The sequence below is a fragment of the Hakea prostrata genome, chromosome 3 (assembly GCF_041222555.1).
Source record: "Hakea prostrata isolate BN-2017 chromosome 3, UWA_Hpros_2, whole genome shotgun sequence".
NCBI lineage: Eukaryota > Viridiplantae > Streptophyta > Magnoliopsida > Proteales > Proteaceae > Hakea > Hakea prostrata.
The window spans coordinates 71,480,329-71,552,417 of NC_142602.1; the positions used below are offsets into that span (position 1 = coordinate 71,480,329).

General features: G+C 38.2%; 2 protein-coding genes across 4 annotated transcripts; both read left to right on the top strand.

Moving 5' to 3' along the window:
* The first annotated feature begins 19,788 nt into the window (after positions 1–19,788).
* ALY3 (DNA binding protein) lies at positions 19,789–53,518 on the top strand. Of its 3 annotated transcripts, XR_016172492.1 has the most exons (21): positions 19,789–19,990; positions 20,113–20,236; positions 21,237–21,335; positions 21,648–21,710; positions 23,717–23,794; positions 26,082–26,271; positions 28,373–28,635; positions 28,767–29,151; positions 33,401–33,478; positions 33,922–34,208; positions 34,558–34,632; positions 40,355–40,660; positions 40,759–40,937; positions 41,852–42,134; positions 43,252–43,488; positions 47,221–47,382; positions 47,833–47,976; positions 48,121–48,339; positions 48,831–49,127; positions 50,329–51,068; positions 53,269–53,518. XR_016172492.1 is itself a non-coding variant. In XM_089150851.1 (20 exons), the coding sequence occupies exons 2-20, from the start codon at positions 20,132–20,134 to the stop codon at positions 50,491–50,493; spliced, it is 3,615 nt and encodes a 1,204-aa protein (XP_089006977.1). In that variant the 5' UTR covers positions 19,789–19,990; positions 20,113–20,131; the 3' UTR covers positions 50,494–51,570. The 3 variants fall into 3 exon arrangements, 2 of the variants coding, with proteins under 2 accessions (XP_089006977.1, XP_089006978.1); XM_089150851.1 differs by lacking the exon at positions 53,269–53,518 and having other exon boundaries at positions 50,329–51,570; XM_089150852.1 differs by lacking the exon at positions 53,269–53,518 and having other exon boundaries at positions 34,570–34,632; positions 50,329–51,570.
* Positions 53,519–57,080: 3,562 nt separating this feature from the next.
* Positions 57,081–63,885, top strand: LOC149022961 (BTB/POZ domain-containing protein At5g48800-like). The gene is made up of 4 exons (XM_089150853.1): positions 57,081–57,639; positions 60,126–60,192; positions 61,440–62,618; positions 63,097–63,885. Exons 1-4 carry the CDS (start codon positions 57,566–57,568, stop codon positions 63,613–63,615), a joined length of 1,839 nt encoding a protein of 612 aa, XP_089006979.1. The 5' UTR covers positions 57,081–57,565; the 3' UTR covers positions 63,616–63,885.
* Positions 63,886–72,089: the final 8,204 nt, after the last annotated feature.

Genomic DNA, 72,089 nt, shown 5'->3' on the forward strand with positions numbered 1-72,089 from the left:
TGCAAATTGACTCTAAAGGACTAGAATAAGTTTGTTTTTGGGAAGCTACAGAAAAATATTAAGGCTCTGAAAAAAGAACTGAAGAAATTACAAGGAGCTAAACAGGAAGATTATTCTAAGTTAAAAATCATGAAAGTATCTTCATTACTAGATGTTGAACTTGAAAGGGAGGAATTACTATGGGCGCAGAAAGCTAAAAATTCCTGGTTGAGATTCAGTGATAGGAACACGGCGTATTTTCGTGCTACAACCATTCAACATCGCATTGCAAACAAGATACTCCAGCTCAAGGACCACACAGGTAAGTGGATTCAATCTGAGAAAGAAATACTTTCCTTAGTCCATAATTATTTTGAAATTTTGTTTCAATCAGAAGTAGATTCGGATGCTCTTGACTTTGTTATGGATCAAATTCAACCTATTGTTCCCCATGAGCTGAATGATCTTTATGTGAGGTGCCCACAATTGAAGAGACCCATGAGATCATTCGATCCATGGGCCCCATGAAAGCTTCAGGGCCGAGTGGTTTCCCTCCTTTATTTTATCAGGAGTATTGGGAATTTGTGCAGACTGACATCCACAGCCACATTGTAGATTTCTTTGTAATAGGGAAGATGGCACTAGAGAGTAACAAAACACTTATCTGTTTGATTCCAAAATGTGATTCCCCAAAAGTGGTGGAACAATTCCGCTCTATCAGCTTATGTGATGTAATTTTCAAGACTATTACAAAAATTATGGCTAAGAGGCTGGCAGGAGCAATGGAACACTTGATTGGGCCTACCCAATCTGCTTTTGTGCCAGGGAGAATAATTTTTGACAATATCTTAATGGCTCATGAAGTGTTTCATTTCTTGAAAAAGAAGGGGAAGAAAAAAGTTTGTAGCTCTTAAATTGGACATGCAGAAAGCATACGACAGGCTAGAGTGGGTCTTCATCAAAAGAATGTTGAGCAAATTGGGTTTCAATGATAGGTGGATATCTCTGGTGATGAAATGTATTACTTCAGCTAGGTTCAAACTGTTGTTTAATGGTTCGGTAAAAGGAGAGATAGAGCCATCAAGGGGCATCCGGCAAGGAGACCCGTTGTCACCAACATTATTTATCCTTTGCTCTCAAGCCCTGTCCGCTGTGATAAAAAAGGCTGAAGATATGCAAGATGTGATTGGGCTACAAATAAGGAACAGGAGTCCTAAAAGGACTCACCTGATGTTTGCGGATGATTGCCTTTTGTTATTAGAAGTGAAGTTGGAGGAGTTGTGCAACTTGAGAACATGTTTGGATGTTTACTGTTATGCAAGTGGACAACGTATTAATTTGAAGAAATCCATATTGACATTTAGTACTAACACTTCTAATAAATTTAGGAGGTGGTTTTCGAGGGTTTTGAAAGTACCTTATGGGGAAGGCCCTTCGAAGTATCTTGGGTTGCCATCAGAATTTGGGGATTCAAAGAAGCAGATGTTCAAAGAGGTGAAGGAGAGGGTGGAATCAAAGCTACAAAGTTGGAAGAACAAATTACTTTCACAATCAGGTAAAGAGGTCTTACTTAAGTTAGTAGCCTTTGCCATGCCCAATTTTGCTTGCTCTCACTTCAAACTACCTAAGTCAATTCACAAAGAATTAAGATTAGAGGCTGCAAATTTCTATTGGGGAAGACATTAATTTCGCAATAGCATTCATTGGATCAGCTAGGAAAGAATGTGCTTGCCTAAAGCTAAAGGTGGATTAGGATTTAAAGATCCAGACATTCAAAACTCTGCATTACTGACCAAAGTAGCTTGGAGAATATGGTCCAATCCCAATTCATTGTGGGTATCATTGATGAAGAGTATCTATTTTCCCAACAGCACATTCATGGAGGCTAAGATGGGGCAAAGCCCTTCGTGGGCATGGAGAAGTTTGATGGAAGGTAGGAACGGTCTAAGAGCTGGTTTGTGTTGGAAGATTGGCACAGGTGAATTGATCAATCCATGGGAAGGCAATTGGGTTCCTACACTTCCAACATTCAAATTGGTATCCAAGAGACCTGAAAACTGTCAAGTTCTCAAAGTGGCAAACCTCATTGATCAAGTGAACAGAGTATGGAAAAAAGACTTGGTTATGTCATTAATGCCAAAGGAGGAAGTTGAGGAGGTTTTAAAGATTAATTTGGGTCTATTCCCACCACAAGACTCTCGAATTTTGGGCAGCATCATCTAATGGCAAATTCACAGTCAAATCAGCGTATGAAATCCTCTCCAAACTGAAGCTAGAAGAGTTAAAGAAGAAAGCCTCCTCCTCTTGACAAAGAGCTTGGCTCCAGGTGGATGATAAAGTCTGGGAATCGATTTGGTCTTCTAAAGCCCCCCCCCCCCAAAAAAAAATTAAGCAACTAATATGGAGAGCTTGTGCAAAAGGATTATCAACAGCAGAACGTTTGAGGATCAGACATGTCGATGTTGATCCTGGTTGTCCCTGGTGTGGTGCAGAATCTGAATATGAAAATCACATTTTCCTGACATGTCCCTTCTCTCAGGCAGTTTGGTTCGGCTCCCCCTTGTCTTTCGTAGTTCCTCCTGGTGAGTATATGGAACTACAAAGATGGATTCAATCTTGGAGCACCCTGGAGAATGTAGCAGGGAAGGATTATGATCATATTTCTAGTCTCGCAGCTTTTCTCATGTGGTAGATCTGGACATCGAGGAATGAGCTCATATTTAATAACAAAGTAATTTCCCTGGTGGAGGCCATTGACAGTGTAGTGCGACAATTTGGGGATTTAGTTGAAGCTAATAAACCACCAATTAGAGATTTAGTGTTGCATCAGAGGGAGAGAAAGTCGGATTGGAAACCTCCAATTCGTGGCTGGGTAAAACTAAACTTTGATGCTACAATGAAAGGAAGCAGAGGCAGTTGTGGGTTGGGCTTTATAATCAGAAATGCAGATGGGCAATGTGTAATGGTTGTTTCGAAACCAGCCCAGGTCCAATCTGTCTTGAAGTCGATGCCCTGGCACTGAGAGATGGTATGCTTTATACTCTGAGGGAAGGTTATGATATGGTGATTTTAGAATCAGACTGTGCTGATTTGATCAATGCGGTTAGGGCTGCAACTGGGCCGAGCTGGGCCAGGCTTTTGCAATCCCAAGCCCAGCCCTATAGGTTCTAACCCGAGCCCATTCCCTTCTTGACCCTAGTTCAGGGCCAAGGATTATTGTCCCTGGCCCTAAAGCCTACATGGCCAAGCCTAGCCCATTCCCGCCCTAATTGGGCCAGTCGGGATGGGTTGGCCCTGATTGGCCCTGGCCCTGGCCCTGATCCTGATTAGCCCTGATTGGCCCTGTCCCTAGCCCTTATTGGCCCTGACCCTAATTAGCCCTGATTGGCCTTGTCCCTGGTTCTAATTGGCCTTGACCCTGATTAGCCTTGTCCCTGACCCTGATTGACCTTATCTTGGCCCAAGCCTTAATTGGTCCTATCATTGGACCTAAAATATCAAATGTAAATTCATAAAAAAATATATAACAGTAATAAAAAAAATTCATAGAAATATAAGATGATTCAAGCTCATACAAAATGATAAAATAATCAATAAGTTGATAATGTTACTTTAAACATAAATAAATTCATACTCCATAATTCTATATTGATCTCTGAAAGTCTCTCATTGCTTTGACGATGGAAATTGAAAACCTCTCCCATTACTTTGGTGATGGAAATTGAAAACCCCTCCCATTAATATTCTTATTCAAAAAAAAAATCATATTCAAAACTTTGTTAACAAGTAAATCAACGATAATTTAGTATTGATATTTTTTTCGTAGTTAAAGAAAATTATATTTTAGTTTTTTCTTTTTTTGGTAAAGAAAATTATATTTTAGTTACAAACATAGCTATCTATCCTTAATATTTTGTTCCCCCTTCTTATGAAATATCACATTGGAGGCAAAAGAAAGATGTCAATATTCATGATGAGAAGTTGGGGTCTAGATTTGTTGGATATTAATTCTCTATATACTAGCTTTTATTATTTTATAATATATTATCTCGCCTTAGTCCAAAAAAAAAAATCAATAATTTTTTTGAACTAAAAATGACTTAGTTCGAAAAATAAAATTATCTTAAAAATAATATAAAAAGTGAACTCATAGTCTTATTTGATCAAAATGACTGAAGGTCAAAGTCGAGACTTATAGTTATATCAATGTTAATGTGAAGATCAGGGTAAAAATATAATACATGACCAGGGTCAAATTAACATTAAGACTAGAGCCAAAATTAGGGTCAGGATCGGGCCAAAATCATGTGGATGCTTACTACATTGGTAATGAATATATAATTCATTTTTGTTAATTTTTTACAAAACATGATCATGTTTTTAAAATTTGACACGTGTCAAATATTCAACCATGTGGATTATGATTAATTCCTCTCCATATGGATGGAGGGTCCAGACTCAAATCAGTGCCAAATCATGGGCCTAAATCAAGGCCAAGATTAGGGCCAATATCAAGGCCAGGATCAAGGCCAATATCAGGGTCAAAATTAGGGCCATAATCAATGCCAGAATTAGGGTAGAATCAAGGCCAAGATCAGGGTCGAGATCAGGGTCAAAATCAGGGCTAGAATCAGGGCCAAGATCAGGGCCAAAATTAGGGACAGGCCGAGATGGGCTGGGCGGGCCAGAGAGTAATCCCAAGCCCGCCCTTGGCCCTAGTTCAGGGCCATAATATTTTGGCCCTAACCCGCCCTTAGGGCCAAAATCTTTAGCCCAAGCCCTATTCGGGCTCAGGCGGGCTTAGGGCGGGTCAGGGCTGCCAGGGCCAAACTTGCACCCCTACGGTGAATGACCATGAAACAAAAGGTCTAAGTAACAGACTTTCAATTTTATATGATATCTACTATTTAAATTCTAAATTTATCAATTGTAAAGCCCAACACATTTATAGGGAAAGCAACTCATGTGCAGACACCCTAGCCCGAAAGGCGCTATCTTTGGCGAGCGAGATAGTCTAGCCTATTTCCTCTCCTTGGATCCTCTCAATGATTGAGTTGGACTCCTCGTGTAGCTCGTTTTTCTCTTGGTTGAATGAAGTTTATTACCCAAAAAAAAAAAATCAAACATATACTTTCCAAATAACACACTCAGCAAGTGTAGACTTGCAAATTGCAGGTGTTCTTTAAAAATCTCTCTACTAGGTTCAATTGATCAAAAGGTATATGTATCATCACATTGCAAGCACCCCATTTTGTAATTTTTCATTGAAGGCTTTCTAATACAATGGTGAACACCCTTAAAAGCACAGATATAGCACAAACATGCACTTATTAATCCATATACAAATCGCTCAACCAAATTATCACTAGGGAGGAAGAACCTAAAAACTTTCATTGGGACCCATACAATGAAAGTAAAACTAGATGGGGTGAATAGGTTGAGACTAGTGAATCAAGCTTGTCTTGCAATTGGTTGATAATTTTAAAATAAAAGGAGATAAATGAAGCAATAAACAAGACACCAAGATTTTATAGTGATTTGGTTCCAACAAATCTATGCCCACTCCCTTCTAGGCTTCTAGAATAATTTCACTAATATGCTTCTTTTGGTACACAACTCTTACACTTTTCTAGGTCAAGACAAGCGCACCTGTACAAATCCTTGATTTTGGGCAAAATATCCAATAATAAATAGTGAAAATAAACAAATAAACATTACATATACTTAGAAAACCTTAGGAAATAGTTAGAAAATCTTAGGGATGGAACTTCCCTTTGAATAATATGGATGCAAGAAGAGCCTCAAACTTCTCCAAGCTCTACCTTTAGATCAACACTACCTTCTTCAAGAAGAGGGAATGAACCTCTAAAAGGAATTGGATATAAGGGAAGCTAGATAGCTACAATAATGCATTGTAATGAGAGTTTATACGCATTGGAATTTGTGCCTTAGGAGTTATCGTGATCCCTATTTATAGCCAAAAGGTTGAATCAAAATAGATCCAACGGATAAAAAATGTCATATTTTTTAACTCACGACCAATCTTGAGCATCTCTTGCCTGATTGGGTCATTTCAACCCTTGGAATCTAGCTGTTAGAAGGAAACCATCTTCACAGTCAATTGATGGTCGACCGAGACCATTGACTGTGAAATAGTAAAGTTTGTCAATCGACCAAAGGGCTTTCATGATACCTATTGTGAGCTCTCTGAAATGGGTGCCAAGCAATCACTCTTATTCAACTTATGGTGGACAAGAACTTGGACTTTAGGTTATTATAGGGCTTCATAAAAATGTTTTTGAAATTCCATTTATGCACTTAAGGACTGGCCTGGTAGTCCCTTTCACCCATATGTTTAGTTTCATAAAATCTTTAAGTTGAAAATTCATTTAATTACATGTGCCACTTTCCTATACTATATGTATGCTCTTCAAGTGCGGTCTTTTCTTTATTATTGAGTCTTTGATTTGTACTTGCACGTGGGGATGTTCATTAGTTGGTCTTCTAGGCCTTGAGTCCTTAAAATTAGTCTTTCCACATTGTTTGGACTATTTTCCTCAACATATGCTCTCTACTTGGGTGTGTTGTTTTATATAGTAATTGTTATATCTTAAATACACAAGTAAAATGTTAGGTTTCAATTATGTGTTTGTGATTACCAAAACATTTTAAAGATACTCATTATATATCGAACATACAATTGCCCCCTAAATGTTCATAATGAACCTTGGAAGAGCTAGATTCAATTAGATCCTCTTTGAAACAAGCTGGTCTCATAAAGGCTTACCAAAACTCACTATTGGCATTCAAACCTAGGCCAACCACTCAAAGACCCTAGTCGGCATTGAGCTTATTTTGCATTAACATTGACTTCTCACCTTCTCAATGTGTAGCAAACCCCTTTGAACGCCCCTTTAGAGAGGGAGCACAATAGACGACAAGCTACAGTCCCCGGGCTTGTTTGTTTGTCCTGTAAATGTATAATAGGTTGCAACATAGGGTGATTTCTTGATAGAAACCCTAAATGAATGAGATTAAATGTCTTTTTTATTTGACTTATCCCTTTTCAAGAGCATCTCCCTCTATTTATTATATAGTTTTATTGGTTTCTTATGATTTAGTTACGATGATTAAGTTGGTAATATACTGTAATATTGCTTCTTCGTAGGATATATTGTTCATTTAAGGGTAAAAAACAAGTTAAAATTTTCATATTGTTGTCTATCATTTTATGCCACTATAGGGGACTTGTTATAAGGGATGGTGAAAGGTATTATTGTTGTAGTCTTGTAGTTGGAGAGCTCTATTTTCCATGTGATGCATTCAGGCTATAAAGTCTTGAAAGTTAGCCGCAAGTAATGAGGAATTGGCTACCAAGATGAGACATATTAATGAAAAGAGCATCGTGCTAAATCATGTCCCCACCTCCTAATAACACATGGGAAAACTCCACCTTCTTAAATTTGGCTAGAAACCAGATAACTTCTTACCGCCAAGAGTCTATTATTTTTTAATAAAATGTCAATTTTATTATGAATTAATAAAATAAAATAAAGAATACAAGGAACTCATAACACTCAACCTTGCAACATTAGTAGCCCCAATACACTCAGAACTTGCCAAACTGAAAACATTGCTTCCTACCTTCTTCGTGCTGCCCCTTATAACATTCCATAAAAGAGACTTACCCAAAAAAATTAATGTAAATTGGCACTTTCGACTCAAGCCTTAGAAGTCTTGCCAACTTGCTACTTCCTTCACTAGTGCTTGATCCACCCTCTACAAAATTTCAAAGGTGTTTTGGAAAGAAGAAGAACCATCCATTTGAACAGGCTAGGAAGACGAACGACATCCATGCCCACCAACAGAAACCCCTCTTCTTAGCATGGGTGCATAACAAACTCCTTCCGTTTTGGGCCTGAACATAGGGCCCAATTGAGAAAGGTGGTCCACTCCTAATTTTTGAAAATCTGCAATTACCTCCCTTGAGTAATTAATCTCGACATTTTCCTCTGATGGACATAGAAGAACCACTTCAACCTTGTCATCTGAGGTGGGGCCATAATGGGACGGGACCCATTCAAAAGTTGATTCTCATCTAGAGGATGAGATTCATATGAGAGTGATAACTCATCCAGATTTCGAGATTGAGAGTTATAAGGGTTATAGTCTACATCCTTATCATTATCTACCTGGATACATTCAAAATTTGAACTTGCCATAGAGATCGGTCAATCACCTCCATCGATCGAGTTGATCCCACACCTCCCTCCCATTGGATGTGGAACAACCACTCTGCCCCTTTTGCCTAAGGCGGGCCCCGAGTGGGACCCATCCACAAGTCTATCCTCATCAGAGTGGTGAGATTTAGATGAGCATGACACTACACCCGAATTTTGAAAGAACTTAGTAGAGTGAGGTCTATGCCATTATCTGGATTACTCGTATATACATTTTGAATTTGTATTTGAGAATATTCTTGATATGCACTAGACGTGTACGACCTAATGTCACATCCACCCAACCGATACCCTACTTGGCATACCCGAGTGTGTGATCCACAGCCCCGAAGATCAAGTATCGAGGAAATCATCCTCCTACATATACAATAACATAATCATGAACAATACGTAATCAATGTATCATTATATAAACAAAGAGATTAAGATGAGAAGAAGAGAATAACCATATAATTAAAGTGCGGAAAGAAATGATACCTGTCACATCCACCCAGCCGGTACCCCATTTGGATTACCCGGGATGTGATCCACAGTCCAAGGATCAATGATCTGAGGTCCATGCCTCCCACATACACGGTAACACAATCATGAACAATAATAATCAATGGTAAAAACAGTTAATACTAAATATCATGAATAAGATAAGACTAAATAAATCAGAGTGCGGAAGGCAATAACATTAAAGCATAATCATAAGGGTGAGAGAAGGTATGATAACCACTCTCTCAGAACAGCGGAAAAGAAGTGTGATAACGTCAAATACATGTCTAAGTGTCAAAAGATAAACTCAAAGATAAGTTAGTTACAAGACCAATGGTTCCACAAATACACCAGGGGAATGGGGCACTATGCTAGGGTTTCTTCTATACTAATAGTAGTCTCCTCAACAGTACGGATGAAGTAAACCCAGCGCTGCCGCTCCCGCACAACTGTGGGGCTAACCCTGGTGCGAATAATAATCCTCCTCGGCTCCAATATACGAATCCTCACCGACGCCACTACCTAGAGGGTAGTATGTGGAATCATAGTCCGCCTCATAGGAGGTGCCATCGTAATCTTCGGTACCTGGAATGTAATCTAAAACATTTGCACAAAAGGAATGAGTTCGAAGAACTCAAGCAAGGAAGTTATTCCATAATTAGAAATCATACACATTCCGAACATATAATAATGCAATGTGATATGGAACATATGATGCAGATATGAGCCTAACTCTATGAATGCTGGTCTCTAAGGTAGACATGCTTTAAGTCATAGCACCGTACTTCTCTGGGTCGTCAGTCACTCTCCCATTTCCATATCTTGGGAATGCCAGGGGAAGATCGGTAAAGTCATCAAAAACCATGGTAAGGGGAATCGGTCACCGCTCTCTCACATCACCATTTGGTCAAGTATCTGGCGCATGTCACAAGAAAGCCTAGCCCAATGCAAGTCATCTACTCAGTCGGTCAAGTCAGATTCAGATACGTCCATTCCTCGCCCCCGGTGATCCTTTCCGGTATCCTTCACACTAGAGTCAGCGAAATCCCGGATTTCGGACTCATCAACCCTATTGGTCATCCACATATAGTAAACGGGAAGCTCTCACGTCCTCTCACGGATTGGTTACCGGTCTTGAGCGCCCGTGAGCCCAAGTCTATCCATATGCAACTCTACCAATAAATGGCCCCTTTCGGTATCCGTAGCATGGTTTATGTCCCCTACCGGATTGGCTACCGGCCTAGAGCGCCCATCCAACCATACACTACCACGGGTTGTTCGGTCTCAATGCCCTTCCGATTCGGGTCTGACACGACAAGGATGAACCTAGTCACACAACTAGACACTCCTATGTATGTCATCCAATAACTCGGGAAAGTGTCGATAGGCACCATCGGAGAATATCCCATACTATTCCCTCCGATGCTCAAGGACAGAAGTGTCAGTAGGACACCCTCCAATCCCAAGTCATACGTAAGCAATCACACATCAAATCTCATCATTTCTCATGCATCCAATGCATATTCATAATAGTACTCAAATCATGATATTGAAACAAATCATTATAAACATAAGCAAATCAAAATGATAGAGTAACACAACAATTGTATAAAGATTTAAATATTACTGTTCCAACACATATGTATCAGTATCATAATGATTGAAAGAAATTTAGGGACTTCATTCTTTGAATAAAGCATAGTTCAATAGTTGATGACTTATATGTTTATGGATATAACCATCCTTACCTTGGATGAGTTGATGATGAATTGAGAATATCAAGAATAGTCCAATAGAAGTGTTAAGGCCCTAAACAAACATCAATAATAAGTTAGAAAAGAAGTCGGGAAGATCGGATGTCATTCGAGTCAAAACTGACCAAGGTTGCTGTTAGCAACAACTTTGGTCGATGGTTTTGGTCGATGGTATCGACCAAAATAGTCCTCGGGCAGAATAGTGGATTTTGGGGATTTTGGTCCGAAATGAGTCTTCCGGTGTTCGGATCAATCTGGAACTTGGAGGCATACTTAACAACAGTAGTAGGACACTATAAATCAAGGAATTAACCCAATCCAATGGTCTAATTAAAAAGCCCCAATTTGAGCTATCAAGTTCAAGTGATAAACATCATGGCATGAGTTGGAATTGATTGCATTGATGAGGAATAGCATGCAATAGCTAGAGGAACTAATAGAGATTCGATTGGAATCATATGGCAATGTTAAACATGAATATAACACACTTTATAGCTCAGTTTGATATCAAATGGTATGATGTTAATAAGTAAAGCATGGAATACATATGCTAGGCATGAGATATAAGCATTAGCATCAATGAATGCCTAAGGGAATCATGGATTGAGCATGAGTAGGCACTTGGAGTGGTGGTTGCAAGGTTGCAGCACCATTCCAAATGTCCCATCAGCAAGATGACAATAGAAAGGAGTAGAAAATGGTAGGGTAGAGAGTGGAATGAAGAGTCTTACCTTAGTGTAGAAGATGAAGGCAAGAATCAATGATAAACTAAGTGTCTTTGATGAGATACCCTTCACACTAACCAAGGAGCTGCTTTGGGAAGCTCTCCCCACGTTCCCAGGTGAGAAAAATGATTGCAAAAGGCTCAAGGCTCGAGGTCATATTAAATAGAAAAGGAATATTCCATGGAATCATTAATTTGGCAGACTGGGACATTTTGGTCGATGCTTTTGGTCGATGGTATCGACCAAAATGATTTCAGCAGAAAACTCAGGTTTAGAACAGCAACTTCAAGTAGGGATTTGAAAGGCTATACAAGGTCAAATTGAGTGAGGTTTTCTTCCACAATTCAATCAAGAAGTCTAATTTTCTTGGAATACCTTCGGATTGTGTACAGGAGGTCATTTGGTACATCAACCATATTAATCTTCTCCGATGCGCAGATTTTCCTTAAACACTGACAATGCATTTAAGCAAGGGGTATCATTGTCAATGTCCATGGGTTCGGTCTCCGAATCAAGATCATCAATCAGAATGGTCCATAAATCTCTTCTTCCACCGCTTCGGGTCCTCGGACCTGAATACAACAGTGGATCCGGGTCAGGGTCAAGGTTAGAATATGACTGGATATTACAATACCAATATAATAATCAATGTCGAACAATCATATGTAGAGTGTGCGAAAAATCACTCCACATAGCACAGCGGAATGTAGCTCGAAACTAAAAGGAAAAGATTACAACTGATTCCTAAAAGAAAGGAAATAAAAGAGGTAATCAAACTAAACTAAGGTATCTTCTAATTTATAAAGAAGATCTTCATAAACATAAACTTTAAAAATCAAACATGGCCGCTTCCACTCCAAGGTAGGGCTGATCCTAGTACGCATCATGATCACACAATGAATCTTCACATTAATCTTCGTAACCGCTAGCACCTTGAGAGTAGTATGCATCATCGGCTTGCGCTTCATAGTACTGGCCTTCATACTCGTCATTACCTGTAGGATAATCTAACAAAGAAATTTGCAAAAAGGAGGGAGTTCAAAAGAACTTAGCAAGGCAAGTTACCGTAACAACACAAATAACATGATAGCATAACATAGCAGATGCAATATGATATGAAACAAACAATGCATGTATGAATCTAACTCTATATATGCTAGTCTCTATAGGTAGACATGCTTTAAGTCATAGCACCATACTTCTTTGGGTAGGTTTCAAATCACTCTCCCTCAACCATGCCGGTATCTTGGGTTCTCTGGTGGTAATTGGGTCCTGTATACTTCTGGACATTCATTGGCTAGGGTTTAGGTCACCGCTCTCTCACATCACCGTTGGTCCAAGTATCGGCACATGTCAAGGTAAAACCTAGCCAAATGCAAGTCATCTACTTGGTTATATCAAGTCGAGTCCAGATACTTCCATTCCTCCCCACTCGGGATCCTTTCCAGTATCCTTCTCACTAGAGCCAGCGTATCCTATTGGCTACAACCAACTCGGACTACAGACTCATCAACCCTATTAGTCATCCACAAATAATAAACGGGAAGCTCTCATGTCCTCTCATGGATATAACTCATCGGTCTTGAGCGCCCATGAGCCCAAGTCTACTACTTGCGACCCTACCAATAAATGGCCCCCACAATGTGATTTATGTCCTCTCACGGGTTGGTTACCGGCCTTGAGCGCCCACAAACCCACATTGCTACCACATGTTACTTGGTCTAAATACATTTCTGAATTGGGTCTAATATAACAGGGACATCCTAGCCAAACACTACTAGACAAGCCCTAAGTATGACATATAATAATCCGGGAAAGAGTCAAAGAGCACCATCGGAAATGTCGCATGCCACTTCCACTGACGTCCAAGGACAAAAACGTCAAAAGGACATTGCCCAATCCCAAATCATACCTAATCAATCACATTCCCAATAAAATCATAACATACACAACTAATATTACAACATATAGAAAGATACATATAAACATAATCAATAGAATATGTAAATAACAAGAATAATGTCCATACATGATCAAAGTAATAAGAACATACATAAACAAGGTACTACTGTACTTGAAGTACTTACAACAATAAAATCATATTAAGAAAATATAAAAATAGCAGAGAATCTATGAAATTCCCAAATTAGAAACTAAGATTCACGCAATCTATGTTAATATGGAAGCAACTGTCCTTACCTTAATTAGATTCGAAGAAAATCCGGAGGAACAAGAGATCAAGTCTGAAGTTAGCAAATAAACTTTAGACAAGCATAGATACAACATCAAGAAAAAACCCTAGAAGATTGGAGGTCAAACGGATCAAATCGGATAAAGAAACCAATGCTGTCCTTGCTTGGTAGCTTGGTTCAGTTGACCAGGTGAACAGTACTCGTAGCCAAAAACTGAATTTTGATCTGAAACTCATCTTTCGGGATTCGAAACACTCCGAAATTTCAAAGGAACCTTAGGAACAATAATCTAAGACCAACTAGCATAGATTAGACACCAAACAATGATCAAAACCATGACTTTCTAATTTGAAAACATGACTTTCTAATTTGATAAAAAAACATAGTAGTTTTCAATGAAAACAACCATGGATGCAAAGGATAATGAAGGATTCACTCAAGAGGATCATTAGCAATAGATCAGAGATGAATACTATCATGAAATCAGATCTAATATGCTAGAGAAAACAAATTAAAGGAATGATCATGGCTTCATGAAGAAATCATATGAATCATGGCTAGAATCAAGTATGAAGGTCATGGTGTCAATGGAATGAATGGAGATTCATCCTTAACATTGGAGATTGTAGAAGAGGTGTTTGCAAAGTTGCAATACTTTCTTCATAATCACAGTAGTAAGAGTTTGATCAACAAGAGTAAATCAATAAGAAGTATAAGAGATTACTAACCTTGAAGATGAACAAGAGATGAAGAACTTGAGATCTTGCAAGAGTCCTTCAATAATACCAAGGAGAGGTCTTGAGAGAGGCTTCTCATTTTCTCTAATGATTTTAGAAACAAAGGAGGCTAAGAAACATGAAGTTCTATTATATAGAGCACTAAAAGACCTAAACAAAAGATTTTCTCGGATTCTGTCAGCAGCTGGCAGCTTGGCTGGTCGACTAGGCTAGGACAACAAGGCTTAGATAGGGAATTGAATGTCCATACTTCCTCAAATTCAACAAATGACTCACCTAGCATAGAGAAATGCTTTCAAACCATGTCCAAGTAGGCTTTAGGTCTATCAACTAAGTTTTCCTTCATCAAGGTGTAGTTTCATCTCAAACACTGCAAAAGTTTCTAAGTATGGAACACCATCATCAATTTCCATGGGTTCTAGGTCAAACACCATGTCTTCTACTAAGATGACCCATAGATGCTTTCTTTCTTCACTTTGGGTCTTCGGACCTACAAACAACAGGGTTTCCGGGTCAAGGTTACGGCTGGATTTCACACCTGATGTCACCAACCAAGATATGAGCATCAAAGACTAAGAGATCAAAGGAGTCTCAACCACTTCTGACACCTCCACCCCTGGAGTCCTTGTCGGACTAAAGCGTCCACCAACAAATCCTCTCTTTCCTCCAATTTTCCAAACTTCGTCAACCCTAGAGTGTAATATCCAGCCCTATTCTGACCCTGACCCTAACCCGGATCCACTGTTGTATTTAGGTCCGAAGACCCAAAGCGGTGGTAGAAGAGACTTATGGACCATTCTGATTGATGATCATGATTCGGAGACCGAGCCTATGGACATTGATGATGATACTCCTTGCTTAAATGCATTGTCAGTGTTTAAGGAAAGTCTGCGCATCGAAGAAGATTAATCTAGTTGAGGTACCTAATGACCTCCTGTGCACAATCCGAATGTATTCCCCGAAACTAGACTTCTTGATTGAATTGTAGAAGAAAACCTCACCCAAATTGACCTTGTATAGCCTTTCAAAACCCTACTTGAAGTTGCTGAACTAAACATGTTTTTCTGCTGAGAAACATTTTGGTCGATCCTTTTGGTCGATACCATCGACCAAAGACATCGACCAAAATTTCCTAGTCTGCCAAGTTAATGATTCCATGGAATATTCTCATTCTATTTATTATAACCTCGAGCCTTGAGCCCTATTGCAATCATTTTCTCACCTGAAAACGTGGGGGGAGCTTCCCAAAGCAACTCCTTGGCTAATGTGAAGGGCACTTCACCAAAAACTCCTTGTTTATCATTGATTCTTGTCTACATCTTCCACACCAAGGTATAAATCACCATTCCACTCTCTATCATACCATTTTCTATTCTTTTCTATTCCTATCTTGCTGATGAGACATTGGAGATGGTGCTGCAACCTTGCAACCACCACTCCAAGTGTCTACACATGATTAACCTATGATTTTTTTAGCCGTCCATTGATGCTATGCCTCCATCTCATGCCTAGCATATGTATTCCTTAATTTTTCTATTAACATCATGCCATTTTGTACCAAACTGAGTTGTAGGGTATGCTATGTTCATGTTTATCACTACTATATGATTCCAATCGAATTTCTATTAGTTCCCTAGCTATTACATGCCATTTCCATATCAATGCAATCAATCCCAACTCATGCCATGATGTTTGTCACTTGAACTTGTTAGCTCAATTTGGGGCTTTTTGTTTGGACCATTGGATTGGGTGAATTTCTGGACTTATAGTGTCTTACTATTGTTGTTAAGCATTCCTCCAAGTTTCAGATTGATCCGAACACCGGAAAACCAATTTCGGATGAAAACCCCCAAAATCCACTATTCTGTCTCGAAGAGAATTTTGGTCGATCCTTTTGGTCGATACCATCGACCAAGGACATCGACCAAAGTTGTTGCTGACAGCAACCTTGGCCAGTTTTGACCCAATTAGTATCCGATCTTCCCAATTTCTTCTCTAACTTATTATTGATGTTTGTTTAGGGTCTTAACAATTCTTTTGGACTAATTCTTGGTATTCTCAATTCATCAACAATTCAACCCAAGGTAAGGATGGTTATCTCCATAAACATATAGATCATCAACTTATGATTATGTTCTTATTTATGAATAGAATCTCTTGATTACTTTTAGATCTTTATAAGGCTGTTACATATGTTAGAACAATAGTATTGAAATCTTTATACTCTTGTCATGTTACATTACTATTCTTGTTTACTTGTGTCTATGATGATTCATTTCAATATCATGATTTAACTTTTATGATAAGATGTATTGGATGCATGAAAGATGATGAACTTGGATATGTGATTGCCTACGTATAACTTGGGATTGGGGAGTGTCCTATTGACACTTCTGTCCTTAGGCATCGGAGGGAATAGTATGGGATGTTCTCCGATGGTGCCTATCGACACTCTCCCGGGTTATTGGATGACATACATAAGACTGTCTAGTTGGGTGGCTAGGTTTATCCTTGTCGTGTCAGACCCGAATCGGAAGGGCATTGAGACTAAACGACCCGTGGTAGTGTATGGTTGGATGGGCGCTCTAGGCCAGTAACCAATCCGGTAGGGGACATAAACCATGCTACGGATACTCGAAAGGGGCCATTTATTAGTAGGGTTGCAAATGGCTAGACTTAGTCTCACGGGCGCTCAAGACCGGTAACCAATCCGTGAGAGGACGTGAGAGCTTCCAGTTTACTATTTGTGGATGACCAATAGGGTTGATGAGTCCGAAATCTGGGATTTCGCTGACTCTAGTGTGAAGGATACCGGAAAGGATCGCCGAGGGCGAGGAATGGACATATCTGGATCTGACTTGACCGACTGAGTAGATGACTTGCATTGGGCTAGGCTTTACTGTAACATGCGCCAGTACTTATACCAAACGGTGATGTGAGAGAGCGGTGACCTATTCCCCTAATATGGTTTTTTAGATGACTTTATCTAACTTCCCTGGCAGACCCAAGATATCTTGTATGATTGAGGGGGAGTGATTGACCACCCAAAGAAGTATGGTGTTATGACTTAAAGCATGTCTACCCTAGAGAGTAGCATTTATAAAGTTAGAATCATATTTGCATCATATATTCCATATCACATTGCATTATGTTATGTTCTGTATTTGTATGATTTCTAATTATGGAATACCTACCTTGCTGAGTTCTTCGAACTCATTCCTTTTGTACAAATGTTTTTAGATTATCCTACAGGTACCGAAGATTATGATGGCACCCCCTTCGAGACGGACTATGATTCCGCATACTACCCTTCGGGTAGTGGCATCTGTGAAGATCCGAGTGTTGGTGCCGAGGAGGATTACTATTCGCACCAGGGTTAGCCCCACGGTCGTGCGGGAGCGGCAGAGCTGGGTTTTCTTCATCCGTACCATTGAGGAGACTATTATTAGAGTAGAAGAAACCCTAGCTTAGTGCCCCATTTCACTGGTGTATTGAGTATTTGGATCTGTAATTAACTTGTTGGATTTATCTTTTAGATACTTGGACATGTGACTAACTTTATCACACTTCTTTTCCGCTGCTCTGAGATGGTGGTTATCATACCTTCTCTCACCTTTATGATTATGTTCACACTTTGAATATTATCTGTTTTCCGCACTCTGATTTATTTAATCTTACCTTATTCATGATACGTAGTATTAGTTGTTTTTACCTTGATTATTATTGTTCATGATTATGTCATTGTGTATGTGGGAGGCATGGACCTACGAATCTTTATCCTTGGACTGTGGATCACATTCCCGGGTATTCCAAATGGGGTACCGGCTGGGTGGATGTCACATAGAGTCCTTCCTAGACTAAAGTCTTCCTCACCCAATCCTCACTATCCTCCATATTTCCAATGTCTACCACCATTTTCTCCTAGTTCGGCTACCTAACTGACCATGCTCTTGTTGGAATAATATTTTCCTTGCCTTGCATTGATTAACAAGGTGTCCAATTCATTTATAGTAGAATCATTTCAGAAGACCATCCTCATACACCACTTTTTGTAGAGAGCTGAACACTATGGAGGATATTGACTAACATCTTTCTACTTGCACCCCTTCCACTTGCTTCACATCCAAATCCACTTCAACCAAGAAGGAGCAAAATTGCTCAATGCCCCCACACGGGTTCTCCTGTCTAGAGTAATTGATAATAGAATTTTTTTCACGCCAGTACACCATTGGAATATCCAATAAAGAAACTCAAACCAAGTTCGATGAAGGTTGTGTTGTATGAACATTAAAATCCAGCTTCCGACGCTGAAACTATAACAATTGCGAGTCCACCTTAAAGGGGGTTCGTTGCCAAAATGCTATCATGTCATTGTCATCTCCCAAATTGAAAATGACATAACCCTTTCCCTATGAATGCAGAAAAATAAAGGCTATAAGTTGCCACATTTGATGAACTTCCTTTCGCACTACGTCCATTGACGTGCAACAAAAACGAGTCTACTAATTAACGAAAATGTATAGAGATTGTGGTGTTCCTCATAGGCTAACTGAGGGATGATAATATGCTTGGATTTTTCTGCTTGAATTAGATATACATGACTAGCAATTGAGAAATTTGATCCTCCCCCAACAACCTTTGCAGAGGCCATCTTCCTAATTGCCTAAGTAGCCAGTTTATCACCACTTTCCTTTGCTGGAGCAACTGTTGGAGAAGCCTCCCAACTTTGAACAACGTCCCTCTCCCCAATATCCAAACCTTCTCTCTCCTTTTCCATCAGAAAATTTTCCTGGAAGAAAATGATTGAACATGTTATAAAATTGACAAATGTACTTTATTAATGAACCACCACCAAGAGTCTACTAACAAAACATGCAACTGTTTTGCCAAGGATCATAAGTTACTATGCTCTTAGGTTAAAGTTACATGCATATATATCATTTGGGGATCCTACCTCTAATCACTTGAATATCTTTGATATTTAAGATCTTCCCACATCATCATTATCAAGTTTCGTTCTAACTCCAAATGTAATTTTTTTTTGCTTATTTGGCTACAAGATAAAAATACTTTTATTCAAATAGTTTAGGAGAAACTCTTTTAGGTGAAATTACATCAGGGTGAGAAATGAAAAAAAGATGGGTGTAGCCACCCATAAGTGTTTGGCATTTTGAGCTTGTGAGTGCCTAATACCAAGAAATCCACAAGGAGGTCATTACCCCTTTTAACAAAAAGAAACTTTATCGAAAGGAAACAACAAGAAGCTAGAGATCTCCCTAGCAATGGATGAGAAATTAAAATATTCATTAGCCAAAAAAAACAAAAAACTAATTCGAATTTTCATCTATTCTATGAGAAACAAAATCAATTCTTTGAAAATTCAAATCAATTCATGCGGTGGAAATGTGGAATAACGAATTTACAAACATCTGACCCCAAAAAAAAAAAATTTACAAACCAATTATAAAAGTGGTTCAAATTTAAATTTAAATTTATTTTAAAAAAAGAAAAACGTATACATTTCTCTAATTTTAAGTAAAATTACGAAGTCCTCCCTCGGAACCGCGCAGCATGCGCACGTGGACCTTAAGCGTTTGGCGGGTTTGCTGTCTTGAAATTTTGATACTTTTAATTTCTTTTTTTCCAATCTAACCCTTTTTATTTTTTGTTTTTTGAAATGCTGCGCTCGCTTTGGTCTTCTCCAGAAATTGAATCAAACATATCGGATTTGGGGAAAGCTTCGCAGTGTGGGTGTGGAGCTGCTTCATCTTTATTTCGTGGCGGCCGTAGTCACTTTTTCCCTCATTGAAGACGACGTTCGATTAAACGAAACCTTCGACTGTAAGGGCAGAAGAAAATCTAACAAATTTGATTTTCTATGTGGTGGGTGGAAGATGTTATCTTGAATTTGATCTTTTTATATTCTTGATTCTGATCTGTCTTCAGTTGTTCGGAAATTGGCTGAATTTCTAACTATTTTTGGTTTCGCTTCTGGATTCTGTCAGATACTTGAATAATTTATCTATGGCGCCTGCTAAGAAATCCAAAAGTGTCAATAAGCGGTTTTTGAATGTTAACGAAGAGTCTCCTGATAAAAGCGGAAGCAACGGGAACAAATCTAAGCAACGGGTGAGTTTTGGGTTTTGATAACTTCAGTTTCACGAAGATTAATTGCTTTGTAAAGCTAATATTCTGTATGTCCATTTCGATACTTTATCTTCATCGTATAGTCGTATCCCACTGATGTGCTGAGCAATTGTCCATTTACCTGGCTATGGTTGGTATTAGCCAACGTCGCTGTTTTGATCCTTCACTGTAACAATAATCTCATAATCAAAGAAGGATGTAAGAAAATCTCCGACGAATGTTTTGTATAGCTTTAACGGGGAGCATTTTCTGAGTTTTGGAAACAGGTGATTGGGGTGACTCATTGGATAGGGTTGTTCACTTTTTTGCAGATTACCTTTTCTTTCTGGTATATTATTTGCAACTTTTTACCTATAGGGATTGCTATATTTTATGTAAGTCTTCTATTAATCTTTGACGAGTGACACAATCCCTAGCATTTGACATTTGTTCAGGAATATAGTGCCATAATAGAGTGTGGTAAATTTATATTACGCATCCATTTTTCCAGAGTTCCTTACTAATATTTTGATTGCTGGTATACGGGATAAAATAGAAATCTATTATGTAACTGAAATTTAGTGCCTACAACTGTGAATCGACTTATCCCTGTTCTGCTCATGTGTGTTTAGAAAGAGAGGAACTAAAAGGTATTTGAAGATAATTCAATCCTGCGGAATCAAAGATTTATTCAACATTGACAGGCTACTTTTGATGATATATAGCATTGGAAATACTGCTAAAAGCAATGAGGAGGAAGATGCCAATTTTGGAAGAAATCTTTGTGCTTGGATTTCATATGTGTTTGTTTTAGAGTTATGCTTATGAGATAATGCAAAAGTTGTGGTTCCTATCCTTGAGTATACAGTTAGTCAGAATGCCTTTAGCTTATGATGATCTACTCTGGGGCTTCTTGTTATGAACTGATAGAGATCAACTGAACAATGAAGTAGTTGGCCTTGTGAACATAGCATAATGTTGACCACAATATTTTTATGTGCAGAAGAGGAAATTGTCTGACATGTTAGGGTCTCAGTGGAGCAGGGAGGAGCTTGTACGATTTTATGAAGCCTACCGGAAGTATGGGAAAGATTGGAAAAAGGTTGGCTCCATCCTTTGTCATTTTGAATTGGTCCGTTTCAGAATATTGGGCTGCTGGCTGTCCCCCCCCCCCCTCTTTTTCCCTCTGTTTTTTTTTTGGTTTTTTAAAATCTTATATTAGAATTATCTTTGAACAGTTATTCTTAGATATGTTATTCTCCATTTTGGTAAAACTTCCCTGTATCAATTAAAAGAGGGTATTAGATTGTGATAAGTTTACTTATTTGTAGAGCTGGGATCATGTCTTCTCTCATGAAATAGTTATTTCAGATGCTGGAATCTTTTAGTAATCATTGCTGAAATTGGCTTACAGGTTGCTGCTGCAGTACGCCATAGATCTGTGGAAATGATAGAGGCCCTTTACAATTTGAATAGAGTAAGCATGGTTCTTGATGGTTCCCTTTTATGATGAACTAGATTTGAAAAACTTGTAGTTATATCTATTATTTTACATTTTAAAATATAATATCATAATTATGTAATCAATATAATGCGTAATATTCCTTTGCCCCATAATGAGCTATCTTCTTAACCCCTACCGATTTAGGGAATGAATTCTGTGATTCAATGTACCAGAAAAAAGAAGAAGAAAGAATTCTATGACTCAACGTGCATCAGTGGTTCAGTTCTCAGACAATTCATAGATCCTTCAATCTCCTTCTAGAGTCCTTCGAATCTGTACCTATTCTCAGACTCGGACACGGAATCAGTCTGATTTGAATGATTTTTGTGATTTATGCAGACCACAACCGAGTCTCTAATTGAGTTGATTTAGTTGGAATGTGACAAATTTGGTCATGCAATAAATTATATTTAATCTTTTATGTTGTTTCCCCCTTGTTAACCCTTTAGACATTTGTTTAGGGGTTTAAGGAATCCTATTTATGTTTCTTGGCTTCCTAATAGCTAGAATTATGGCCTTTGTAGTTACTTTTTCCTTCACAATCTAATAATAATGTTGTAATAAATGTAGGAGTTATATGATCTTGAGTTAAGCGTGCTGCATTAAATTAGCGAGACTTTAGTTATTTTTGTAACCATGTCCCTTCTTTTTTGGGGTGGCGTGGGGGTGGGAAGGGTTAACCTTCCTATTGTCCAAATTGTTATGAAATCCTACAGTTTACAATATGAATGCTGATTCTGCTTAATATGATTTCATCTGGATTCTTCGATTTGATTCAGCACTAACAACTATGGTCATCAGTAGCTTTATCAAGATTATTGATGCATGTTGTAACACATTTCTGGTTTAATGTTTTTCTTTTAAATTTTATTTTGCTTCTGGTGTTGGATTTGGCTGCAGTCTTTTGCATTGAAAGTTTTACAACAACAAATTAAATTGTCATTTTAGCATTTTAGTCTTTCTATCTGTGAAGTAGTTAATAAAATATAGTATAAGGAATTAGATTTTTGGATTAAATTTTGGTGGTTATTGTTGGCATGGAATACATGAGTTCTTTATGTTGGCATGATTGGTCCTTGACAATGTTAATAAGAATTTCCTTGATTTTTCCATGAAAAGAAAAGTTCTAAGTCACAGTGAGAGGAAAAGTCAGTGGAAGTAAAGAGGATTCTATTTTTACTTTCAGTGTACCAAAACCATGGGTATGTATTACTTGGTAAAATTACTTTCAGCTCTAAGAAAGGAAAGAGATACACTGAACTCTCCTCTATGTACCACAATTCTGTGAATAACAGAACCCTCTCCCTTCTGTTCATCTAGGAAAATGGACCTTGTTGAAAATTGGTACTTAGTTCAGTTATAGAACCTGTATCTCCAAAGTCTCCAAAATGATAAAATGCCCTTCAGCTAAACTAAAACCAGAAATGGGTAAAACAGAATTTGCAAATCTAATTCCATGGCCACATAAGGAATTAAACACTTCTACAAGTCGAGGTGGTTGGCAATTTGGTGTGAATACCAACATTGACTTGTTTTAAGCTCATATTGCTTAAGTGAAAAAGACTTATTTTGCCCCTTCCTGATTGTCGGCCACACTTATTTGCTTTCAACCGTGTGATACATGTTCTGGCGGATAATGGTGCTGACTGTTTTAATATTTTGCCTCCTTGATTTTTTGAGTGTCTCATTGTTTGGAATCTTTGGATGCAAAAGCAAAGTCTGACACCTGAAGTTGGTCCCTGCCACACTGCAGGACTTGAACCTAGTCCTCCATAAACCTTTTTGTAACCCCAAGCTGCACTGAGCACTTGCTACATATGACAGAACACATGAATGTCTTTATAAAACCTACCACAACATCTATAGTTTGGTCCTGCATAAAATTTATAGTTGAAGGAAAAAAATTATGGGTTGTATACGTCCTTTGGTGTTTTGTTTGTGTGTTTTCTTAAAGCTTGGACTATGTGCTTTGCTTTCAGGCATACTTGTCACTTCCAGAAGGAGCAGCATCTGTGGTTGGACTGATTGCAATGATGACTGATCACTATAATGTTCTGGTGAGTAGTGATTGGATCCCATTGAAAGACTTCCATACTTCATTGTGATTCAGATTCTCAGAATTGTTTATGACATGCTTATCATGGGTGCAATCTTGATGCAGAGTAACCTTCTTAAATCTGAACTACTTGATATATGTATACATGAAGACCCAAGTCTAGAAGATCAAACCAATATTAGTGGATATTTTAGTTTTTTTTCCTCCCTGAATTAAGATGTAATAATAATTCTGGGAAATTGAAAAGGAACCTTCAGTGTTTTTATTATATTCCATTACAAGCGGTAATTTATGTTCTTTTAATAAAAGGGATAATTGCTGGATGCCTCCCTGTACTATAGCTTGATACTACATTATGCACTGTATTTTGTGAAATTACTAATCCAACCTTAGACTTTGCCTAACATTATTGATGCCCCAATGCCATTAACACCTTTGGAAGTGAGGGGGCTCGGAGGGCAATGGTAATTTGATAAAGAGCAGAGCTTGATCAGTGATTAAGCTATAGCCGCCCGGGGGGGTATCGGTAAATATCCCTTTAATAAAATTAACAAATGTGTAGAGCAGGGGAACCTGAAGCATTGGTGATCATTGCTGTTGTGTTTTTCTTAGCATTAGCCCAACCTGTAACCATGGACCCAGTGTATGCTCTCTCCGTTTGCACATTGTGGGGTTGGTACTGTATGGCTGTGATGCACCTAGAGATAGAGTAGAGACTAGAGTATCTACTTGCATGCTATTGCAGAAATTTTGTAGTACATTTGCGGTTAATTTGCAAATGTGCATTTCACCTAGTTAGCATATACATGTTAGAAACTTGTATCCCAAAATTCATCAGTTGATGGAGCTACCCCAAGACAGTGACTTGGATTTGACTCATTCTAATGGAGCTTATGCTTACGTTCTCTTCCAGTTTGCAGTTCAGGAGTGCTTTTACCCATAAAGTACTGCATCTGGGAATATTAATAGGTGCAGAATTTATGCCTTAAATGTAGTGCTAGAATTGGAGGGTGATCACTGTTCCACTATCTCCTTATATTCTACTAAAAGCAAAATTGTAAAGATCTTGCTTTTTTTTTTTTTTTATGGGTTTTGGCTATGAATCAACTGCATATCATTCCACCCAAAAAAAAAGAAAACTGCATATCACAATTTTACCCGTTTTTGGTCACATTGGGTTAGTTGTTTAAGTGCTTTATATGTTGATAGGACTTCCTTGTGTGCATGGTAGAAGATCTCGCTCAAGAGCGAGCTCTCGCCTCCTTGAAAAACCGAGATCTCGACCATCTTGGTTGAGATATAAAATTTTTTGGCGTCAACTTGGTGGATTTTAGGATCCCAATTGGGTTGAAACTTGGTATTTAGCCTATTTAAGGCCTTTTGAACACATTGGTAGCCTTGGATTTGTTAGAAAACAACCATTTGTATGATTTCTAAGTCTACCCATAGTGTGAAACTGAAATGTTGTAGGATTAGAGAATGCAAGGTTATCAAATGCATATAATGAAAAGCAAGTGTATCAAATGCATCAAGCAACCTTAATGTTATCAAAATTCCATCCATATGAATATCGCAATCTCAATTTTCAAGAATAGGATAATAAAATTATACAACCATTAGAAGTTCTATATAAGTCATTAAATCATAAGTTTATAAGACAAGTAGAGAATGATTGATCTTCCTTCGATGTTGTAGATGTGCTAAGAGTAGTTGCAAGTGAAAATTAAGCCGAAATCCACAAAAAAAGGCAAAAATTGAGAGTTCTAGCGAGATCCAGGGCGAGATAAGACGAGATCTCGAGTTAGATATCCCAACTCTCTGCTCTCGACCTCCATCTAGTCTCGTCTATGTGAAAAAACGAGATATCTCGGTGAGATCGAGATCTCGCAAGTCTCCCACCATGTTGTGTGCATGTGTATGTTGCTTTGCAGCCAACCCTTCATAGGTTTCATCTGTTCTAGTTTAGACTTCTACAACACTCCTTATTTTCTTGTGTCTCAATTTTCTGCTTTCCCCTCCTTTTTTTGTTTTATTGTATGTGGCTCTTCAATAGGCTTTTATCACTATATTTTCTGAAACGACAATGGTTAAATCACTCAGGTTCATTTGTAATATTTGCTTACCAGAATGTTGGTTTTAACTTTTAAGGGAATGTGATGTTGATATAAAACTAATCTGATGTTTTGTATTGTCCCAATGCTTTTCTGATTGAATCATTTATATATTTGACTGCTCTATTGGCTGTTGCATTATAGCATTATCTAAAGTTATTGGATCATGAATGGCAGGGAGCGAGTGATAGTGATCGAGAAAGTAATGATGCATCAGTGATATCTCGAAAACCTCAAAAACGTGCTCGAGGAAAATTTCAACTAAATGTCTCAAAGCCGGATGGAAATTTCCCAGATTTGTTGCATTCCCAGTCTTTGTCATCAAGTTATGGGTGCTTATCGTTGTTGAAGAAGCGGCGCTCTGGTGGTAAAACCAATTTTCTTTGTTTAGCATTTGATTTGGGACGATCTTTTCTTTTGTGATTATCCTTATGTTTTTATGCATTTTGCTTCAAAGTCTACGCGAACCCTGCAGGGGTGCACATTTTTATTTTACTTTTTTTAGCTTTAGAATTTTATATTAATAAGAAAATTCAAGTGAGATACTTGCTGTACGTAAAAACCAAGTATTCATAATCAAATTTCTATTAATTCTGTACTCTCTATTACATCCATGATTGGGTTCATATAAAGGCTGTATGGTAGGTCCTGTAAGAACTTACCCACCCCAAGAAAAAAGTTCTTAAAATAACTCTTGAATGGAAAACCAAGAGAGCCAATAGAAATAACTCCTGCTAATTTTAGAACTAACTTGCTAGAACTTAGAACCTAATTTGACTTAAATTAACCTCTCATAATCCACCATGCATGGATGTTAAAACCAATGGATTTTTGAATACAAGATAAACCTGACTTAAATTGGACCAAAATTGAAAACAACTTGAATCAATGAGCTGGTCTACCAAAATGAATTAAAACACCTAAACTAGGAGTAGGTATGGGAATTATCGTACTTAACCCATGTATATGCATGTTTTATGGCCATGAAGTTGGCAATCACATCGTAGAACCAATGAATAAAGGCGCATCCCATACATGTAACGACCCAAGGTAATTTTTTTTTTGGGTGAGAAAAGAAGACCTCTATGCTGCCAGATCTGCATCAGGGAGGAACTAGCTAATATTATTTTAGTTTCTGTTACTCCATTCTGTTTGTATTCTTCTTTTCTTTCTTAATACATATTGCCTTTTAGAGAGAAGGAAAAAATAAAACCTTGCTCACTGAGATTGACACCATAAAATCTAAATACCAATCTTGGATTTGTTTCATTCTGAAGGACTTTTGAGTATCCAAAGGAAAGTAGATGCCAAGTAAGATGAGCTTTATGGGTAAGGTGCATATACAAGCAAAGGATTGAAGATATATTTTTGTAGTTTCCTGTGATTTAGCTGCAGACTGCTAGACCACATTGGAGGAAATTATGGTATAGCATGTGTCTTTAGTCTTTAGCAATTATAGCTCCTCCTGCCAGGGAAAAACATTCTCTTAAACTGTTCAAAGTGTTATTGGCTTTTTTAAAGATAAAGCTAAAGTAGAAAAAGTTACGAACGGAAGGGGACTGTGATGATATTGGAATAAGTTAATTAGCGTTCTAAACACTAAGGAACACTAGATGTACGTTAGGCGCCTATTCTATTGGCTCCAGTTTAACTATCATTAGTGTTCTAATCATAATATGTTCAAGGCCCTAACAAAAGCAGTCCTGTCTCACTTTCTTACAGCTAGTGTGTTCTCCATCTTGTCTGGTGATATGTTCCAAACCGGGGAGCATCTGTGACCGGTCCTATTTGGTATCCCAATATAACCAAATGTAACTTGCATAGGTCTAAATGAGTAAATGTGATACAACTAGCTCCATTTTAAAGCACGTCCTGGCTAACATTTCCATGGTTGTCAAGGCGACAAGGCAAGGTGAGGCGACGCGATAGAGGGCAATGAAAATTAAGGCAACACCAGGTTGACTTGGCCCAAAAATGGGCCTTGGGTGGCCGCCTAGGCAGACGCTTTGACAACCATGAACATTACTACCCTTACAAAATTATTTTTGGATACTTATGTCACTATGTGGTAAGCCCTTAAAAAAGAAAATGCTAGTAAATGGGTAATTACTGCTCTAAAGAATGGTGGATTGTGTTGTTTATGTAAATTATATACATGGGGAAAATGAATATCATAATGTAGTTTCTTCTTACCCTTTTAAAGGCACTGAGAAAATTGTGCACTAGATTTTGAAAATTTTCTTATTGCAAGTTCAGCATTATTCTTGTTCTTTATTAGAAAGTGAATGAACTGTGCCTTCTGCTCTTGTCATATATTGGTGATTGATGGAGTGATTTTTATTTCTCTTTGCCTTCTGCTCTTGTCATATATTGGTGATTGATGGAATGATTTTTATTTCTCTATCCTCTAAAATGAACTATTAGTGCTCAAGCTTAATTGTCATGTGTCGCTCTTAAATCTTTTGTAGGTAGCCAACCTCGTGCTAAGGGAAAAAGGACCCCCCGCTTCCCTGTTTCATTTACATACAATAGAGATGACAGAGAAAAGTTTCTATCACCAAATAAATCTGGTCTGAGATCATATCTAGATGCCAATGACGATGATGTTGCCCATGATGTAGCATTGGCTCTAGCCGAGGCTTCACAAAGAGGCAGCTCTCCTCAAGTCTCTCAAACACCAAACAGAAGAACAGGGCGTATCAGATCAGCTATACAGAATGGTGGAAGAATGGTAATTGTTTGTTTCTTCAGCTATTGATTGTGCTTTCTACAAACGTTCCCCCCCCCCCCTGCACACACACAAAAGAAAAAAAGAAGAAAAAAACAAAAAACTAAATGATCTATAACTTGTATGGGTTATAGCATGCTGAATCAGAGAGGGCCAGTGCAAAGCTTCTTGGTCCTGCAACTGCAGCTGATGAAGATTGTCTGGAAGGAAGTCTTGGAAGTAGGGAAGCAGAAAATGGAGAATTTGTCCGAGATGCTAATTACCTGATGGATGCTGAAGGTGCTGGTATGGTAGACATTCCACGCAAAGGGAAAAAGTCTCACAGAAAGAAGTCAAAAGTTGAAGAAATCGATAACAGCCATTTTGATGATGTTAGGGAGGCATGCAGCGGTACTGAAGAAGGGCTTAGTTTAGGTAATGCTAAAGGGAAAAATGAAACTGAAGTGACAAATGCAAAAATAGAGCGGTCTTCTTCTTCTCAAGGTCCTAGGAAGAGAAGCAGGCAACTCTTCTTTGGAGGTATGTCTGCTATCCATTCGAGTCTTGAGTTTCCTCCATCTTTTTTGTGTGAAGCTCGTAGAACTAAGCAGGAAAACTATAAATGAATCTTTGGATAATAAGATTAAGAGGATTGGACAAGATTGATACAATATAATGGCAACAATAGTTGGTGACTTTTTAACTATATTATTCTCTTCCTTTTATGAATTAGAGTAGATCTTTCTTCAACCCCCCTCCCGAGTGTGCGCGTGTGCTAAAAGCGTTGCTCTAGTGACTTTCTGTCATCATCCAATTTTCTTGGTGCATAAAAGTTGTGGTTTGCTGATGGTATATTAAAACTAACGATGTCATTGTTGGGAAATGAGGTGATCCAGTAACGGATTCTGTTTCTCTCCACTCCCCTTTCTATGCTATTGTCCACCTTCTTTATTGGTACAATGAGTGCTTCTGTTTGTAACGATATTATTTTGTCTCCCTTGAGTTACTGTTGTTGAAGATATTCTGGTTAGCAGTTTGAATGACTGAAGATTTTCTTGAGGAAGAGAAGAAATCACACAAGAAGATGGGGGGTGCTTTTTTTTTTTTGGGGGGGGGGGGGGGGGGGGATGGTCACCCAGCCATGCTATGCCATTTTTCACTGGTAGCAATAATCAAAGCTCAAAATTCAACTCGTCAATTTTTTATAAAATACTCAAGTATAGACTCCTATATTAAGAAGGATAGGCCTAACCCAATCCTAAACCTATTAAGTTAACCTACACTAACAAGAAAAGTGAAATAATAAAGAAAATAGAATCAAAACAGGCCAGCTAAACTAATGAAATAAGTTCGGCTTTTCTTACCTTCTACCCAATTTTTGGCCCATCAAATTGCTTAATGATGGCATTGTAAACCCATGGAATCAAAGACCTAATATATTTACGATCCATTCACATACCACTCCTAAGGAAAGAAGCCCAATTTGGTGATGAATTCGCATCACCAACCTCTCTCCGTATCTTGTTGAAGTGAAGGGGGGGGGCAAAGTGTTGAGTTTTTGGATGGGAGAGATGCAGATTGGACCGAAGAGTGAGGGTTGGAGATATATCAACAAGTGGAGAATTTACACACAAAAAGAAAGAAGATAAAAGAAAATAATTTATTTAATTAAAATTATATACGAACATACTTCAGGTGTCTGTGATTCGAATGATTACACCGTTTGCCAGGGCACCAATTTTCGAACATATATATGGAGAATTTTGATGCCCAAAGTAAAAGAAGCTTGAAGGAGGATGAAAGTAGGCAAGGAACAAGGTCCCAACGAATTCCCAATAGAAGTATGGAAGAACGTTAGGAACTTAATGCCTAGCTTGGCTAGCGAAGTTGTTTAATAAGATTATGAGCACAAGGAAAGTGCCAAATGTATGAAGGAGAAGCATTGTGGTTCCAATTTACAAAAATAAAATAGATATTTAAAGTTGTAATAACTATAGAGGCATCAAGCTAATGTGTTATATTATGAAATTATGGGAGAGTAATTGAAGCCCTTTTGAGGCAAGTAACCATAATTATGGAGAACCAATTTGGCTTTATGTCAAGAAGATCTACAATGGAAGCTATTTACCTTATTAGGAGACTTATAAAAAGGTATAAAGAATGTATGAAAGATCTTTATATAATCTTTATTAACCTAGAAAAAGCTTATAATAGAGTTTCTAGAGTAATAATTTGGCAAGTTTTAGAGAAACAAAATGTTAGAAGTAAATATGTGGACATAGTTAATCATATTTGATTCAATGATAAGTGTAAGAATGGTGGGGGGGGATAAGGTGGTGAATTCCCAATTACAGTTTTGGAGTATATCAAGGATCAACTTTAAGCCTATATTTATTTGCACTTATAATGGATGAATTAACCAAAGACATTCAAGATGAGATTCCTTGGTGTGTGCTTTTTGCTGATGATGTTGTTGATAGATGAGACATAGGTAGGGATTAATACCAAGTTAGAATCATGGAGAGTAACTTTGGAATTAACAGACTTTTAAACTAAGTAAGACGAAAATGGAATATCTAGTTGGTGACTTTGGTCATGATTGGGCGGATGATGAGGTGGTGAAACTTGATGAGAAGGAGATTCTTCAGAGTGAGTATTTTAGGTACCTTGGCTCAATCATAAATGAAAAATGTGATATAGAGGATGATGTTTCCTAGAATTAAAATATGGTGGATGAAGGAGAGGTGCGTCCAGAGTCTTGTGTGATCAATTTAATACTTTAAAGCTCAAAGGAAAATTTTATAGGACCGTCGTATGACCAACAATGATGTATGATGTAGAGTGTTGGGTTGTTAAGAACCATCATATAGATAAACTCTGTGTAGCTGAAATGAGGATACTAAGATGGATGAGTGGCAAAACTAGGAAGGATAAAATAATGAACGCCCCTAGAAGGAGAAGTTATTTAATCCAATTTGAAGGAATTAGAAGAACTAGGGGCAGACCTAAGATAACCATAAGAGAAGTGGTGAGAAAGGATATGCATAGCTTAGGCGTTGTATTTAGTATGGCCTTAAACAGATCTGCTTGGAAGGCAAGAATCCGTGTAGCCCACTCCATTTAGTTGGGACAAGGCTTCTTCTTGTTGTAAAATTATATGGTAACCCGTCTCTCAGCAGGATGGATTGGTTTTTGGACAAGAGAGGCAGATACGGGTTTGTCAAGAGATGACTATGCTGAGAAGCTGCCAGAGGTAGAAGATAAGTGGAGTTGGATGGTAGGCGTCATATTTCTGGCAATACTCAGCCTCATTCTCAGCCTAGGCTTGGGTCTCTTGATGAGTTTGGGTGACAATGAGGCCAAAGATGTGTTCACAGGCACAAGAAACACAAATGCTAACATCACTGCCAACTCTATTACTCGTATTTATTTTGCCTCTTCTTCCCTTCCCCCTTTTCTGAGTCAACGAACGGAAAAATCTGAAATCCAGGCTCTGGGCTGGCCCCCTGTTTCATTCTGTTCTCAGATTTGCCTGCTATGGGGAATATTAGAGAGGAAGAAAGGAGATTGATTCTGTGAGAACAGTGTCACCATACTAGCAATTGATCTTGACAAGGTATGGAGCTCAAAGTTGATCCTTCCAGCCTCTATGGTCTTGACTTCCTTTGATGTTGAGGCTGCTGCTATTATGTTACCTTTGATGGAGCTGACTGCTCACTGCCATGAGGGGCACTGGAAGTTTGTTGCTTTCTTTGTCAATGTATCTCCTATCTTAATCTTTGACATTCTGAACTAGCGGAAGCTGGCTGGTTTTGGATCTGGTAAGTTCTGGCGAGATAATATTTTGACAGCAACAGGAAAAAGTTATGATACTGAGGTGATATGAAATTTGAAATACTGAATCCCCTATCCAGTTGGAACTTGGAAGACCATGAAATCCTGGAAAAACTCCGTTTTGTTATTTTCCCCTTTTCTTGACTAATAAACGCAGCCCAAGCGACAAAGGAACTGGGAAAAATATAAAACAAATGCCTAGTAGTCAATCTAGTGTACGAAGGGATATGACTTTGAGAAATTTTGAATCCACACAGCGGTAGGACATTGCACTTGGTTGATGTTTAAATTTGTTCTACCTGTACAAGCTTGTAGGTGCTTGTTGTCGTGGAAAATATAAGTAATTGTCAACAACAAGTGTATTTCTGATTCAATGCCCAGTGCAGTTTTATAATCTTCACAAACTTCAACGTTTTTAGTCCACTGAAAGGCAATAGAAGAATAGGCGCATAAAACCCAAATACCCTAAGCATACTAGTAATCTTTTTGTCTGTTGTCATGACACTGTTCCAGGTATTCTAGGTAACCTTTCCTTTTCATTACTTAAAAGTTACTTATAATCAGATTAGATTGATCCTACCTAATGGAAAAATCCTGATTGCAGAAAGAATATTAGAAAGTGCTACTTAAATTTGATTTCTTATTTCTTCCCTTCTAATCCAGGGTTATCCTTCATCACTCCTAGCTCTAAAAATATTTTGCTCTCGGTAGCCATGTTGACCTTTCATATGATCCATGCATCTTGCTTACATCTTGTAGTTTTGCAGTATTCTTTATTTGAAAATTAATGGCATGCTTATGATGAAAGGCTTTAGTAGCACCCTTGTTGGCTCTCGCGTTAATCCCAAATGTGTCCTCTCGTTGCATATCTTTTAGTGGTTTTTCTAGTAATTCTTTCTCTCTCGGATTGTTGAATGTTGCCCACTTCAACTTTTCCTGTTTTCTCTGTTTGTAGATGAAAGCTCTGCTTTAGATGCCCTGCAAACTTTGGCAGATTTGTCTTTAATGATGCCATCATCTGCTGTTGAGTCTGGTAAGCAATTTTTTTTTAATCTAAACTTTGAAGAGCATAAAATTTTTCTGTCATGATGCAATCATCAGCTGTAGAATCTGGTAACAATTTTATGCATTTTTTTTAATCTAAACTATCTAGAAAATAAAGAACTGTCTTAGATATGCAATGGTTAGGATTCAACAGAATGAAGTCTGCATTGGACTTTTCTATGTTTTTGAATGCTGAATTTGTTCTGCTCTGTTATCTCTGTCTTAAAATGCATGTTTCTATGATACCCTCTCAATCAAAATTTCAAGGAGGAATCATTACAATGGTGAAAAACATGTACTAGTAAATATGAGATCATGAGGCATCTTATTCTGGATGAGGGTAAATCATCTAAAATGTGGAAAAACAGAAAAGAATGGCCAAACTCAAAATAAACACAGATCTAACTTGTTTTTCTTGTATTGGCTTGTCAGAGTCATCTGTGCAGTTTAAGGAAGGGAAGAGAAATTTGGACGTTATTAATAAGGTTAGTGCAGCTGAAGCGATGTCTGTGAACCAGAAACGAGAGAAAGATAAAACTACAGCCGCTAAGGAGAGAGGGCATCAATCAATGGTGGGTGTTGAAGTTTTTACCCAAAAAGGTGCGAAGCTTGGAAAGGAGTCAGGTTTCAATGTTAGTGCTCTTTCTGAAGCAAAGCAACCTGCTTTACAATCTAGCCCTAATATGAGGAAAAGGAAATGCAAGTCAGTGGCGGCAAAAGTAAGATTTGGGGTTGGGTGGCCTTTGGCCTTTCTTGGGTGCATGACTTTACTTTAATCTTGTTATTTTTTCTTCATTCCTCTTGAATTTATTTCATTTCCCATGTTAATGGTAGGAAAGGAGAAACCAACCCCCCCCCCCCAAAAAAAAAAAAAAAGGAAGGAAAAAAAGGGAAAAAAAAAAAGAGGGAGGAAAAACCTAGACCCTTATTAAAAGGATAAAGAGGATAATGATGGCTTGGGTTTAACTTTCACATTCTAGACTAGATACATATTTCATTTCTCCTAGGGCATTTATACATTTTTAATGTTCTTGCTCACAATGGGATTATCATTATGACTTACTCTAGTTTGTTTATCAGCTGCAAAGTCCAAAAGTTGAAGTTCGTGGCGATCCTTCTGTTAGTGAACATCAGAAGACTGAGGTATCAAGATCAAGCAGTTTGAAATTTCATTTTACTACAGATGTCTAGACGTTTCCTGTTTGAAATTATGGTCTGATAATTTTTGCTTTGTTTTGGTAAATGATGGTTTTATTCCAAAGTTTGAGAACTTGATCTTGATGGCCATCTCAGTGGGCCAAAAACTGAGATCCGAGATCTCATTGGGACAGAGGAAAAAGTTCCTCCCGTCTTGACCCAACATGGTGGCCCATCTGGATGGGTTTGGGGCTGGAAATTGGTAGCCAGCCTATTTTTGGTATTCTAAACATGGTGGTGGCTTTAGATTTACGAGAAAACAATTGTACATGTAAATTCCAATTCGACCCTAAGTTTGAAGCCTTGTTGCGCTGAAGAGATGCGGACTAATAAAGCATAAGTACATAACCATGACTTAATATATATAAATGCATTAAGCTTTAAACTCAAACAACTATGATATATTGTACATCAAACATGTTCAAATGACAAGATCGGTGTAGTTATAAGTTTCACCACGAAGTATAAGACTAGAAACAGTAAGGCAATAAGCTTCTTTAACATATATTTAATCAACATCCATAGAACAAGTGCAGAACATAGTTTTTGAGAGAATCAAATTTGGGATGAAGTCTCACCTTTTTTGGAGATTTGCTTGACAACCCCTTCAATCTTGCTGTTGATGCTATAACGAGGGTTATTGATGAAGACTAGGAGTTGATTCGACCAAACTCCGGCAAAAGGAGCAAAACCAGCAAGGCAGCCGGGGGGGGGGAGTCAGAATCGAGTCAAGATATTCCGACTTGATTGAAATTTGGTGTTTTTAGAACATGGATCGGACCAATGTCTCAGTTATATTTTGAAGATCTAGAGTTTCACTTCCCATTTCGTGTTGGCTTTTGAAAAAATGAGGTATCTCGTGAGATCTCAAGCCATGCTTTACTCTATGTTCTATACCACGATCTGCTGGGACTATAAAATAGTCAATGTTGTTCACATTGGTGTCTTGATACCTAGTCAACTAGGCTATCTTTATGGGTATGCTTTTCACAGGGCTTCATGCTCCTAGACCACTCTTATTTTGGAAAAATGTGCACTTGGTAATGATGTGGATAAAGGGCAGGATTTATGCCCACATCTGCTTTTGACATGCTTAACAGTTACAAACTTTTGAGGAATTTATCGATCACGAGAGATCTACATCCAAGTCTGTTAGTTTGCTTTCCTCTTGTGCTCTATACAGATTTTCAAAAATATTTGCAAGAGATAGTTGTGTTTTTAATAGTTGTTCATTATCAAAACTGCAGAAGAGTTGGGAGAGAGATGTGGTAGATCACCAGCTTGCACAGAAGGGTATTTAACTGGCTAGGGATGAAATCCTTGAAGAAAACTTGACTCAACTGTCTTCAAAAAGATTGTATGAATGGAAATTGGAATCCAACTTCTCTTTTGATAGAATGTGTATCCAGCTTAATGTGCTTCATATGGTCGGGATTATGAGAGATACTTCTAGCAGCTATTGTCACAAAAGAGCTGCAGCCCATTATGTCAAATCCCAACTTCTGAATCAACTGCCTAGGTTCACACACTTCATGAACCATGGCGCCAAATTATGCAACGGTTTTGATGGTTAGATGCAAAGTACTTAAACATTTTTTTTGGGGGGTAAAAGTAATTGAGCAATTACATAATTGAAAATTTAAGGAAGATTAAGGCCATTTAGGGTTTATCATGGTTGGATTAGGCAAGAAGGTGGATAAACTGTAGGCTATGATGTAGGGTTGCTTTAGGTTGAATTTGAATGGATGCTAGATGGTGGTACTAGGATGGATAGTGAGGTGGTGATACTTGATGAGAAGAGCCTACAAAGTTATTATTTTAGGTATGTTGGTGATGTAACCTGTTTTGAGTTGTGCAATTATCTCCTAAAAATTAGTGTTACCCCAGAATCTTCTTTTTTGTGAACCAGCAAACAAAGGTCTAATATGGAAAAGCTCGAGGGAAAACTAGGGTTTAACAATAAGTAAGATGGGATAGATTTTGGATTGGTTTGGTTTTGGGCAAAATAGGGTTTTAACAATTTAATACGGATGATGGATTGGAAAAAAGATTTGGTTAAGGTTTGGTTAATGAAATCTAAGTGGGTTGGTAAGTTTATATCTTGGTTATGAAAATATTAGGGTGATTTAAAAATATCAGTATGGGATGGTTTTGGGAGTGTTTTAACAAAGTCAATATGGGATGGTTTGGGGTACCTTGACTTACCCTAGAACGATCTGGGAAGCCTGCGGTTAAGTTTAGGGAGGGCTAGGGATGAGTTGGGCAAAAGATATTGGCTGTTATAAGGTTTATTGAGGGTCCTAGGGATCTTGAACTCTAATCTCTCTTTTCTTTCTTTCTTGTTCTGAAATTCCAGAACTGCTGCCAGATCCAGAAAGAGGAAAAATAGGGTTAGAGACAAAGGGGGCTGGGGTGGGTGCTGCAGGCGGAGGGGTGGGGGGTTAGTTCTTGGTGATACCGTGGGGTAGGGGAAGGGGTTGTGGTTGCTGTACTTACTTGGACTAGTTTATAAAGCTGTTGTAGTTGCTGAATTTCTGCTGGAAGATGGAAGAACTTGCCGGAATTTAGAGAAGAAGACCTTCAACAACCGTCGTGGCCCTCCCAAGAAAGCCACGACTTGATTTCCCTCAAGATTTTGATTTTTCTTATTCAATTCTACTTTCTTTACAATTAGGTAAGGTGGGCTATATATTGCCATAAAATTGAAGGGAAAAGACGTACTCAATCTTGGAAGCCTAACTTGACTCAACTAGGGAATCCTTTATAGACTAGGATCTCCTTTACAACTCAATAAATAAAAACCACAAATAAATGAAAGCAACTTACAAAATGACAACTGATTATCTAAAAGAAATCTTAATTTAAAATAGATTCCAATTGGGACTCTAATTTTAACTAGGTTCCTGATTACTAATTCAATTAAAAAAATTTAAAAAATAAGAAAATATAATTACATATGGACTCACAATAACTTAAGCAAAATTTACTAGACTAATTTAATAATCAAAAGATGTGGGAAAATGACCAAATTATTCCTTGTAGGGTTCAGCCAGCCCACGTGGTGCGCCAATGGGCTTAGTTCTTGGGCCCCATTGGTTGGTTTAAGTGGGGGGGGGGGAGTGGGGATAGGCCTGCTTACATCACTTGCCCTAGTCATAAACAAAGAAGGTGATATAAAGGATGATGTTTGCCACAAAAATAAATTAGGATGGATAAGTGGAGAGGTGTATTTGGGACTTTGTGTGTTTTCAACATATTCCTTAAAAACTTAGAACGAAAATTTTATATGTTCATCCTACAACTGGCTATGATGTATGGTGCTTAGTGTTGGCAAATTAAGAAGCATCATGTAGATAAAGTCGATGTAGCAGACTGAGGATATTGAGATGGATCGATGGCAAAACTAGGAAAGATAAAGTAAGGAATGATCATATTAGACCTATACACATGATAGTCTATGAGAAAGTCGTTTGAGCCTTTGAGGTGGCACGACCATGTTCATTAAGGCCTTTAAATGCTCCTGCATGGAGGAGTTATTTGATCCAAATTGAAGGAACAAAAAGAGCTAGAGTAGCCCAAAATAACCTTAGGAGAAGTGGTGAGGAAAGACATGCATGACTTAGGCCTTGCTTCTAGTATGACCTTAAATAGAGCTGATTGGGAAGCAAGGATCTATGTAGCCAACCCCATTTAGTTGGGTTGATGCTGGGTTGGTGCTGGAAAGTGCACCCACTCGGTGAGATCTCAGTTCAACTATGTTATTGGGATTACTGAGTTGGCGTTCGAAACTGAGTTCTCAAACCAAATAGGATACTTTTCAACCAACAGCAATTGATCAATACTTGACAAGACTGTAAAGATGAGATGGATAAGTATACTAGATGATAGGAGTAACTTTGGGGCAGTAAAGAATTGAGTTATTCTCTTCATCTTTTTAATATCATCTACTGAGTCCCTAGGGACCTTAAAGAATACTTTGATTCACATGGGCCTGTCCATGTTTCAGTAAACATGTTCGTGGAACTTACGAAGTCAACCTATAAAGTTATTCTATGGAGTGGGGGGTTGAAGGGTTTGAGTCTCACTAATAGCACATTGTTGTGTTAATCTTAACTACTGTTTCTTTCTTCTTTTTTTTTTTTGTGCCGGGGGGGGGTTATCCTATATAAAGAGGCAAGGACATGTTTATTTGTTGTTTTGTGGCTATATCAACGTCTGATGAGATGCTACCTGATATATCATGTACTCATTATTGCTGGATTAATCATGCACTTTTTTTTTTTTTTAAAAAAAAAAAAAAAAAAAAAAAAGGGAGAGGGGCCCCGAGAACTTCCTTGCCCCCTTCTTTCCCTTTTTTGGGGGGGGGCGGGGGGGGGGGGGGGGGTTTTTTATTGTATGTGATGTATGGTTTACTTAAATGTTTATTTTCCTTCTAAATAGAAAACAAAAAGAAAAAGGGGTGGGGTAGGGTGGTGGACTGGGGAATTGCATGAAATGCATAAAGGGCGTACCCAGTGCCGAAGCTCCCACACTGTGGGGTCTGGGGAAGGGACTTTCTAGGCAGCCTTACCCCTGCTTTTTTTTTTTGTTGTTGCATGAAATGCATGTATTTGTTAAATTCTTTCTCACTTTTTGTGTCCCCTGTTTTTTTTTATACTTATGCAGATTGTGGTCTATTACAATCCTATGATGATCAATATTTACAATTTCCTGTAAAATTGAACTACAATAGTGATATTAGTGTTTGAGTTAATCAAGACTATGGGAGAAGTGGTGAGGAAAGACGTGCATAGCTTAGGACTTCTAACAAGGATCCATGTAGCAGCTGTGCTCCCCACTTAGTTTGGATACGGCTGAGTTGTGTATGTGCATCTCTTTGGAGATGGATGCACATGCCCTTGCCTTATTAAATTTATACTTTGGCAAATTGTGGTGTCTTTAGCCCTGGATCAATTGGTCTATCTATGTCTCCAGGAAATTTGAACTATAATGGGAGCTTATTGATTTTAGGGTCTTTGGTTTACTGGAAATTCACTTTCTTAGCCCTCTCTGCCGACAACCCTTGCCCCAACCAATGGAAGAAAAAAAGAAGAAGCTTAGCCTTCAAGATTTTCTACATTTTGAGGGTTTTGTATGAAAAGAGTTGGAGGCAGGCCTCAAATGACCTTAGAAGTAGTAGTTAGGAGTTAGGAGACGTGCATAGCTTAGGCCTTGTATCATCTATATGACCTTGGATAGAACTGGTTGGAAGGCAAGCATGCATGTAGGCAACCCCATTTAGTTGGAATAATGCTGAGTTGTATATTTACGTTTTTTCCAGGTTGGTGCTGTCATAAAATCCAGCAACAATTAATATTTGATTTTTCTGGTAACATTGAACGTTGATGGGAGCTTGACGCTTTTAGGGCCTGTGTTATTGTTAGATAATCTACGTCATCATCTCCCCTATGATTTTATTTATATATATATTTTTGGGATTAATTAAAAAAAAAAAAAGGCTCCTTGTGAAGCTTTTGGAAGTTATTCTTTGTTGATGTCAATGAATATTTCAATCTCTCTCCATGTTTGCATTATTGGAGTTTCTTTGGGTTGCAATTATAGTTTTAATTTTCTTCACAGCTGCCGCCCATAGAAAGATATTGATTTATCTTATACATACTTATTTTAGGCCTTGGCTGAGGAAGGAAAGAAAGTCACTGGTAAAGTTAAACGTACTAATCTGATTGCTCTACCGCCAAAACAAGGGAAATCAGTCAGACCAGCAGAATCCTCTTCTGGTACTGAGGCTCAAAAGACTGGAGCTGATTCAGCTGCTTCATCAGGGCAGGTTCCTACTGTAGATCAGGTTGACTTACCTACTAAAGTAAGGAGTAGGCGGAAAATGCAAAAGGAGTTGAAGTCTTCTGACAGTGTTGGAAATGATCAATCTTCTAAATATGCTCTTCCACCTCATGACAAGGCACTTGATTTAAAGGTAAGAACATTCCCACCTCCATGATTCCTGTGTAGGAAGTGAATAATTTAAAAAAAAAAAAAAAAAATCTTTGATGATAATAAATTCTTTTATTGCAGGAAAAGCTTTCTCATGGTTTGTCCACCTGCTGGCTTCGTAGATGGTGTTATTATGAGTGGTTCTATAGTGCTATTGATTACCCTTGGTTTGCTAAAAGGGAATTTGTTGAATATTTAAATCATGTTGGATTGGGCCACATCCCAAGGCTAACCCGTGTTGAATGGGGTGTCATAAGGAGGTATTTCATTCCCAACTGTATATTCTTTCATTTTTGTTTTGACCTGAAGCACAGAAGGTAAAGACGGGATATGGTGTCCCTTGCTTTTCGCATAGTGAGCCTTCCACTGGGTGCCCGCGCAATGGGGCTACTAGGCCACTGAGTGCTAGTGTTCCGGGCTTGGAAGGCTCTAGACCTGATTTCCCATCTTTGAAATATTCACCCTATATCTCTTAGATTTTATAACCTTTTCCTGGTCCCATCTGAATTGGTTTTCTTTAAAGATCCTGGAAAAACTGGCCCTCATTCAATTGAGGATACATCAATATAGGCTTTCTAAAATCCCTGATCTATGTCGTAAAAGGACTCCTAATCACTTCTCTAAAAGACTCATAATAGAACTAGGAGTAAAACTTAATCTAGTATTTATAGCTAGATTTCACTGCCAAATGCCAACTAAGATTACAACTGTAGAGTACGACTTAAATAAAAGACCAGTAAGAATTATGTACTCATAGCTACTATCCCCATCTACTAAATTGCCCCTGCTTTATGCTTATAAGTTTGGTCCTTTACATAAATAAACCTAAAAACAAAAAGCCTGAGGCCTATAGAACCCAATTGTGGTCCAAAGTAAAGTTTAACTAAGATCCAATATTGACCCAGTTGGACAATTGTACTGCATCATGTTTCCTGACGCAGTTGCAGTGGATGGAAATGAACTCATTTTTCTTGCTTCACACTAATTTTTATCTATCTGGCATTGATTTATATAATGTGATAATCAGTTTTTCCAAATATATCCAAAAATCATCCATGAAATACATCTGGAGTGTTCTTTTGCCATTCAATATAAATATCTCTTTTTAGAGTTGAACAATTGTTATCAGTGTGCCTGTATGTAATTTCTAAAAATATGCTTGCTGTTGGTGCAGTTCCCTTGGGAAACCTCGGAGGTTATCTCAACAGTTTTTACGGGAAGAGAAGGCAAAACTTGAACAATATCGCGAGTCTGTTAGGAATCATTATACTGAACTCCGTGCTGGTGTTAGGGAAGGACTTCCCACAGACCTAGCTCGTCCTTTGTCAGTGGGACAACGTGTAATTGCTTGTCATCCCAGGACAAGAGAAATTCATGATGGAAGTATATTAACAGTTGATCGAAACAGGTGCAGGGTTCAGTTTGACAGGCCTGAGTTAGGGGTTGAATTTGTGATGGTAATGCATTTTTACGTATACGGTTCCTTTTAACTACTTTTCTGTGTTGTTTAGTTTAATGGCATTTGAAATCTATTCCAGCTCATGTGTCTACTCCCTTGTAAACAATGTTTTCTTGTGAGGAAAATGTCTCTCTTCAGAGAAGAGGGAAATCAAATTTTAATTCAGTATCAATCAACATTATTGATCAAGTTTCTTTTTGGTAATTTTGACAAAGCATTTGTAAGTTTTTATGGCTAGAGTCAATTTTGACTGAAATCACTGAAGATTCCATACTTCGTTGCCATATCCTATGAAATGGGGTTGGCCAAAGGGGAGGTTTAGCATATTTGCAGTACACTTAAAGTGGGGGGCCTCACTTTCTACTATCAATTCTATAAAATTTGTAGTTGGAAATGCCTTTCCTTGATGTGAAGACGTCTTCCTCACATATTTCAGGTTTCCCAACAATGTGCAGAGAAATACTGCCAGAGCATCTTTGACCAATTTTCCTTCTTTTCCTGTGTTACTGATACTGATGCAGTATTGTTACTGTAATTTCCCCCCTTTTCATACCACGCTAGAGATTTGTGCCATATGATAGTACGTGGGGATACAGATTATGTTGTCAACCATGTTTGAAACTTAAAGCTGCTGTGATGCATTAGATTTGTCTTTTCTTCTGTTCTTTGTATAGTGTTCTGCATAAACTATTTCATCTGATTCCTTTGTGGAAACTTCTTTTGGGCATCTAGCCACCTAGTGAGACTGGTTCAGCCTATATGTTGTTCCTTCTTTTTTGTTTTTTCTGATGATTATTTGATGTCTTCAATTCTACTGGCATATTCTACATAAAAAATTTGTGTTTACTAAGTGGCATCAATGGTCATTCGTTGTTTCCCTTCTTCTCTTTCTTTCTCTCTGTCTTTTCTTTTTCTTTCTATCTTTTTTTGTGTGTGTGTGTGTGGGGTGGGGGGAGGGGGAATTTCTCTGCATCTGAAGCACCTTGATGATAATCTATTTTAAGTCCAAAACTGGTGAATTGATTATTTATATTGTTCCCTTTGGGATGGCATAGTGCTGCATCCGGATTCATCGTGTTCTCTAGCAATGACAATGAATTTTCCTCTCATTCCAGGATATTGACTGCATGCCTACAAATCCATTAGAAAATATGCCAGAGGCTCTTCGGAAAAGGAGCATCACAGTTGATAAGTTCTATGAGAATTTCAATGAGCCTAAACTGAATCAACCCAGCGATTGCAAAGAGGGAGGTTACATGAAATTTGGTTCAAATGAGCAGGAGAATCTGAATGGTCCTCCATGCATTTCTTCATCATCTTATGCTATTAACACCTTAGTGAAACAGGAAAAGGTCAGTACAGTCAAGACTTGTAATTAACAGATTTGATTATGTGTTATGGGGATATTGGCAAGTTTGCTGTATTCATGAAATAGCACACCTTCCCCTTAAGATTTTGGCAATTAAATAGACTATTCTCATGAACTCTGAAGTTTGAATAGGTTACGCAATTTCTTTCGTTACATAGTGTCCCCCCTCCTTTTCCTCTTGCCTTCCTTGAGAATAATGTTTCCTTAAAATCCTGTTTCTTGTGTTGAAAATCATAGATTTCACATGAAATCTTTGGAAATAAATTGTGTGCTTCCATCTGCTACTTAATTATAAATGTATGCTGTAGCATAATATTGGGTGCGTGCTTTATTTATTTTTTGTTGGGTGGAAGGGGTTTGAATAAATAGCCAATAACAAAGCCCTGACATGAGGAAAAGAGGTTGGGAAATACAAAGAGAAGAAGAGGAGGGTGGGTCCAGTCAAGGAAAGGAACGTCAAAACTATAGCCTGAACCTGGGAGGCAACAAAGGGCAAAGATCTAAGTCCTAAGTAACAACAATGAGTTTGTTCCTTTGAGAATCTAAAAAGGGTTAATGGTGAAACAAAGAAAGCCTTGATTCAATACCGTTGAAGATGGCTTTTTCCAAATCACATTGAAGGTCCAATTTTGGAGGTCCATCTTTTGAGATTCTGCTCAAATCAATCATGAAAGATAAAAGACTGCTAACTTGAGTTTGTGACCTTGCTACAAAGCCAAGATCCAAAAGAAGGTAGAGCCCAACCAATGCCATTTTTGATCAAAAGGGAGTGGGTGCCTATATCCAGGTGGAAATGGGGGATAAATGAAGGGGCAAGAGAAGAAAAGGTGATTGGTATTTTTAGTATGTTCTAATAGATGGTGCGAGAAAGGGAAGTCTGGATATGTCAATGGAGAAGAAAAGATTGGGTGAGGATGGAAAGTTTCAAGTTGTCCATTTTGTGAAGGAATGGCTGGGGAGGTTGCCTTTGAACCAATTTTGAAATGGACAGAGTAGAGGCAAATCTAGTGTAGTTCCAATCAAAGTGGCAAAAAACTAAAGTTGGAAGGGAGCCAGAACACAGTGTCCACTTGGTAGGGGAGAAAGATGTTTAAGGGGGGGGGGGGATGGGTGGCGGAGATCAGTCATTAGTGAGGACCTGGGTGAGGGAGGAGACCAGAAATCAAGAGGGATAAAAGAGGAGGGGCATATTTAAGAATGCTAGAAATGTAGATTGCATGCTTGCACAGGCACCAACGAGATTGCAAAAAGTACCTAATGGGTACCAAGGGTCAAGCTAGAAGGATTTAGTGGCAACATTACCTATCACCAAAGAAAAAATTTCGGTCGAAACCTGCATTTCGACCTAGGTGAAGTGTGAGATTTCCAGGTTTCGACCCAAATTCTGTTGAAACCAGTGATTTTTTTCCCCTGAAGTTTCGACCTTCAGTTTTGAGCCTTATATGGACTAAAAATGATCGGGATTCTTGCATCCTAACTATTTCAAGCGTAATAAACACAATGGAACTACTAGTTTACCCAAAAAACCATTGAAAATGTAAAACAAGTATATAGTATATATGAGAAGAACCGTGAATATTACTAAGTACAAGTCTACCAAACAATTGAATTTAATAATTAGCAACAAAAAATCTGATTCAACACTGTCACAACGTAGATGAAGTGATGGTGTCTCATATTCATCAATCTGAAGCTCATACATGAGTGTATACATGTGTGTTGTAGGATTATACATATTTTAGAAAATAATTTTAAATACAAAAAAAATAGAAGCAGCAATATGCAAAAACTAATTTTAACTCAACATAATCATAGATCAATTTTCTAGATTAAACATACTTTAATTTGAAAGCAATCTAAGTTGATTTGACCCATAAACAAAACAAAAATAAAAAATGGAGAACTTTGTTAACTCACCTTGTTTGATTCTCAAAAACCCAACAATGGAGGTGCAAGAGTGGAGAAGGAATGCAAAGGAGTTGCTAAAAGGAGGTGAAAATCCAAGAGAAATGAGAAAAATGTTGATTTAGGGTCGAAACATGAAGGCGGAACTACTGCTTGAAACCATCAGAACCTGTGAAGTTTTGCTGCTTCCGATCGAAACAGCTAGTTTTTATAACATGTGATGTATCGTTTTGGTCGGTGCTGAAATTTCGTACTGTTTCGGTCAAACAATACATTCCAATGAATTTTTTTCAATTTTGTTTCGATTTGAAAAAGTGCAGGAATTTCGCTCGAAATTTTGACAATTTCGAGTGAAATTTATTCCATGCCTATCACCAAAAAGTAGCTGGGAGAGTTAGGGGCTGAAGCTGCAAAGGTTGCATCCAGACCTAGGAGGGACTGGATGGGGGTGGGACGACCAGATGGAGTTAGACCTGAGGAGATAGGAGTAAATATAATCAACCCAAATGGAATCAGGTTTAGAGGAGATCTTCCAGAGAACTGATCAGTAATATGATGCAAAGATTTGATGAATACTAAGCCGTCCTTTCAACGAGAAATTGGAGGCCTTGCTGATATGGTGGAGAAAGGTGGATCTCGCCTGGCCCTTCCAAAGAAAACTACAGAAGAGGGATTTGGTAACTTTGATTATGGATTTGGAAAGAGTGAAGATACTGCACCAATAAATGGAGGAAGATTTGATGGTTAGATTTGATTAGCACAAGTTTAATAAAGTTGTGTGGATGTATCTCTCTTTCAAGTTTTCTGAAGCTGCTATCATATAATTCTTTTAATGGTATTTGATCTCTTTCAAGTTTTCTGAAGCTGCTATCATATAATTCTTTTAATGGTATTTGACATCACTTACCTTGTATAAAGAGGAAACTTAATGACTTGAGCATCTTCAGATGCTTGGAGTTGGTACATAATTTTTTGTTCACCATGGGAATACTCTTATCATCTTATGAAATTCATTCCTGCCATATTTGACCAATAATTGCTCATGTACTTTGGGTCTTGGTTGTGCTAAACATAGGCTTAAATTGAACCTCTTAAAACCATGGTGGAAGATCTCGTTTTTTCACCTTGGCGAGACGAGATGGAGGTCGAGATCTGCGAGTTGGGATATCTTGCTCGAGATCTCGCCATATCTCGCTATATCTCGCCATATTTCGCCATATCTCGCTGGAACTCTCAATTTTTGCCTCTTTTTGTGAATTTTGGCTGAATTTTCACTTGCAACTACTCTTGGCTGAATTTATGATTTAATGACTTATATAGAACTTCTAATGGTTGTATAATTATTTTATTCTTGAAAATTGAGATTGTGATACTCATATGGATGGAATTTTGATAACATTTAAGTTAGTTGATGCATTTGATATACTTGCTTTTCATTTACATGCTTTATAGGTTCTATATTACATGTTGTATAACATTGCATTCCCTAATCCTACTACATTTCAGTTTCACACTATGGGTAGACTTAGAAATCATACATAGGGTTGTTTCTGACAAATCCAAGGCCACCAACGTGTTCAAAAGGGCTTAAATAAGCTAAATACCAAGTTTCAACCCGATTGGGGCCCTAAAACCCACCGAGATGGGCCACCGAGTTGATGCCAAAAAATTGTATATCTCGACCGAGATGGTCAAGATCTCTCTTTTTCAAGGTGGCGAGATCTCTCTCTCGAGAGCGAGATCTTCTACCATGCTTAAAACTTTCAATTTGTGATGGTTTATTTTTGTCTGATTGAAACTATTTGATCAGGTGGATGCAGTCAATGGCATCTCACAACCTAAAACTGCAACCGGTGAAAATGTTAATTTGCAAGAAGCAGCATATACTCAGCCTTGTACTCTGGCACAGATTCAGGCAAGGGAAGCTGATATACGAGCACTTTCTGAACTGACTCGTGCTCTTGATAAAAAGGTATACAGTATTCTTTGGTGACTGGCAAAAAGATTCCCCCCCCCAGGCGAACTGTTATGGTCAATTCCTATTCCTCAATGATGTGGTATTGTGTCTTTACCCCCCCCCCCCCCAAAAAAAAAAAAAAAAAAAATTATATGCTATCGTGTTAATTATCTCAGGCAATTTTCCAATGCCTTTTTCTTAATTGTATATTTTGATGCTCTTTTTAATCACTAAATTTTAATTTTGAATTAATGCATTGAACTTCCATCTTCTGTACTTGTATATGCTTGGATGTTGAAAGTGTTGATTGAAATCATTTGTATTTTAGGTGCTGCCTTGATTTGTTGCAACTTGCAAGCCAAGTGGCTTTCTTTGTTCTAGAAGTTGGTCCTTATTTAGAAACATTTTTTTTGTTATAATTGAGACTTACTCTAGTGATGACGTCATACATAAATGTCATTTCAGGACGCATTGGTGTCGGAACTGAGACACATGAATGATGAAGTACAGGGAAACGAGAAAGATAGAGATAACTTCCTTAAGGATCTTGAGCCTTTTAAGAAGCAATATGCATCGGTACTCGTACAGCTAAAGCAAGCCAATGACCAGGTATTCCATGGGCTCATATCTGGCTCTACACATTTACTCTTCAGTTCTTTATCATTTATCCACTGTAGTTGCACCAAGCAACACTGACATTTTTCTTTGTTTTTGGGGCCAAAGCAACACTGACTTTATTGTCCTGTTGCACAGGTTTCTTCTGCTCTGCTTTCCTTGAGGAAGCGAAACACCTACCCGAGAAATCCCCATTCCCCATTGATAAAATCAATGTTTAATTCAGTCAGTCCTGGTGGGCAATCAATCTCCTATGACAACTCTGGATTTCTCTACCAGGAATCAGGATCTCATATTGCTGAGATTGTTGAAGGCTTGAGATTGAAAGCAAAAACTATGGTAGACACAGCTGTGCAGGTATGGATGTCTCTAAGTTCTGCCTTTCTTTTTTAATACTTTTGACTTTTGACTTCTTTTTTCCTCCTTTCTTCCTAGTTGTTCCTTCAGTTTTATGTAAAGTGACACTGTTGTATGAGTGGATGGGACACTGTTGTATGAGCTGATGGCCATCATTTCCTTCTATACTCCTGTGCTTTATACATTACTTTTCATTAGTCATTTTTTAATCCATTCTGCCTGACAAATGTAGACTGCACAACATGTCTACGATTGGTGGGCCTTTGCTGTTTTTGTTTTTTCTATATATCTGTATTTTCATGTAAGATGGTGCTCTTTTTCTTTCTTTCTTTTTTAATTTTTTTTGGGGGGGGGGGGGGGAGGTGTTGGTAGGTTTTAGATGTGGAATTTGTTTACCTCTAAAAAGTATTTTTACTCATCTAGTCATCCATTGTGGTGGTGGGTACTTGTTCCATTATCTTAATCTAAACTTTTTGTCATCATGAACTCAGGCAATGTCCTCCTTGAAGGAAGGTGATGATACTTTTGCAAGGATTGGGGAGGCTTTAGATTCTGCAAAAAATCTGCATTTACGAGCTGATGCGGGCACACAAACTACAAGATCTTTTACATCTCTGGAGCCAGTTAATGCCAATTTGGTTGGTTCTCAGGGTCTGTCAACCTCTTGCATGTCAGAGCCAATGACCGGTATCCATCCATCTGGTGCAAATGGGGGACCTGAGTTGAATGAAGCGAACATACCCTCGGATCTAATCTCATCTTGCATTGCTACCCTGCTCATGATTCAGGTAAACTGGGGAAGGTTTCGAAATTTCAGCATGTTGTCAGATATCAGATATATTGTGTGTAGATCAAATTTCGAAGGCCAGCCATTTAAGCTTGTCTTTTCTAACCCCCAAAAAAGGCTGAGCAGCCATGATGTTATGCTTTTAAGAAAAAAATATTGCGCTAGATAATGAGATATATGGCTATGCATTGAAGCTTGAATATTTCTTATATGGGAGGGAGGGCCTCCTTTTGGAAACATCTTGCTCTTCCACTGCATGGGGTATGGCTATTTGGAGTTGATGCTGGGAATTGAATCTTTGAATTGATTTTTATAGTGTAGACTAAGATGAAGTTTTTCCTTTGGGTGAATAAAATCATCATTTCCAAATATCCCTTAACAGGGAAGGGTGATTATTATTTTTTTTTTGTGGGGGGGGGGGGGGGCAAAGGGAAGGATGCACGGAGAGAATCAGAAGTGGTGGGGATTGCATGAGATTGTGCTATCTGGGCTTGTGGGCAGAGAAGAGAACATAGTGGTCAGCCTAGGAGTCCATGCACTTTGGCAGTGGACACCTACGTGCCTTGTTTGGTGTTGCTTTGCTTCCCCCTCCCCCTCTCTCGTTTCTTTTGGATGCCTTGTCAACAGATTGCATGACAAGTATGGAGGGGGAGAATCTGATCTCAGGTATTGCGAAAGTTTGGGGTCTCTTGCAATGAGGTGAAACAGATGATAAATTTTTTTCCAGATGGTGACAGAAAACTGTGCAAGAGAAGAGAAGGTGATTGATGTCCTCAATACCATTCCCACAAAGTATACAAGAAGGGGAGAGGGGGATGTGCCTGTTAGGGGAGGCACATTGGGTGAAGGGGTGGGACATATGTAGTTTGATTGGTTAAAAACCTGTGGACCTGCAACTCCTGTACAAGACACAAAGCAAGTCTAGTTGCTTCGCATGAAATAACAAAGCATTAGCTGGATTTTGATGATTCAAAGCACAGGCTTAACGAATAATTCTGCCATTATCTTTATAAAAAACACCACTTGACTTCTCTCTGTGTTTGATGTACTATTACATGCCTATTTAAAAAGTTTGGTAGATCTGAGAATAGGCTGTTTGGGATGCAAGAGATCAGGGTTAGAGATATATCTCTACATGTTTTCACTTTGAAGCTTCTCATACTCCCAATGCTGAATCATTTCTTATTTCTCTGATCATGCAGACATGCACTGAGCGACAGTACCCTCCGGATGAGGTGGCTCAAATCCTTGACTCTGCTGTTTCGAGTTTGAAACCATGTTGTTCTCAGAACCTTCATGTGTATGGAGAGATCCAAGAGTTCATGGGAATTGTCAAGAATCAGATTTTTGCACTCATACCAACATAGAACACATCTGACAGTGGTGCTCCCCTTGTAAATATTCAACATTAGCTAGTGAATATATTTTATTTTAACTCTTTTATTGATCTCTGTTATGGTATCGCCGTTCCTTGTTGTCTGGTAGGTACGCACAAAATACATTATCTAAATGTAATGGTTCCGCCCCCAACCCTCTAACCTCCCCTATTCCATTCTCTTAATAAAATGATGAAGCATCCCCTCCACAATATGTCAGCAGTATATGATCGAAAATGTTTCTACTGATTCTGATTTTCACTTAGGCAGTTTGGTTACAGGTAGGTTATGGTTGAGCAACTCGTCTTTCCATTGGGTATGGGGAATATAGAGGCAGAACTAAAGAGTTGCTGACATTTTGAATTCAATGCAGGAGCTGGTTCGTCAAATTCAATCAGGCCTGTTTATGCTTCAGATTATGGTTCAATGACGGTGGGGGAGGAAGGAAGCAGCAGAATTTCTTAATGGAAGTTCAATATCATTTTACAAGACTAAAAAAGAGTTTTTAATTTCAGAAACCATACAGACAAACCACTTGAAGGAATGCACTAGTCTTCAATCTGAAGGTAGGAGCAATTTCTTCCAAATTCCTGTTTTACTTTTTATTTTTCTGGTACCTGATTGAAATTTCCACTTGAGTTCCCCCTCCACCTCCAGTCCCCAACTCCGTGGCCAGAAAAGAAGGCATTTCTGCCAAACATTTTGGTAGAATTACTTTTGAGTATAAAGGTGCAAGGAAATGCAAAATTCCTTGTACAATAGGATGCTCTTATGGGAGTTGCATTTTCACGGAGGCTATTTACTTAATTAGGAGACTTATGGAAAGGTATAGAGAATGTAGGAAAGACCTTCATATGGTATTTATTGATCTAGAAAAAGCTTATGATAGAGTCCCTAGAGCGTTAATTTGGCAAGTACTAGAGAAAGGAAGTGTTGCAAGTAAATATGTAGATATAGTTAAGGATATGTATGATGGTTCGGTGACTAGTGTTAGAACAGTGGGGGGACAAAGTAATGAATTCCCGATAACAGTTGGGCTACATCAAGGGTCAACTTTAAGCCCATATCTATTTGCACCGGTATGGATGAATTAACCAAAGACATTCAAGATGAGGCCCCCCGGTGTTGCTTTTGGGATGATATTGTGTTGATTGATGAGACCCAGTGGGGATTAATACCAAATTAGAATTATGGAGAGTAGCTTTGGAATCAAAAGGCTTTAAACTTAGTAGATCGAAGACTCTAGTTTGTAACTTTAGTCATGATCGGGCGTGATGAAGTGGTGATACTTGACGATAAAGAGATTCCTCGGTGATTGTTTTAGGTACCTGGTTCAATCATAGTAGGGTGATTTAGAGATGGGTTTCCCAAAGAATTAAAATAGGGTGGATGAGTGGAGAGGTGCTCCGGGGTCTTATGTGATCGGCGTATTCCATTAAAGCTTAAGGATTTTATAGGCCGTTGTCCACCAGCTTGTGTCGGTCGGTGTTGGGCTGTTGAAGAATCATATAGATAAACTCCTGTGGGATGCTAGTGGATGGTGGCAAAACTGGTGGATGATGCGATCATTTAGGTTGGTCCTGGGAGTTGCTCCTATGTGATAGCTTGAGAAGTCGTTTGGGTGGCCGGCCCGCTCAACGGAGCCTATAATGCTCCTGTTCGGAGGTGATATAATCCATTTGAAGGAACTAGAAGAGCTGGGGTAGACCTGTAACCTTAGGAGAAGTGGTGAGAAAGGATTGTATAGCTTAGGCCTTGTATCTGCTGGCCTTGAACAGCCGTTGGAGGGCAAGAATCCATGTAGCCGACCCCATTTAGTTGGGAAAAGGCTTATTGTTGTTGTTGTTGTTGTTGTTGTATAGCAAGCTGTGTGGATGTTTTGTATGTTTTTACTTCATAGAACACCAAGGTCTAAGCATTACTGGAATCCATGCCTGCTTGGCAATTAGTTTTGATTGGTTGGAGGATTAATCCCCTAATATTGGGTTTTGTCCTAGCTCTTATGGCAAACAATAACATCCTTCATTGGTCCTCAGCTGATGATCCCTTTGAAGGCCATAACACCCCAGTGAGTTATATGAATTTCTATGGAAAGTAAAGTTTAGATGCTTGCTTTGCTGATAATTTCCATGTTGTGAGCCATAAATAATCCTTAAGCCAGGGTGACCCTATCTTTTTGTTCCCTACCTACTCTCCAACACCAAAACAGGGAACATAGAAAGAAAGGGCTTTGGCACCCAAAACATGTGAATTTCATCTCCAACTTTAATCCAGGGTCTCTCACCTTTGTTCAGAAAACCAACCTCTTCTGCTGTTGTGCTCTCAACTTTCAAGCCCAGTTTATTCTTTTGTGGTCGACAAAGTCTCCTCTAGTTCTTATTGTCATTTTGTTCCTTCCCCTGCTGCAAAGAAATAAGAAAATAAATCATTGAGTGCGGAGGCAGGGAATGACAATTAAAAACCTGCTATATGGCAGTGTCTGCTGTTGTTTGATTTTATAAAATAAGTTCATAGATTCTATCATGACTGACTATGATGGGACATACACTTAAACATTCAAAGTTCCCACTACCACTAGGGTTTTCAATCGATAACTGCCATGCTCTGACTATGATGGAACTTCCATTCAAATCCCCACTTTGCTATTTCATCGATTACCCATTACTTGAATGTTCTGTCCTGTTGGTGCCTGCAATCCTTGCATCCTTTGTTCTTTGTGTGCGGCGTGGGTATCTTCCTTTCCAATGACCTGACTTTTCTCCCCAGGCTTGTTAATGTGGAGTCAATCACAGCGCATGGAGTCAATCAATTGAAAAGAAATTCTTGCATTTCACATTTGGTGTGATGGTCATTTTGCTCTGCGTGTCAAGGATGAGTCTTTTGGACAAGTTTTACGAGGATTGCTCGCGTAAAATCCTAGTTTTAATGGACTCTCATTGCATGAAGCATTTACACATGATAGGAGTTCGAATTCTGACTCGTTACATGTAATAAAGAGTTTATCAACTAGAAGAACTCATATCACGTATGTTAATTGCTCGAGATGAGTCTTTGTATAAGTTTTCACAAGGACTGCTCGCATAAAATCCTAATCTTTATGGACCCTTGTCGCATGAAGTGCTTTCCTAGGATAGGAGTTCAAATACTAACTAAGAGTTTATCAATTAGAATGACTCATCTCGCATATGATAACAGTTCAAGATTAGTCTTAATTTACTCTCATCGCATGAAATATTTGCACAGGATAGGAGTTCAAATTCTGCCCAGTCATATGCGATAAGAGTTCATCAAGCATAAGGATTCTTTTCACATATGATAATAGTTCAAGGTGAATTTTACTTACACGCAAATATAGAATAACTTGAATTGAAATACTTGTAAACCCTATCAATATCAGAAACCCTGTAACTCAGTAATTCAGGTTTCACAAATTTTCAAAACACATACGAATCCTTTTATCTAATACATTATTGTAGAACATGATGAAAACCTTAAGCTACAGTGAATGTAAGTTGACTAGAAATCGAAAATTTCTCTCATCTATCGCTCTCACACATGATTTCCACATTTTGGACTAGAAATCATACTACTTCCGAGCAGCGTGGACTTGATAGATAATTTTTTTTTCTCTTTTTTATTTGTTTATAAAGAAATAGATAAAACTATTCTTACTATATTTTTAATACATTGACCTGAACCGACGTATTAACCAAAGACTTGATGTTTACACCGACTTTTTGACATTCCAGACATGAAGAAAATAAAGAAAGACAAATTACTGATTTTGACTACGGAATACGACTTTATTTTTGTATATTTTTTTTTAATTTTAAATTAATGGATGGAGTTAGTAGTTATTTATTATGGTGTAGCTGAACACATTATCCTTTGACCTTTATACGTGCGTAGCAAATAAATTTTTGAGGAATAATAAAATGAAATGTATTTGTGACAACTAGCAACCTAATCATTGGTATAGTAGTAGTGACAAAACAATTGAAGGGTTTTCGATCTCATTATAATAGAAAGATGTTCAAAACAATAATTATTTGTTTGAATAAATTCAACTAGTGAGATTACTATGTAACACTTTTTTTTTTTTGGTAGAAAGTAAATTTATTGAGACTGCAAATCCGAGGAAACAGAGCTACAAAAAGACTGTACTCAAGGAGAGAAAATGGGCCAAAGAGTCAAGACCGTCACCGACTTAGCCCTCCGGGTTAGGAGATCAACGATTTCGTTGATCCACCTAGAAATATGTTTAAAAAAACACTTTCTTCTATTGACATATCTATAGAGTCTAATAAAAAACTCAAAAAAAAAAAAAAAAAAAAATCGACAAAATCTAGTATATTATATATTTTGTATGACTTGTCTCTTTCTCCTCCACTCGAAAAGAAATAAAATCTTAATGATGAAGATTATTAACCTTATCTTTTTATTGCTAGTCTCTAGTCATGAAAAATTAATTCTATATTTCCTTTTATATATATATATATATATATATATATATATATATATATATATATATATAAATCTTCATTTCTTTGGTGCAATTGTTAGTGAGTAGAAGTGACAAGTTTTCTTTGAAGATAAGCCAAGAAGTGATAAGAGTGGGATCCTTAGAGGTGGGACCCATTTTGAAGTTTAATACGTCCCTGTAAGTTAGGGCAAAAATTTGAAAAGAAAAATTAGGGTAAAACAATTAATGAGCATAAGGGCCCGGGCCCACACATAACATTAATATGTTTGGCCCTAAAATCTTCCTTTGTTCCCATCAGACAAAGAATGGTGGAAGAAGTAGTGGAAGATATCATATCCTGTCATTATCATATGGACCCTATTCATTATTGTATCTGTGTGGGCCCAGCCTGATCTGACCCCACACAACCATAGAGGGTAATTGTCCTACCCTAAAAAAACAAAAGAAGATGAGAGGAATTGCTCATTTTATTGCTGACATTAGGTAAGGTCTATGGTTCCACTCATTTGACATTGGATATCAAAGTGGTTTGACAAGAGATTCATATCCTCCATTCTTTAGTTTTCTAGAATTCCCTGTTAGGATTGTGACACTTCACATTTTATTATCTAAAGTTGATAAATAAAACTCAATTAGTGCAATCCTAGAATTTTTCTCAAATTTTTTTCTTCTTCTTTTCACTACGTTTAATTTTTATTAAAATTTCTTTTAAATTGTTTTTTATTGTAATAGTTGAATAATAATATGTCAGGTTTTATAATCTTAGCAACGTATTACAGGGAATTGCAAGAATTTGAATTATGGAGGTTGTAAATTCTTTAGTAAGATAGAAATGACTATTAAGCAAATCTTGGCTCCTTCATTGATGATACCTTTAGTTGTAGCAGCTCTATTACTTAATGAAAGTCTTTAACGGACAAAAAAAATAAAAAAAGATAGAATAAATAGAGAGGTAGGTACCCAAGAATTTCACATTTAAGAAGGTTCTTTTAAGTCAAAGGATCAGAACTTGAATTTACTCTCGTAACATTATCGTGCTTGGCTTCAGTGCTGTGCAATTAATGCACAACACTGAGCTGCTTATAGTTCAAATCTTGAGTTGCTTACAGTCCAGATCTAAAGTGGTGGTCGAGATTGAATCTAGCCACCCTTTTTCAAAAAATACAAAAAAAAAAAACATTGAAAATCAAAATGGGTGGTCGAGGTCGAATCTTGGCCACCAGAATCGATTTGGTTGACAAAAAAAAAGAATCGATCTGATCTATAGGCAGCTCAGTGCTTTGCATTAATTGTGCAACATATAAGGGGGAATTGCAAGAATTTGAATTATAGAGGTTGTAAATTCTTCAGTAGGATAGAAATGACTATTAAGCAAATCTTGGCTCCTTCATTGATGATACCTTTAGTTGTAGCAGCTCTATTACTTAATGAAAGTCTTTAACGGATAAAAAAAAATAGACAGAATAAATAGAGAGGTAGGTACTCAAGAATTTCACATTTAAGAAGGTTTCTTTTAAGTCAAAGGATCAGAACTTGAATTTACTATCGTAACATTACTCGTGCTTGGCTTCAGTGCTGTGCAAACAACATTGAGCTGCTTACCGTTCAAATCTTAAGTTGCTTACAGTCCAGTGGTGGTCGAGATTGAATTTGGCCACCCTTTTTTTTTTGAGTTCTCAGTGGTGTAGTTCAAAAAGAAAAATATTGAAAATCAAAATGGGTGGTCGAGGTTGAATCTTGGCCACCAGAATCGATCTGGTCCATAGGCAGCTGCCGCAGCTCAGTGCTTCTCATTAATTGCGCAGCATTGAAGTAAGACCTTATTCACATAATGTGGATTGTGGAAATGACCTTAGAATTCATGGTCCCACCTTAAACGTGGGTCAGATCACCTTCCCGTCGGGGGAGAGCAATGTGCTTCCCTGATGTTTTTAAACCACATATAGTGCTAGAGCCCACTTATAGATTCAAACTCGGAGAATGCCATGCCATCAAGATCTACCTAATTTTCACCCCCACCCCCTGCCAAAAAAAAAAAAAAAACCTAATCGATTTTCCATTTTTTTTAACCAACCAGGGTTTGATTCGGTTCAAGCCCGATCAATTGCCACAGTCATAGCGTGGGAAAAGCAATCATGGAGAAAATGACGACCGTTGTAATTTGATTACAGAAGATAGACTGATGGAACAGAAATCATTCTCGTTTTGGTGTTTGCTTGCTTTCCTTTTCCGTTTTGTTCCGTTCCTTTTTGACCCTTTACTTCCAAGGCAAAGAAGAGAAGCAAATAACTGCTTTTTTTCTTCTTTCCACTCAAACTCATCGAACCCTCTTTGGGTTTTGACTTATGAAACTGTAAGACGCCCAGTGGCTTCGGCAATTCAGTGGAAGGGTTAAAAGCTTAAAGCTCTGTATGACCCACCAACAGTGTCATTCATGGCTTGGGACAGTAGCACAACACCATCACCAGCAACAATTGGTTTTCAATTCTCACTACTACATCTTCCCTCTACTCTTCACCTCATTCTTTCCTTCTCTCCCTCGCCTCACTTCTTTACTGTCATCTCTTGGGCTTCTGCCCAATGGATCGCCACGACAAGCAGCACCCTCAGCAGCTCAGCTCGTCCAAATCCTCCAGGCACCGTTCGAACGACTGGTTTGTTCTCTATGGTTCCTTCTGTACTTTGGTCTTCTTTGCTGCTTATGCGCTTTCCAATGTGCGTTTTGTTCTGGGTAGCTTGAAATTTTCATATTATGCGTCCTGTTCCAATACCCATTTGTCATTTGATGATGTGGGTGCGTTTTGTTCTGGGTAGCTTGAAATTTTCATATTATGTGTCCTGTTCCAATACCCATTTGTCATTTGATGATGTGGGTTCTCTGGTGTTTCTTGTAATTATATTTCAGTAGAGGAAGAAGCCTTTTCTTGTTCCCAGCATATACCTGAGAGGAATAATTAAATTAAGCAAATGAGTTTAATGCATCTAATTGAACTGTTGTGGAAGTTAGGAGTCAATTTGATTGCAATAGAAACATCCACCTTGTTCTTTCAATGGATCAGTTCCTCAGTTCGTCTGATAAAATTTTAACTGTGGATTCCTTCATCATATTCCATCTCCAGGATATCTGGTACTAAAATGGATTCAACTTCATAATAGTGATGTCTTGTAACAATTGGGATTAGGATTAATTCTCTGGCATAGGCATTTAGGTTCTCTTTTCGATCAAATTGAAAATTGTTGATCGCCACTACTCTCTCTCAGCTATCCCTGTGAGCATTCCCATCTTAATTTGAAACCCCCCCGGGGAGGAAGCTGACAAAGAAAATGTAGAAAATAAAATAAGAAATTAGAATGCTGGAACCACAGCCATCCAGATATCATGGTTGGTTTTTTATTTTATTTTATTTTTTTGGGGGTGTTTTATGGGGGGGGGGGGGGTTCATCTCATTATCTGAAATGTCATAACACCTCTAGGTCTCCGCATGCTTGCTAGCTTACTTTTAGAATAGCTTACTTTCAGAAGCACTGTTGGTGTTAAGCTGACATGCTTTAATCACTATTGATTTTCTTCTATTCCTTCTCATTCAGATTATATTTTTTCAAATTTTGTTTGGTACGAAAGACTAAGGAGTATTGACCTTTTCATCAGCATAGCCTTACATGTCTGCATTTGGAACATAAAACAAATCCTCTTCATCCATTCCAATCTACTAAAAGTCATATTTTCCTTGATTCTTATACCTCCAAATCCTTATTCGACATTTTATTGGACTAATGCCTTTAATTTATGCCACCATACTTCCTAAGAGATTTTAATATACTTGCAAACCCCTAATACCAATGTCCTTTGATTGGTATTTGTTGCATGCATCTAAACATTCACAACCTAATTTTTAACTTGTAAACCAGATTGCAAGGATGTTAGCTCTAAGATATCTCTTCTTCTCCATGAACCTTTTGTAGATTCCCCAAGGCTCATTGGTGTTACCCGGTGTGTTAATGGTAATTTGCTGATTCCTCCTAGGCTAGCTTAGTCTTTGCCTTATCCCCCTCCTCCAATTGTATTTTCTCCTCTTGTTCCCTTCAGGGTGTTTATAAATTTTTTTTATCCAACCCAAAAAGATATTTAACTTGTATTGTTATCTGCTGGTGGTACTCCCCAGTTAGACTGGAATCAAACTGCTCTTTCCACTCATTCAGCTCATCATCCTCAAAAAATAAAAACCATCAATTTGGTTTTGAACTTTCTGATCCATTAAGCGTACCAAAGTTATTCTCTTACAAAACACTTCCCCAGATAGGTGCTATGGATTGGTCGTACAACACATGCCAAACACATATTTACTTTCAATATCTGAGATCCTGATTTTCCTTTTGTTTTCTTGTTAAGTTAGATGCTTACTTTTGAAGATTGAATCAAGAGTGAAATAGTTCATTGGAGCTTCTCAAAAATTCACTTCTTTTGGGGATGAGGAATTCCTAGGGACACATACTAATTCTGGGAACTTGAGTTAGTGGTTGGAAGATGAAGGAGCAAAATCTATCCCCAAAAGAGACCCAAGTGCAATTCTACATGAGTAGCAGCCCAAGTTCTTGGTTATGCTGCTTCAATTTAATTTTTAAATTTATTAACTTATTTTTCCAAGAAGAGAAGGCTATGGTAATACATTGGCTGATTCGATTGTCACTGTATTTAAATGAAATATGACTCTTCCAACATGTAGTTGCAGTTTAATAGTGATAGTGTTCTGTGTTTCCTTTACTTGCTGCTCTCTTTTCTTTTTATAAATAATCTTGTCATAAATGTACGTTAATCTACAGTTTTCTAGTTATTTGTATTAACTGCATTCTGTTTTGAGTAACCTCATTATTTCCAATTGGAATTATTTTGATTCATGATATTTAGATAATGATATTGAAGCTTGCATGGGGATCATGACATTTATTATTTGCTTATACACCGAGTAACTGACCCTAAGGATTTTTTTTCCCTGTTCCCCTTTTTTCACCAAGGTCCCTCCCAACATGTTTAACCAGAATCACCGCACTGAAATTTTCTGATTTCAACTTTAGTGTGCTTTGGATTACTAATAAATTCCTACTTTTATTTTGTCAATGATTAGCTATTAACTCATTGCAGGATTTTTTCGGATGTTCCTAGTGATATTACCATAGAAGTAAGTGGACGAATATTTTCTTTACATAAGGTAAATCTCTACAGTTCAATCTTTCAAATTTGGGTGGCCATTTAATCCTGTGTTCCCTATCTTAAATATTCATAGTTGCTTCTTTGCTATTTGTTATTTGAAAGCAGCAGCAGCAACAACAAGAACAACAGCAACATCCTTTTCCCAACTAAATAGGGTTGGTCTACATGGATCCTGAACTCAACCAGCTCTATTTGAGATCGTAATTGATAGAAGACACAAGTTTTGCATTTTATGTCTGCCCTAACTCTTTAGATTCTTCAAACTTAATCAAATCGCTCCTCTGTATTGGAGCATCCTAAGGCTTCAGTTGAAAATAGCCATGCCACTACAACGACTTTCTTGTAGTTTATCATATATCAAAGCTAGTCCCAGTTCAGCTCCAATAATCATTCCTGGCTTTATTTTCCTTGTTTTGCCACTCATCCATATCAACATCCTTTTCTCCTCTACTTTGAGTTTATCTATATGATGCTTCTCAATTGCCCAACATTTTGCACCACACATCATAGCTAGTTGTATGACTGTCCTATTAAATTTTCCTTGAAGTTTCAGAGTAATACATTCATCACAACAGTTTCTACCGACGTCGCCACTACATTAATCCTTTTGAAATGTTATCTTTGTTTTTTCAATCATGGAGTTCAAAAACCTAAAAAGAATCACTCTGTGGAATTTCCGACTCATCCATTTTCACCATTTTATGAATCTTACTTTAACTACACACACTACATGCTCCACCTTTTGTTCTGCTTATCTTAAACCATTTTATTCCAAGGTTGATCTCCATAACTATCATAACTATCTTAAATTATGTCCCATATTTCATTGAACCTCTTCTCTCCTCTAGTGCTTGCCAGATTAGCTCTCTAGAAACTCTGTCATAAGGTTTTTGGATGTTAATAAAGACCGTATATGGAGATCCTTTATAAATATCTAAATCTTTCCACGAGTCTCCTCAGTACTTAAAGTGGATCTTTTTGGCATAAACCTGAATTGGTTCTCTACAATAGTAGTATCTTGTCTTAGGTGGGTTTTTATATCCCTTTCCCATAATTTCATAGTATGACTATTTAATCTTATGTCTCTATAGTTATTGCAGCCCTGAATATATATTTCTTTTTGGAAATTGAAATAGTAATGCTTCTCCATTCATAATCTGTTCTCATTTGGTGTTGCTTTCTATATAATTAACATTTGTATATTCATGTTGCAAAGGTTCTGATTATTTTAATTTGGAAATGCAGTTTCCTCTGGTGGCTAGAAGTGGGCGAATCCGTAAGTTGGTTGCAGAGAATAGAGATTCTGATATTTCCAGGATAGAGCTTGTTAACTTACCTGGTGGTGCTGATTCATTTGAGTTAGCCGCAAAGTTCTGCTATGGCATCAACTTCGAGATTACATCCTCAAATGTTGCACAACTTTGTTGTGTTTCTGATTACCTGGAAATGACTGAGGAATATTCAAAAGACAACCTTGGTTCTCGAGCTGAAACATATCTAGATACAATTGTCTGCAAGAACCTTGAAATGTGTGTTGAAGTTTTGCAACAGTGTGAGAATCTACTCCCTCTTGCCGATGAGCTGAAAATAGTCAACAGGTGTACTGATGCCATTGCTTCCAAGGCATGTGCAGAGCAGATAGCCTCTAGCTTTTCACGACTAGAGTATAGCAGCTCAGGGAGGCTGCACATGAATAAGCAGGTTAGCAAATCTGAAGGGGACTGGTGGATCGAAGATCTGTCTGTTCTTCGTATTGACTTGTATCAGAGAGTTATAGCAGCAATGAGGTGTCGAGGGGTCCGTCCTGAAAGCATTAGTCTGTCACTGGTAAATTATGCCCAAAAGTTTTTGACAAAGAAACCCAGTTTATGGAGTGCATCTACCCAGACAAAAGTTGATTCAGTTGCAGGTTCTGTTACCTATGAGCAGAGGGCCATGGTTGAGACAATTGTCAGCCTGTTGCCTGTAGAAAAACCTGCTGTCCCCATCACCTTTCTTTTTGGGCTCTTACGAACTGCAGTGATGCTTGATTGCTCAGTTGCTTGCAGACTTGATCTAGAGAGGAGGATTGGTTCACAGCTGGAAATGGCTACTCTTGATGATCTTCTGGTTCCATCTTTCCACCATACTGGTGACACTTTATTTGATGTTGACACTGTCCACAGAATCTTAGTTAACTTCTCTCAGCATGATGACAGTGAAGATGATATGGAAGATGAATCTGGTTATGAATCTGATGGCCTCCACTCACCCTCTCAAACTGCATTGCTGAAAGTCGCAAAACTCGTGGATAATTACCTTGCTGAAATTGCTGCAGATGTAAATCTTAAGCTCACCAAGTTCATGGTCATTGCGGAGTCTTTACCAGCACATGCACGTACTATTCATGATGGTCTTTACCGAGCAGTTGATATTTTCCTCAAGGTGAGCATCTCTTTTCATCTTCTTGTATAACATGACTAAAGTGAACCCTTTTCTATTTAATAAAAATCCTGCATTGCAAACAGCAGTAGGAAAGGAAATACAGCTCTATTTTGCTTGGAAGAAAGTAAGTGAACCATAGTAAACTCAACTTGAGGAGAAAGATTCATATAATTTGGCACTATGACCAGTACCATAAGGCAAGACAAGCTTTCATTAATAAATTCAGAAAGATTATTCATATTCTAGTAAGATACCTTTGGGTTGTGCCCTATTGTTCTTCCAAGGCTTTTCAAGGCATGCAACAAGTCTCTGAGGCAAAATGGTGGTAGCTGATCCTTCTTCTTTTCATCAATTACCTGTTCATATATTATTCTTGAACTATAAACTTTTTATGCAATCACATTGACATCCAAATAAATTTTGACCTGTCTCTCTGTGCAATGCCACATATTTATTGTTTTCTGATCTCATTTCTCAGGCTCATCAAGGTTTATCAGATTTGGAGAAAAAGAAGCTATGCAAACTGATTGATTTCCAAAAGCTCTCACAGGAAGCAGGTGCGCATGCAGCACAAAATGAACGTCTCCCTCTCCAGTCTATTGTCCAAGTGCTATATTTTGAACAGATAAGGCTTCGGAATGCCTTATGCTGCTCTTATCCAGATGACGACCATAAACCAATGCACCAGTCATGGCGAACCAGCAGTGGTGCACTCAGTGCAGCAATGTCACCCCGAGACAATTATGCATCATTGAGAAGAGAGAACCGAGAGTTGAAACTGGAACTTACTCGATTAAGGATGAGACTGAATGATCTGGAGAGGGATCATGTTTTCATGAAAAAGAACATGGAAAGATCTAACTCTAGAAAGTTAATGAGCTCTTTCTCAAAGAAATTTAGTAAGCTGAATTTGTTCGGGCGTAGTTCTTCCAAGTCATCAAGTTCACCCTCAAAGTTTTCACAAAGAACGGACTCAAGAATTATTGGGAGAGCATGAGCTGTCCTCTTTGAAGAGGAAATAGTTATTTGGAACTTTCCTCTCTTTCTGCAAAATCCTTGATCTTGTTCTCTCTACCCATCTTATTTATGTGATGATATCTTAAGTTAGAAACAAGCCAGTGGCTTGTTTCGTTTGAAGTGGTTTTCTTTGTGGGAAAATCTCTAATCCTTAGAATTTCTCGATGAGAAGTCTTTCCAGATGCATGCAGAAAACATATGTATAGTCATCTCAACTGTTCAAGTATTCAAAGTTTATATCAAAGTACAAATTCACTCCATTGTTGTGCTAATGTCATTTTACATTTATTAATTTCATGTGAAAAAAAACTCAGAAAAAAATGAGAAGAACCATATAAATAGTCGAACCTGAGCAGAAATGAAAAGCGATTAACATAAGGCAACCTACTTCGGGTATTGCTTACAAGGATAATGATGCCAGTATAATTTCATGATGACAACTGCTCAGATTTATGGACAGAAATACAAATTTTGCAGTGTTTAAAAATTTGTTCTGTGTGTACAGATATGCAGATTTCTTGAGCAATACTATATTCATGTTGTGCTACTACTCCTATCTCTTTTATCACTATCAGTTCCAATATATTGAGGTTTTCCTAATTCATATAATATATAGAAAAAGGAATGTTTCCTCTTACTCTTTGGGGAGTGGTATCTGTGTCAACATTTTAAGCAGTGATCTCATGTTCAAAGTCCTTGTAGGGTATATTAGGGATATTTCTAAAAAATCTACCAAAACCCTAGCCGCCACTCCATCTCAAGCTTATGCGGCTAGGGTTGCTTCCAAGAGTTCCACAGCTGCTAGGAGCCCCATAGCTGATCAAACACTCGCTACTACATCCAAGAAGGACTCCACAATTGGTATTCACAAAGACTCTTCCAAGAGTTCCATAGTTGATCAAACACTAGCTACTACATCCAAGAAAGACTCTACAATTGGTACTCATAAAGACTCTAGCCAACCCAAAGAAGAGTTTGATACATATTACAATTGCTACAAAACCTTGGTCAATATTTTATGTAATCTAAAACACCTATCTTCATGTAAATCCAAACATTGTAACTCAGGGTATCCAGAAGATCACAACTACAAAAGTCCTAGAACACTAATGAACAAGGACTCTATTTCTATATAAGGAAGCCATGTACACAACTCTTCATAATAGTGAAAACATCTGAAACTCTCCCGTGGATGTAAGTTGAATTCAATCGAACCACGTAAATCCTAGTGCCTCTCTCTCTCTCTCTCTCTCTCTCTCTTCAATCATCATTCTCTAGCATGGCATCAGAGCAATAGGTTCTTTCTTCCCCCCTTGCTTCACTTCCCTCCCTCAACAATCTGTTGACCATCAAGCTCATGGACAACAATTACTTACTGTGGAGGTTGCAACTTGTTCCTCTCTTGAAGACTTATGAATTGTTTTCTCTTGTAAATGGCTCCTCAATATGCCCTCCTACAACTATGTCACACCCCCCCCCCCTCCCCCCCCCGTTCACCTCCGATCCTGTTTTATCTATCATATATATCAATACTTTAATCAAATTTTTCTTCTCCCGTTTCATTTTTTTTCTTCTTTTTTTTTTTCTCTTTCTTTTCTTCCTTCTCTTTTTCTCTCCTTTTTTTCTTTTTTCTTTTTCCTCTTTCTTTTTGTTTCCTTTTTTTTTCTTTCTCTTCTCTTCGTCTCTTTTCTTTTTCCCCTCCTCTTTCTTCTTCTTTCCTTTTTCCCTTCGTTTTTCCCTCTCTCTTTTCTTTTTCTTCTTTTTTCTCTTTTCCTTTCCCTTCCCCCCTTTCTTCCTTCCTGTTCTCCCTCTCTTTGCTCCTCCTTCCCTTGTCTCCCTTTTTTCTCTTCTCTCCCCCCTCCCTCCTTGGTCTCCCCCCTCTTCCCCTCCTTTCCTTCCTCTCCTTTCCTTTTTTCCGTCCCTTGTCGGTCCCTTCTTCCCCTCTTCTTTCCTGTCTTCTGCTCTTTGTCTCTTCTTTCTCTCCTTGTCCCTTCCCCTTCTTCCGCCTTCCTTCCCTTCCTCCTCCCTCCCTCTTTTCTCCTGCGTTTCTTCTTTCTCGTCCCCCTTCTTTCCATCTTTTCTTCGTTCTGTCTTTGCCTCTCTTTTTTTGCATTTTTTCCTTCCTTTTGTGTCTCTCTTTCCCCTTTCTTTTTTTCGACACCTGGCTTTCTTTTCTCCTTCTCCCTCCTTCTCTTCTTGTGGTTCTTTTCCTCCCTTTTTTCTCTCCTTTTTTCTCCGTTTTCCTTTTGGCGTCTTTCTTCCTTTGTCTGGGTCCCCTTTCTTTTTCCCTCTTCCCTTGTGGTCCTCCTTCTCTTCTTTCTCTCATCCTTTCTCTGTCCACTCTTTCTCTTTTCTTTTTCCTTTCGTCTCGTTGTTTTTCTTCCTTCCTTTCCTTCCTCTTTCGCCTGCTCCCCTTCGTTTGTCTTTTTCCGTCTTTTCTCCTCTCCTTTTTATCCCCTCCCTGTTTTGCTTCTCTTTGCTCTGGTTCGTCCCTCCCTGGGGAGTCTGTCCTCTCTTGTTTGTCGAGTTGTTTCCCTCTTGCTCTCTTTTCCGGGTTTTTTCTCCCTTCTGTTTTGTTCCTTCCCTTTTCCCTCCTGGTTTTTCTCTTTTTTCTTTTTTGCTGGTTTCTCGTTCTGTCTCTTGTCTTTGTTCGGTCTCTCTTTTTCGATCTCCCTGTTTTCCTTTGTTACTGATCTTTGTTCATTTAGGTTCACTTCCTCGGCTCTTCCCCTGGGCTCCTCATTTTTTCCCCTTTTTTTGTTCCTCTCTTTTTCCTCTCATGAGAGTTACCCATAATTAATTCTCACAAAAACAACCCGAGATAGATAAAGGAAAATCTCATTAGTATTTCAAATAAAGATGGAATTAGAAAGGGTCTACTAATGAGAGAAATAAGGTTCTCAATTAAAGTGAAGGGAAATAAATTCAAATCATACAATTAGGGATTACTAACAAGAATCCGTGTATCCCATGAAAAGACTAGGGAGAATAAAAATTCACCCTTAGGGCAAAGAATTTACAATCAAGAAAGGTTTTGGGGAGAGTCCAATGAATTAATAGAAAATAAAGGGTTGCCAATTGTTCCAAGGAAAAACGGATCAACTCCTCAATCATGAGGACACAAGGGAAGGTCATGGTAATAATATGAGACTTTCCCCACAATAATAAAGATAGGTAGGAAATTAGGGAAAGTATCATTAAGAGCTTTGGTGGAATCAAATTCAAGGATCATCGCCATATGGCTTCAAGATCATAGAGTGAATTGGGGATTCACTCTAGGGCTAAAAGAATTAAAGAAGAGGTCATTACAGTAGTGTAATACCCTTCTCATGATCAGAAAATCAGAAGTAGAGAAGAAAGAATGAATTAAAGAAGAAGCGAATTGAATACCAACCTTTTAGAAGAGAAACCGTTGAAGAAATCAAAACAGATGCTTGAGGATCTTTCTCGGCTTCGAAGGAGAGGATCTAGGGATCTTCCCACGTTCTCCAAAGACTTAGAAACAAATTGAGAGTGAAACACATGGAGTTCCCCCTTTTTACATATCACAAGAGTTCAAGAGTTACTAGGGTTTCACCAACCGACCAACCGCCTGTTGGTTGATTGGTTGCCAAAGAGGAAGTTCAAAGGTCGATCCCATGCTATCAAGAGGTTTAGAAAGATGGTGGGAATAGTTTACCACGAAATTAAAAGAAATAAAGCTTTTGAAAACCTTAAAAACAGATATTTACCAAAATACCACTGCTTGGACAACTTGTTCAAAAATAGGGATTTAATGGGCCTAACTTCAATATTTTTGGATGGGCTTCTTTCAATACATCGTACTACTTACCTAGTATGGAGGGATGTCTTCAAACTAGGTCCAACTAAGCTTTAGGTCCATCAACCAAGTTCTTCTTCACAAATAAATAGTTCAACACCAAATCAAATAAGGTTTCCATAAGGAAACACCATCATCAATATCCATGGGTTTTGGGTCAAACACCATATCTTCTACTGAGATGGCCCACAAAGACATCTTCCTCAGATTTTCAAAGATAGTAAAACTGAAATCACGGTCAAACTTCAAAGTCAACATTAAACAAAACCTACTTCACGCAAAACGGATCGGGTTTTCGGGCTAGATTTGGGCTAGGTGTTACAACTATAGTCATTGAAGAATACTCCAATCCTTTATGCAAATCGAATCTTGCCTACAATTCATGGATTCTTTAGGACCAACTTCTCATGTGTTGGCTTATTGCCTCGCTCATCGAATCCATTCATGCTCAAATTGTTGGATGTTTTACAGTCAGAGCAGTCCGGCTTCATCTTGAAACTACCTGTACGACACCCCCTACAACAAGATTATGCAACTTCGTCTTCAGTTACAAAACATGAAACGAGGTAATAGTACGATTCATGACTACCTTCTTCATATTAAGTATACTACCGATCAACTTGCAGCTACCGGTAAGTCTGTTTCAGATGATGATATTTGTCTTCATGTTCTCAATGGATTGGGCCTTGATTATTCAGCCTTTGTTACTTCTATCACCACTCGTGGCTTCCTGTCACTTTTGTTGAGTTAAAAGGAATGTTACTCACTCAAGAAATTCATCTTACGGATGACTTAGCTTATGACTCCTCTTTACCTTTGGCTAATTTGGCTCAAACTGGCAATGCACACCATTATAGTCCTCCCTTTTTGGGGTCGATCGCACAATAGAGGCAAAATTTTTCGTGGACATTCTTCTAGCTATCGTCCTCCACTTCTTGCCACTCCACCCTCTACTGGTGGTTACAGAAAACAACAGTCATCTCTCATTACTTGCCAAATTTGTGATCGTTACGGCTATAAAGTTCGTGATTGTTATCAACGTTACAATCATGCTATTCAAGGTACAACCTGTGAAACCTAGCCCTGACACTGACCCGGAAACCCTGTTGTTTGTAGGTCCAGCAACTCGAAGTAAGGCAAGAAGTCATCTTTGGGTCATTTCTGTTGAAGACTTGATGGCTGGATTGGAATCCATGAGAGTTGATGTCAGTGTTCCAATTGTGGAAACTGCACCCTGATGAAGATTGGATTAGTTGATGGACTTGGAGTGGTCTCTGTATTGATTCGAAGGCATTTCTAACTCCTAGGTATGTCACTCTAGGTGTGTGCAAAACCCCTTGATGTTTGGACTTGATTTGAGCCTTCAAATCCACATTTTGAAGTTGCTGTCTTGATTGGTCGATTCATTGGTCAATTGGACCAGTCGACCAATCAATCGACCAATGGGTTCTGAATTTAAGTCTAATCTAGGGAATACTCCGCCTCATCTACCTCCTAAGCCTCTAGAACGAGTTAGAACCCTAATCTAATCAATTCCCTTGCATCCTTTGGTGATCTCTCACAAGACTTGAAGAAATCTTCATCCTTCTGCAGCAAAGGTATGTGTATACTCACTCTTTCTTCTATCTCTGATTTTCTTTCTTTAATTCTGTTCTTAGTTGAGATCAAGAAGAAGATGATGCACTCTTGCAACCATCTATTCCATGATCTCATCATGTTCTTTAAGATCCATGATCATCATCATGATCTTAACCTTAACCGGTTGAATTCTTGAAACCCTAAACCCAATCCTCTGAAACCCTAACCTGTGTGATGATCCGGAGAACCTTTGGTAACCTCCCATGTGAAGGGAAACCTCTTGGGTGACATTTTTGTTAACCTAAACTTCATCATTGAATGACCCTTCTTGTTATTTTTGGCTAACAATTTATCTCCCTTCATCCAGAACTCTCAACTTTTTCATGGGAACCAAAACGGGTGAAACCCTAATTTCTTGGATCAAACCAAGAACCCCTATTTTGATCATGTTAGAAGACAATCACTTTATTTTCTTTACTAGATCTGTAACCTTTCATATCCTAGTTCTTTATCTTTGATCATACGATATCTTTTTCATAATCTAGTTTAACCTAATTAGGTTAACCTTTTGGTTCCTAGGTAGCAACTTGGGAACTTGTTTTGATTGATGATTTGATGTCCTCTATACCCTAGAATACTACCATGATATCTTTCCTCTGATTTTGTACCCTTTTGAACCACCAAATTCGGTTCTTGATTCTCAAAATTCAGATTCTTGTAAGCTACTGTCTCGATTGGTCAATTGAACCAATTGACCAATCAATCGACCAATGAGTACAACAACCTCATTCTTGGTCTGTTTCGATTGATTTATGATCTTTCCTTTTTTGCATCTTTCCTAACATGTTTTATGCACTTGTTTAGGACTGTCTTCTCAGGTTTAGTCAAGGTCATACTTGATTTACTAAGTTTCTATACGAGTTAGAAGGTAAGGACAGTTATTTCCTTAACTGCATAGATTACTTGTTCTCTGGTTTCTACTTTGTGAAACTATGAGATTACCTACTGATGTTGTACTTTAATTCTGATCTCCTACTGTGAGAACAGTAGCACTTGTTTATATCATCTTTTTCATTATTCATGTTATATGAATTACTTATTACTGCTTAATTTGATTTTGCTTTTACATTCTCTTTTATATGATGAACTACTGGTTGTGTATGTCATGACTGATTTGAGAATGTGTTTGATTAAGTTTGGTTTGGATTGGGAGGTGTCCTTTTGACACTTTTGTCCTTGGACATTATCGGAAATAGTATGGGATGTTTCCGGGGTTGCCCATCGACGCTTTCCCGAATCATTGGTTGTCATACCTAGGGATGTCTAGCAGTGTCTGGCTAGGTTATACCCCTGTTATATCAGACCCGATTCGGAAGGGTATTGAGACCGAACGACCCGTGGTAGCAATGGGGATTCACGGGCACTCAAGACCGGTGAGTTATATCCGTGAGAGGACGGGAATCACATTGTGGGGGTCATTTATTGGAGGGTTGCATATGGCTGGACTTGGGCTCATGGGTGCTCGAGACCGGTGAGTTATATCCGTGAGAGGACATGAGAGCTTCCCGTTTACCATATATGGATAACCAATAAGGTTGATGAGTCCGTAGTCCGGGACTATTAGGACTCTAGTGGAAAGGATACTGGAAAGGATCGCCCAGGGCGAGGAATGGAAGTATCTGGACCTGAGTTGATGTAACTGAGTAGATGACTTGCATTGGGCTAGGCTTTTCCCTGACATGCGCCGGTACTTATGCCAAATGGTTGTGAGAGAGTGTGTTGACTTAACCCCCTGCCATGGTTTGTCCTGAGGGATGCCCGGACCCATTACCAACTGATGATGAGTGATTGAGACCTTCCCTAAGAAGTACGGTGCTATGACTTAAAGCATGTCTGCCATAGAGACCAGCATACATAGAGTTTAGTTGCATACATACATTATCTATCTCATATTGCATTGCATCTTGTTATGTTTTGCCACATGTCATTTATGTTGTTATGGATTAACTACCTTACTGAGTTTCTTCGAAACTCATTCCTTTTTGTATATTCTTTTGTTAGATTATCTTGCAGGCACAGATTATTATGACGAGCAGTACAGTGAATCACAAGACGACGAAGCATATTACACGCAAGGTGCTGGCGACGATCAAGATTACTCTGATGATCCCACGGCGGATCAAGCTGCGTACTATGTTTGAAGGCAGCATAGAGTTAGAATAGATCCGTTGGATTGACGAAGTCCACACTTATGAAGACGTTATCTATAGACTAGAAGACTCTTGATCTTAGTTTAATTCTTAGTACATTTGTTTTAGTTGTAATTTCTTTTGACTTTCATACTGCGTTCCGCTATGTTTGTGGAGTGAGTTTCCGCCTCACTTTACTTCTTTTGATATCTTTGGATATCTGGTATCTTTTCCGTACTCTGATTATACTGATTATTCATCATTTGTTTTGAACCTTTGTTTATAATATTAAACTTTGATTATTTTCTGTTAATGATTATGTTATTGTATATATGGGAGGATGATTTCCTCGATACTTGATCTTCGGGGCTATGGATCACACTCTCGGGTATGCCAGTTAGGGTACCGGCTGGGAGGATGTGACACAGCCAATGCTCCCCCCTCTGTGCATGTTTCAAAACTCTTTGGAGGAACTTATACAAACAACACTTGGTATCCTGACTCTAGGGCTATACATCATATCACCAATGCCCTTGACAATCTTCAACTTGCTCAACCTTACACTGGTTCGGATTAGGTTTTGGTAGGTAACCGTACAGGCTTGCCAATCACTCACACTGGTAACTTTCCTATCCCTACAAAGCATTCTCCTGTTTTTCTCAATAAAGTTTTTCATGTCCCCTCCTTTCAAAAGAATCTATTATCCGTTTCCCAATTTACTTGTGACAATAACGCTATTTTTGAGTTTCATCCTAACATGTTTTATGTGTAGGATCGAGCAACATGGACTTGTCTTCTCCAGGGAACCGTTAGGAATGGGCTTCACCAGATGCACTTGGGTGACTTTTCTCTACAAGCTTTCATTGG

Bases quoted from the DNA above. Each gene is read 5' to 3' on its own strand.
- ALY3 (XM_089150851.1), top strand. From the start codon at position 20,132: ATGGCGCCTGCTAAGAAATCCAAAAGTGTCAATAAGCGGTTTTTGAAT. The intron at 20,237-21,236 runs GTGAGTTTTGGG...TTTTATGTGCAG, and splicing joins GGAACAAATCTAAGCAACGG to AAGAGGAAATTGTCTGACAT. The intron at 34,209-34,557 runs GTAAGATTTGGG...GACTTACTCTAG, and splicing joins GCAAGTCAGTGGCGGCAAAA to TTTGTTTATCAGCTGCAAAG.
- LOC149022961 (XM_089150853.1), top strand. From the start codon at position 57,566: ATGGATCGCCACGACAAGCAGCACCCTCAGCAGCTCAGCTCGTCCAAA. The intron at 57,640-60,125 runs GTTTGTTCTCTA...AACTCATTGCAG, and splicing joins AGGCACCGTTCGAACGACTG to GATTTTTTCGGATGTTCCTA. The intron at 60,193-61,439 runs GTAAATCTCTAC...TTGGAAATGCAG, and splicing joins GAATATTTTCTTTACATAAG to TTTCCTCTGGTGGCTAGAAG.